Source organism: Homo sapiens, chromosome 13, assembly GCF_000001405.40.
Source record: "Homo sapiens chromosome 13, GRCh38.p14 Primary Assembly".
Taxonomy (NCBI): domain Eukaryota; kingdom Metazoa; phylum Chordata; class Mammalia; order Primates; family Hominidae; genus Homo; species Homo sapiens.
This window is the reverse complement of record NC_000013.11, coordinates 76574939-76631679: the sequence shown is the minus strand read 5'-3', so window position 1 is coordinate 76631679 and position 56741 is coordinate 76574939. Positions and strand designations below refer to the sequence as shown.

At 38.6% G+C, this 56741-nt stretch overlaps 1 long non-coding RNA gene across 1 annotated transcript, besides 1 other annotated feature; it reads left to right on the top strand.

The window, feature by feature from the left end:
* Positions 12504-13209: an enhancer, noted in NCBI's record as "NANOG-H3K27ac-H3K4me1 hESC enhancer chr13:77192606-77193311 (GRCh37/hg19 assembly coordinates)". NCBI's record gives its function as "activates a minimal SCP1, AML or CMV promoter by ChIP-STARR-seq in primed H9 embryonic stem cells {active_cell/tissue: H9 hESC(primed)}" and the evidence as "EXISTENCE:reporter gene assay evidence [ECO:0000049][PMID:30033119]".
* Positions 30577-37303, top strand: LOC124903183 (uncharacterized). The gene is made up of 2 exons (XR_007063826.1): positions 30577-31290; positions 32381-37303. It is a non-coding gene; the product is annotated as an uncharacterized LOC124903183 (long non-coding RNA).
* Positions 37304-56741: the final 19438 nt, after the last annotated feature.

The following is a 56741-nucleotide window of genomic DNA, read 5'->3' as shown; positions in this document are numbered from 1 at the left end:
TTCTTGATGCTTATGTGGGTAAAGAAATTTCCGTGATTGGCATGGACTACTTAGTGTCCATCCTGGAATGGAGTCAATCCCCTTTCATGATGAACAATGAGAAGTGGTAGAATCAATACTGGATGGTCAATCAAATGTGTATCTTCCCATACAAAATTAATTTCCCACAAAGCCCAATTGAAAGGCTACCCCATTATGCTCTATCTTTTCAAATGACAACTCTCTGGACTTTCTTCACAAGGGGCCCAGTAGGCATTATAAATAATGATGAAGATGGTATGGAAACATCTTCAATCTTAGGGCTATCTTGGAACTCTGAGATCCTCTATTGTATCTGCAGGAGAATGAAAACTCTCTCATTTTTACACACACATTTACCTCTGGGATAGATCTCAGGCTATACGTGTTTAGCTTCAGCTAATTACAGATATGGAGAGGGGTTCTGCTGTACTCCCTACCCCTTTATCAGCCTTTTGCTTCCCGTGTTCATACAGCTCTGGAGTTTAGGAGTTATTTGGGACAAAGGGATTTTTATATAGAAGTGAGTTTGATAGAGACAAAGCAAAGCCACGGGGCTTCAATGGATGTCACTTATGCTGGCTGTCAATAGCCAGTGAACAATGCTAGCTGCTGTCAAAAGTAGATCCTCACTGAACAACAGCGGGGAGGACAGCTGGTATAGCTGGGTTTTCTTTTTTTTTCTTTTTTTCTTTTGGTTCAGACATCTCTCACATGAGTAGAGACTGAGTGGTTTATAAGCTCTAACTCTGTATCCATTGTGCTCCTGGGTGTTAGCAATGGCCTGGACTGCTGGGTGAATGACTTCAATCTACACAGTCTCTTCACAGTGGGACCTCTTGCCCCAAGCTCCACCAGTCATCATTTGTTTATTTCTGAATCATCAGCACAGCCCAGTGAATCCCTTTTAGACTCTTGCTTATCAGTTTTTCCTCCAAATCAATTGATTATTTCTTGAGGTGTTTCTTTCTTACCTTAAGAAAAGACTCCTAACTTTTCGTTATACATGCATATTGACGAAGCAATATTTTGTCTTTAGCTCTTTGCATTCCTACATAGTTTAGATGTACCCATAGAAAGAACCAAGTCATTACACAGAAGCCTCCTGCATAAAAACACCATTTCAACTATTTGGCATTTCATTAGCCTAAAGAACCTTAGATTGCACAGTAAACAGAACCATCAACAGCTCAAGCGTGTTTATTTGGTCTTTGCCAAGCCAGGAGTGCATCTGGAGCATTAAGCATCTTGGCTATAAGCTGCCTTCTCAGCTTCCTCCTTTGCCATTTGGCCCCTGCATGCAACTCTCAACCCTCAACCCTATGGCTGCTTTTCCCTAGCCCTGGCAAGGTCAAATAGTGATTTGCCCTTCACTGTGCAGCTACCTCCACTCAGAAAGGAAGGTAAAAAGACTATGTTTTTGACTTCTTTTGTGTTACTGGTGAACAGTGCGGTTGGTCCCTCAGTGTCCAGAGGCCTCCATTTGTACATGGAAACTCACAGAACCATGGAGTTGGAATCGAGCTTACCCAGTTCAATCAATGTAGAGATGAGATTTAGCCCAGCGTGGTGGCCAGCATTTTGAGAGGCTGAGGCAGGCGGATTGCTTGAGCTCAGAAATTTGAGACTAGCCTTTGAGACTAGACTTTGAGACAATAAATACAAAAATTAGCCAGGCATGGTAGTGCATGCCTGTAGTCCCAGCTACTTGAGAGGCTGACGTGGGAGGATGGCTTGAACCTGGAAGGTGGAGGTTGCAGTGAGCCAAGATTATGCCCGTGCACTCCAACCTGAGTGACAGAGCCAGATCCTGTCTCAAAAATAAAAAACAAAAAACAACCCCTGCCACGCCAGAGATTTAGACTTACTCAACCCAGTCCCAAAGCCGACTAGTGGTGGGAAGTGAAGCTTGAGGAATCTGAAGAAAAATAGACTATATAATAAGATGCAAGAGTAATCCCTAAATCGTGTTAGATTAGAAACAGAAATGGTGGATAGCTTGGCTCCAGTTTCCTCAATTCTTACCTTTATCTGTCCTTAAACATGTAATTTTGGTCAGATCACTAGCCAACAATTCATATTTAAAAGGGTCATTGCATATAATTAGCTCTTAGCCACAATTTAAACAGACAGGAAAAAGCAAAAAAGCAAAACAACAACAACAACAACAACAACAAAAAACCTAACAGGTTGCTGGTTTTATGAGGATCACAGGGAAACTTACAAATCATGAAACCCCTAAACTTTAGCTACTGTTGTTATAAATTACGTATTATAATTCTTGCTTTTATAGTCTTTAAAATATTCAGACAAAAGACTCTAAAGGGACAAAGTAATTATCAGTTATAACAGAAAAAAATTTAAATCAATGTTCTATATGTGTTGTCTTTCATATTACATTATCCTTAGTTTTTATCCTCCCTGTTGCAGACACAGGAAATGAGTAAAAAGACACAGTGACAGTGGGATAAAAGGAGCCAAAAACCTAGTCTTTTTTCAGCATGTTATGCGTTTTCATGTATTGCCTCATTCAAGTTTTTTTTTTTTTTTTTTTTTTTTTGAGACAGAGTCTTGCTCTGTCACCCAGGCTGGAGTGCAGTGGCGCCATCTTGGCTCACTGCAAGCTCCGCCTCCTGGGTTCACGCCATCCTTCTGCCTTAGCCTCCCTAGTAGCTGGGACTCCAGGCGTCCGCCACCACTCCCGACTAATTTTTTTTACTTTTAGTAGAGACGGAGTTTCACCGTGTTAGCCAGGATGGTCTGATCTCCTGACCTCGTGATCCTCCCGTTTCAGCCTCCCAAAGTGCTGGGATTACAGGTGAGAGCCCCCACGCCCAGCCACCTCATTCAATATTTATAATAAGCTCCTCTGAAGAAAAAAGTAAGGAAACTGAGGCTCAGAGAGAATAAGTTTCCCAAGATCACACAGAACTTGGACTTACGTGTAGACCTTTCTAACTCCAAAACCTGCCCTCAAGATAGGCTGGTTTCTTTTCTTTTCTTCTTCTTCTTCTTCTTTTTTTTTTTTTTTTGCAGAACATGCAGGTTTGTTACATAGGTATACACATGCCTTGTTGGTTTGCTGCACCTACCAACTCATCATCTAGGTTTTAAGCCCCATATGCATTAACTATTTGTCCTGATGCTCTCCCTTGCTTGCTTCCACCACCCCTGGCCCCAGCTGACAGGCTCTGGTGTGTGTTGTTCCTCATCCTGTCTCCATGTGTTCTCATTGTTCAGCTCCCTCTTATGAGTAAGAACATGTTGTGTTTGGTTTTCTGTTCCTGCATTAGTTTTCTGAGGATGATGGCTTTGTTACATCATCCATGTCCCTGCAAATGACATGATTTCATTCCTTTTTCTGGCTGCATAGTATTTCATGGTATATCTGTACCACATTTTTTAAATCTGATTTATCATTGATGGGCATTTGGGTTGGTTCCAAGTCTTTGCTATTGTGAATAGTGCTGCAATAAACATACATGTGTATGTGTCTTTATAGTAGAATGGTTTACAATCCTTTGGGTATATACCCAGTAATTGGATTGCTGGGTCAAATGGTATTTCTGGTTCTAGATCCTTGAGGAATTGCCACACTGTCTGTCACAATGGTTGAACTAATTTAAATTCCCACCAACAGTGCAAAAGCGTTCCTAGTTGATTTCTTTTCTTACTTTGTGCATGTATTTTAAAAGTCAGTGTGACAAGAGGTGTGTATGTGTAGTGAGGCAAGAAGGGCTATGCACACCAGATACCCTGGCTCTCTTTGCACATTTCTTAATTTATTGTTTCATAGTTTGCTTACTGACAACTATTGAGGCACTGTGAGATAGAGATGAACCTGACACTGTCCCCATCCTCGAGAACCTTAGGTCTTGCAAAAGGAGACAAACAAATGACTACCATAAAATCTTATAGGTCCTCAGATACATGTGTACAGAGCAGTGTGTTTCTAAAATTCTGCATAGGAGGGAGAAGTTTATGTTGTCAGTTGGCTCCAAACATCTATTTCCACCTCTTTCTATGTCCTGTCTTGTGCTGCAAAAAGCTAGAAAGCAAAAATTTAGTTTCTCCAGACTCCCTTGCAGCTAATGTTCCCAGTGGAAAATGGATTCTGCCAAATAGATGCATTTGCATGAGACTTGGAAAGCAGAAGAAAGGCAGAGGCCATCTTCTTGCCACTCCTGCTGGCAAGCAAGGGTCAGAACTGTGAATGTGGAGAGCGAGTTAAAACAGCTGAAATCAACCTATCTATCACCAGCATGGTGGGAGTCCTAAGACAGTTGTGGTGGCTGCATCAATTGGATTGGTGGCATAGTCTTTCTAAGCCCTATAGCAGAATATTCTTGAATCCAATAATTCTCAAGACACCCCCTGGCTTCCTTTCCTCCAGCTCTTCCAACAACTTTTAAGCATTCAATTTTTGTAATCAATCACTTCTGTATTCATACATGTAGAATAGTACCTTTCCCTGTCCATATGCCAGACAGACATAAAGATGTTTAGGGAAAGGAATTTGTTGGAAGTGAGAGGTACTACGAAACATCTTGAGAAACCATTTGTATGGCAAGCAACTTGTGGTTTCTGCAAATGCACGCTAATTTTGATTGGTGTAAAGTGGAAAAGCTAATCAAATTTGAGAAAGTATAAAAGCTGCCCCAACCAACCCTTTGCACCTTCTCCCTAGTCTCTATAGTCTCAAAAAAAAAAATGAGAAAGGTACTGAAAAGGGGTGGCTGGTCCATGAGATGTGGGTTTGAAGGTAGGGAGGTTGGTCAGGGAAGTCTCCAAAAAGGAAGTTGAGTCTTGGGAAATGGTGGCCCTTTGACTGGCATGTATGGGGAAGGGTAGAGTATTCTAGGTGGAGAAGCACAAGAATCTGAGTCCTGAAGGTCAAAGAAGGCATTGAAAATTGGTGAAACTAAAAGTTACTCAGTGTGGCTAGAGTACAGAGGGGGGTGGCAGAGGGAATCCTAGAGAGGTCCTCACTGGCCCAGACCTGCAAGGTCAGGTATACCTCATCATGGAGTTTGCATTTCATCTTGCAGGTAATAGAGAAGCTTTGATAGGTTTTCAGCCAGGAAGTGACTTGATTGGTTTGAATTTGGGGAAGAACACACTGAGTGCAGCATTGAGGATGGAGAATGAAATTGGAAGCCGCGGGATGCTTGGGAAGTTAAGTGAGAGATGATTTGAGATGGTGAGCACTTGATTCCAGAGCTGCAGATTGTTCCCATGAGAAGCTTAATTGTGACACAAAAAGGAGTAGTTGAGCAGTAACTACAGAGAGCTACAAGATCACGAGTGCTTTGCATATATCTATGTGTCTGTGTGTCTATCATCCATCTATCAATCATCTATAGAACTTTAGCAAGCTTGTTGGTTAAATGGAAGCAACAGGAAGAAAGTTACTGGAGATATGAGAGTCAAATTTATTTATCTTTTTAAAGTTTAAGTGAATTATATACTATAATAAAATCAAGTCCATATTTTTCTAATTATAAAAATCAAAATCACAAAATAGTAGAAGCTCATGAGGGTAATAATGTTTAAATCTTTTGGTTGAGAAGAATGGTAAAGAAAATAATGTCCCCTTTTAAAGATGTTCACATCTTACTTCCCAAAGCCTTTTGGTATGTTATCTTACATTGTCAAAGGAACTTTGCAGATGTGAGCAAGTTAAGGATGTTGGGATGGGAAGATTATTTTTGATTATCTGGGTGGATAAAGTATAATCACAAGGGTCTTTATGAGAAGGAAGCAGGAGGACCTCCATCAGAGTGAGAGATGTAACAACGGAAAGTAGGAGAGTGGGAGAGGGAGAAGGAGAAGAAGAGAAGGAGGGAGAAAGGAGGCCTCACTGCTGGATTTGAAGATGAAGGAAAGCTCCATGAGCTCAGGAATGCAGGTGGCTTCTAGAAGCTTGGAAAGGCAAGGAAATGGATTATTTCCTGGAGTCTTCAAAAAGAACTCAGCCCTACAGGCACCTTGATTATAAGTCTTCTGACCTCTGCAACTGTTAGCTAATAAATTTGTGTTGTTTTAAACTACTAGGTTGGTATTAATTTGTTACAGCAGCATGCAAGATGCAAAAAATATATGAAAACCGGAAAACATTAAAAAAAAGGATAGACTTGACTACATAAAAAATTTGTTTTTGATATGATTTCCAAATCACAAACCTGCTGAAGGGCAAGTGAAAACTATGGAAGGTCATATGAAAGGCAACAAAAGGTTAATGATAATGATATATAAAGCATACTAAAATCAATATAAAAACCCAATTCAATGGAAAATGAGCAAAAAATAGTGTCAGAAGAAATACAAATAAACAGACAAATGTGTTTTGCCAAGAAATGAAAATTAAAACATTAAAATAACCTTTTTAAAATCTGGCCAGCTAATGATGATTTGTTAAACACCTACTGCTGGGCAGAGTGTGGAACACGATTGTCGTGAACCCTAGGTGAAGTATAATTTGGTTAAAGCTTTTTGGAAGGCAGTTTGACAATTATTATTTGTATGGTAAGTATACATACTCTTTGATTTAGCAATTTCATTTCTAGGATTTCATTCTTTAGGAATGCTGACTCCAGTGCACAAAGGTATACATCTAAGAGTGCTTGTAGAAGCATTGTTTGTATAGAAAAAATGAAAATACTTACAATGGATATTAATAGGAGATTGATTGAATGGCATTTGCTATATCCAAATCATGGACTATGCTGCCTTTTAAAACATTGAGGTGGGTAAGAACAACATTTATTGTATAATATATCAATAAGCAACCAAACCAGATTATAGAATTATATGCACATTTTGATTCTATTATAAAAATATGTATATATGTGCTATATGGATTTATGTTTGTGAATGATATGCACATACAATTTGTATCAGTGTATGCATATGAAAAATTTGGTGGAATTTAAAAGCAAACATAACAGAGGAAAGGCTGAGATTACAGGAGACTTTTATGTTCTGCTTTATTCATTTTTCTAGCACTTGAAATTTTTTTACAGCATATGCTTTTAAATTCAGGAATAAAAAGTCCTATAAAATTGTGAAAATATATTATGGTAGATGCTTAACGACTCGTAAGTGACTCTTAGTGGGGCATAGTGGAGAACTATTTTTCTCTGGGTAACAAATGACCAATCTAATTACCTGTGGAAGAAAGAATATAGCAATTATTTTTGCAGAGTAGACAACAAATAACTACTTGTTGAGTGAATAAAGGACTACATAGAGACATATTGATATGCCTGGATAGCTAAGCATAGAAAGGCTCTATAAATTTTTCATAGGATCTAGTAATCTTATTTATTTGATGCTACCTTAGGAAAGAAGTGCTCAAATATCTCTGGCCATTTCTTTCTCTCTTCTCGCAATTCCTCAAGCTGTCCTCAGTGTCTTGACACCATGGAATCTTTATATCATACATGCTATAAACATAACTTATTAGGGAACTCAAGAACAGTGTTTTATGTTGATTAGGAATGAATTATTTCATGAAGAAGTTCCAGAGGAAGTAGTCTCTGAAGTGCAATATTCTGAATTATGACATCTAAGTGGCAGCAACTAAATTGAGTAAGATCTTGAAAGGTGTTTGAAGACTTACCATTTTGAATGTGATTGTTTAATTATACAGCACTATTTAAAAATACCAATCTTGACAGGTTTTAAAAAATTTTGGCCATTAGCTACATCATAAATGTCAGTGAGCTTTTGAACATTCATATAATCAACTTCAAATGGGCAGATAGAACCAGGTGATTACTGAAGTTTGCTTATATCTGCAGATTGCTTAATAAGGTTAGGACTTACAGTTGAGGCTTTAGAACTATTATTTATTCATATGCTTTTTTTCTTTGTCACAATTATTGGGACAAGGCATAGACACCTGGTCCATTCAATTTCTCTGACTAGGAACATTGGAATTGGATTCAGGAATGGTCATTTCTTCATATAAGTGGAACTGTCACACATGAAGATGAGGTGGTGGTGGATAGAGAGTAGAGAAAGCCTGTCAGTGGGGGAAAGAGAAAGAGAAGAATGAGGAGGGAAAGGAGATGGAGGATCAGAATGATGAAGAGGAGGAGAAAGACACAAGGAAGAGAAGAAGGAGGAAGAGTTGTAGAGGAAGAAAATGTGGAGGGAGGAAAAGGAGGAGAGGAGGTGGAGAAAGTAGATATATGCAGAAAGGAGCAGAGACAGAATACAGTAAGAGAAAAACTGCCTAAGTTTCTGAGGGATTCAGAGTTCCACTTCCTTCTTGGGTCAAGATTATATTTGTATAACCAGTTCTCCCTTTTCCTTAAGCTACCTTGGTGTGATTTCTACTGCCTACAAGCAAAGAGTACTAATTAGCACAAGAGAAGAAGTAGAAGTGCCTTTATTTATCCAGTATTATTTCAAATAAGCCAGTAAATCAAATATTGGGCTCTGGAGCTGAATAACTGTGAGTCTGCCACCTTAGGCTCAGCACATTTTGGTTATTTTATTCTAACACTGGGGTTTCCCCTGGAAGCAGGGGGCAGTTGGCTGCATTGGGGGAATCACATCATCACACAGGTAGTCTGTCTTTTCCTTCTTTCCCTTCTGACCACAAATGTACACACACAGTATATTGGAAGTAGAAGGAACTTTGAAAATCATCTGGTGCAGCCCCTTAGTTTAACAGAGAAGAAAACAGAGGGTCTAAGAGATAAAGAGGTTTATTCAAGGTTATGTGATAAATTAGTAGCAAAACCATGACCAGAACCTTCCAACATCAGACTCCTCCCTGTGTTCTGCCTGCCTAAGTGAACATCTGTGTTGGGCCACAGCCAAGGAAAAAACAGTGCTGTAGGGAGATGGTGATAAACATCATGAAAAACAGCAATTTTCATCAACTCTCATCTTCTTGGGAGATGGCTTAGAGTTCTTGCTTTTTCTTGCAGAGCTTTCAGCCTTGTTCTCACAGCAGGAATAGCGTTCAACTTCTCAGCCTTTATTTCCAGGGTCAGTATACTAAATAAGATGAAAGCCCTGAGCTTAATTGGAACTTCTTTTGTAAAACAGGATGGAAGGGTGATTGAAATGTCAAAACATTTTCCAGTGATCTGGGCAACTTACCTTTCCCTAAAGCAATTGCCAAAATTTTCAGCATGACATTTGCATTGTGGAAAGGCTTGCAGGGAATTAGAAATCATACCAGGCCAAGTTTCATCCTCTGCAATGATGGAAATATAGAATTCCCACTGAGGTTTTGCACACATTTTTGTTCTTTAAATTGTTTTATTGGCTATTGACATGGCTTCCAAGCTATTTCATGAACTGTACTTTTCCTATGTAGAATTTGCTGTCAATAACTCCAGAATTTAAATTTCAACAATTTAATGGGACAAATGTATTAATTTTAAAGAAGTCAAATGAATATTTACTGTGAAACTTAATAAGCAACAAGTCCATATTTATGGAGATGTCTTAATGAATATTGATTTATATACACTATTCATTTTGTTATTTTCAGTTAATAGTAGCTAGTGTGTACTTCTAATTACTCATGATTTTTTGCATATTCAAAAAGGATGACACATTTAGCTAGAGTCTTTTGTTTTGGTATTTGAGAATTCAAGGCTGTGCTATTTTGAGGTTTGAAGTTTAGCTTGTGCTATTGTTTGAATGTGTCTCCTAAAGTTCACATATTGAAAACTTAATTCCCAATGCAACAGTGTTGAGATGTGGTTCTTTTAAGAGATGATTCACTCATGAGGGCTCTGCCCTGATGAATGGATTGATGCCATTATTGCCACAGTGGATTAGATGGGAGTGTTTTCCTAGTAAAAGGAAAAGTTCAGCCCCCTTCCTCTCTTACTCTCTCATACTCTGTTGCTCTTCTGCCTTCTGCCATGGAATGACATGGCAAGAAGGCCCTCCTCAGATGTTTGCACCTGGATTTGGGACTTCCTGAGCTCCAGAACTGTAAGAAATAAATTTATTTTCCTTATAAATCACCCAGTCTGTGGTATTCTGTTACAGCAGCACAAAATGGACTAAGACATCTTAATAATTTTTTATGATTAAAGTATATTTATGGTATTTACAAGGTGTTAGGAAACACAATTAAAATGTTTACCTACCATTAGTTGAACATTCTTGTTACTTGACATACATTCTCCCATTTTCTTGCCAGAGCAACCCCATAAGGTAGGCATTGTCACTCATGATTACCTTCTTCTTACAATTGAGACAACAGAGTCCCAGAAAGATTGAGAAATTTAAGACCACACAACTACTCTTTGGGTGGGTTGGAAAGTAATCCCAAAGTGTTGCTGACTAAGGCCGGTGCTTTTTTCTCTGCCAAGATTCAGCCAGCAACCACTCAGCTGCAGTTTATTCATTAATTAACGTACTTACCAAACATTTGTCAAGTCTCACAATATATTTACCGACAGGCTGTGGCAGTGCAGAGATGAATAAGATCCAGACCCTTCTCTGGAGGTGGAAGGTAAAGATGGTTATACGTGGAAACAGATGATTACTAAACAATGTGGCCACCACTGTCACAAAACTATGTATACAAAGCCAACCATTATAAGAAACACTTTAGTAATAATAGATTTTACTTATTTCTCCACTGAAGCCATTTTATTGGCATTCTTCAAGTTCCTTTATGTAAGTCAAAATAGGAGAGCTATTTAATAGCTTCAGTACTTCAGATTATAATAATTCAGGCTAGACATCTGCCAAGTTGTCCCACTCTAGTTAGATTTTACCTTATTTGTTTACACTAGTGAATTCTGGGCTAGGGACATTGTAAATGATAAAGCAAGCCAAGCTGACATTCCAACCAAGAGATGACTTGCATCCAGAGTATAAATCAAGAGATCTTTCTTCTCTTCCAAAAAGCCAGGGAAGCAGTACTTTTGCTACATCAGTATTCTACCATGTGGGTTAGTCTTGCAGACATTTTTCTCTGAAACCCCTTAAGAAAGGTATGATTTTGAAAGCAAACATTTTCTTCAGATTATAATTTTTTCAGGAAACATTTGTTTAGTTACTTTGAGGTAGTCAATGAGGCACTCCATTTCTAGCTTTCAAGTGCTGCTAAAAGCATTGGTATATGCAAGGGATGAACATTTCTTTGAAGAAAACCTGTTTTATTCTAAATCATTTCAACATCTATACATGGGAAATAAGAGCTACTCTGCACTTTCACAGGGCTTTAAATAGGTTCAAATGAGATAATGTAGGCAAAATATTTTGCAAACTCTATCAGATAAGTATTGTAGCTCTTATAATAGTAAACTTATGTGCTCCAAAACATACAGTTTATAAATTACAAAGTATGTGGTTCTGTGGTTTCGGTAGACAAAAGAATTTCATTTTTGAAATACGTTCTAGTTAATTACACATCTTAGTGGTATGAATGACTTCCTCTAGCATATTTGTTTTACAAGTTCAGGTGTTGAACTTTTTCATAGCAGGGCATACTTGCCCTGCTGTTTTAAAGCACATCCATTGCAATGAACTAATGTTTTACGTAATAATTCTGATTCACTATAACTAGAAGACATCTTGATAAACGCATATTTGGCCTTTCTAGAACCCCAGTGTATTTCAGACCCTGACAACGAAAACAAGTTAAGCTTTTAGCACAGCCCAATTAAATGTCTAAAAGCTTTTTAAAACCAAGTCTTCAATTTTCTGCAAAGCTAGACCCCTGGCTGTGAGAATGACATTGATGAGCAGTGTTATTGTCCCTGAACTGTCACACTGTACTTGAATCCCATTACAATTTGGTACAGAAAGCAGTCAGAATCAAATGATTAAATCTGAGCTTTGGTTGCTGTCAAAGTTTCAAGTGGCCACATAAAAGGAGACAAGCCTATGTTGTCAGCACCTAGAACTGACATAAATGTGCTGAAGGAATGGGTAATTAATTATCTTGTGTAGATTAGAGCACTGAGCACAGAGTGGTTCATGATGGGTCTTTATCTCTGGATAGAGCTGGCTGGTGTTAGCAAAAGTTTCTACTGGAGCTGTGCATTGCCTCTGGGAATATGTCAATACTTCCTCTGAATTCCAGTTACTCTTTCCAAAGGCTATAAAACAAGAGTCAATTTTGTGCGGGCCTCCTCGGAAAAGAGAGAAAAACACCCACTGGGCAATTGGTATTATAAAATTATCATACGAACGGTATTTGAGAATGATATGAGAAAAATAGGAAAAATAGGAGGCAGGCGAAACCTATTCTTCCATTTCCAGATAAATGGCAGAGTCTGACAATAAAATTTTATTGTTGATGAAGTTAGAGTGCTTTGATATAACAGTTTCAAGAGAGGTATAGAATGTCACAGATGAATTCTTCAAACCACAGACACCATCTGTGAAAATATACTGAGGGCAGGCATTGATAGAAGGCAGAGAGGACACTGGTCTTGAACTCAAAGTTAGGTTTGAGGATGAGCACTACTACCACTCATCCAGCAAAAGTGATTTTGCTTCCAAATTTTTTTGAGATTTTCATTTTGCTATCACATTATTTTTAAATTTCACAAATCTCCTTTTTTCTCTCAACATTCTTAAGTTTATAACCTTCTGTTCTTATTTTATGGATTAAGTTTTACTACATTACCTCTCTGAGGGTTTCAGTTATTGCTCATTCAAAGCTCCTACCTGCTTACCACATTGTTCCTGTTTCCCTTGAAGTTTTGTGTTTTTGTTTTTACTTTCTATATCTCTTAGATTCTCTTTCACATTAGATACTTTTCTCAAATGTCTTGCAATTGTTGGCTTCTATTCGTTTTAAGAATGAGGCAATAGGAGGGAGGAGCCAAGATGGCCGAATAGGAACAGCTCCCGTCTACAGCTCCCAGCGTGAGCGACGCAGAAGACGGGTGATTTCTGCATTTCCATCTGAGGTACCGGGTTCATCTCACTAGGGAGTGCCAGACAGTGGGCGCAGGCCAGTGTGTGTGCGCACCGTGCGCGAGCTGAAGCAGGGCGAGGCATTGCCTCACCTGGGAAGCGCAAGGGGTTAGGGAGTTCCCTTTCCGAGTAAAAGAAAGGGGTGACGGACACACCTGGAAAATCGGGTCACTCCCACCCGAATATTGCGCTTTTCAGACCGGCTTAAGAAACGGCGCACCACGAGACGATATCCCACACCTGGCTCAGAGGGTCCTACGCCCACGGAATCTCGCTGATTGCTAGCACAGCAGTCTGAGATCAAACTGCAAGGCGGCAACGAGGCTGGGGGAGGGGCGCCCGCCATTGCCCAGGCTTGCTTAGGTAAACAAAGCAGCCGGGAAGCTCGAACTGGGTGGAGCCCACCACAGCTCAAGGAGGCCTGCCTGCCTCTGTAGGCTCCACCTCTGGGGGCAGGGCACAGACAAACAAAAAGACAGCAGTAACCTCTGCAGACTTAAGTGTCCCTGTCTGACAGCTTTGAAGAGAGCAGTGGTTCTCCCAGCACGCAGCTGGAGATCTGAGAACGGGCAGACTGCCTCCTCAAGTGGGTCCCTGACCCCTGACCCCCGAGCAGCCTAACTGGGAGGCACCCCCCAGCAGGGGCACACTGACACCTCACACGGCAGGGTATTCCAACAGACCTGCAGCTGAGGGTCCTGTCTGTTAGAAGGAAAACTAACAACCAGAAAGGACATCTACACCGAAAACCCATCTGTACATCACCATCATCAAAGACCAAAAGTAGATAAAACCACAAAGATGGGGAAAAAACAGAACAGAAAAACTGGAAACTCTAAAACGCAGAGCGCCTCTCCTCCTCCAAAGGAACGCAGTTCCTCACCAGCAACAGAACAAAGCTGGATGGAGAATGATTTTGACGAGCTGAGAGAAGAAGGCTTCAGACGATCAAATTACTCTGAGCTACGGGAGGACATTCAAACCAAAGGCAAAGAAGTTGAAAACTTTGAAAAAAATTTAGAAGAATGTATAACTAGAATAACCAATACAGAGAAGTGCTTAAAGGAGCTGATGGAGCTGAAAACCAAGGCTCGAGAACTACGTGAAGAATGCAGAAGCCTCAGGAGCCGATGCGATCAACTGGAAGAAAGGGTATCAGCAATGGAAGATGAAATGAATGAAATGAAGCGAGAAGGGAAGTTTAGAGAAAAAAGAATAAAAAGAAATGAGCAAAGCCTCCAAGAAATATGGGACTATGTGAAAAGACCAAATCTACGTCTGATTGGTGTACCTGAAAGTGACGTGGAGAATGGAACCAAGTTGGAAAACACTCTGCAGGATATTATCCAGGAGAACTTCCCCAATCTAGCAAGGCAGGCCAACGTTCAGATTCAGGAAATACAGAGAACGCCACAAAGATACTCCTCGAGAAGAGCAACTCCAAGACACATAATTGTCAGATTCACCAAAGTTGAATTGAAGGAAAAAATGTTAAGGGCAGCCAGAGAGAAAGGTCGGGTTACCCTCAAAGGAAAGCCCATCAGACTAACAGCGGATCTCTCGGCAGAAACCCTACAAGCCAGAAGAGAGTGGGGGCCAATATTGAACATTCTTAAAGAAAAGAATTTTCAACCCAGAATTTCATATCCAGCCAAACTAAGCTTCATAAGTGAAGGAGAAATAAAATACTTTATAGACAAGCAAATGCTGAGAGATTTTGTCACCACCAGGCCTGCCCTAAAAGAGCTCCTGAAGGAAGCGCTAAACATGGAACAACCGGTACCAGCCGCTGCAAAATCATGCCAAAATGTAAAGACCATCGAGACTAGGAAGAAACTGCATCAACTAATGAGCAAAATAACCAGCTAACATCATAATGACAGGATCAAATTCACACATAACAATATTAACTTTAAATATAAATGGACTAAATTCTGCAATTAAAAGACACAGACTGGCAAGTTGGATAAAGAGTCAAGACCCATCAGTGTGCTGTATTCAGGAAACCCATCTCACGTGCAGAGACACACATAGGCTCAAAATAAAAGGATGGAGGAAGATCTACCAAGCCAATGGAAAACAAAAAAAGGCAGGGGTTGCAATCCTAGTCTCTGATAAAACAGACTTTAAACCAACAAAGATCAAAAGAGACAAAGAAGGCCATTACATAATGGTAAAGGGATCAATTCAACAAGAGGAGCTAACTATCCTAAATATTTATGCACCCAATACAGGAGCACCCAGATTCATAAAGCAAGTCCTGAGTGACCTACAAAGAGACTTAGACTCCCACACATTAATAATGGGAGACTTTAACACCCCACTGTCAACATTAGACAGATCAACGAGACAGAAAGTCAACAAGGATACCCAGGAATTGAACTCAGCTCTGCCCCAAGCAGACCTAATAGACATCTACAGAATTCTCCACCCCAAATCAACAGAATATACATTTTTTTCAGCACCACACCACACCTATTCCAAAATTGACCACATAGTTGGAAGTAAAGCTCTCCTCAGCAAATGTAAAAGAACAGAAATTATAACAAACTATCTCTCAGACCACAGTGCAATCAAACTAGAACTCAGGATTAAGAATCTCACTCAAAACCGCTCAACTACATGGAAACTGAACAACCTGCTCCTGAATGACTACTGGATACATAACGAAATGAAGGCAGAAATAAAGATGTTCTTTGAAACCAACGAGAACAAAGACACCACATACCAGAATCTCTGGGACGCATTCAAAGCAGTGTGTAGAGGGAAATTTATAGCACTAAATGCCTACAAGAGAAAGCAGGAAAGATCCAAAATTGACACCCTAACATCACAATTAAAAGAACTAGAAAAGCAAGAGCAAACACATTCAAAAGCTAGCAGAAGGCAAGAAATAACTAAAATCAGAGCAGAACTGAAGGAAATAGAGACACAAAAAACCCTTCAAAAAATCAATGAATCCAGGAGCTGGTTTTTTGAAAGGATCAACAAAATTGATAGACCGCTAGCAAGACTAATAAAGAAAAAAAGAGAGAAGAATCAAATAGACACAATAAAAAATGATAAAGGGGATATCACCACCGATCCCACAGAAATACAAACTACCATCAGAGAATACTACAAACACCTCTATGCAAATAAACTAGAAAATCTAGAAGAAATGGATACATTCCTTGACACATACACTCTCCCAAGACTAAACCAGGAAGAAGTTCAATCTCTGAATAGACCAATTAACAGGCTCTGAAATTGTGGCAATAATCAATAGTTTACCAACCAAAAAGAGTCCAGGACCAGATGGATTCACAGCCGAATTCTACCAGAGGTACAAGGAGGAACTGGTACCATTCCTTCTGAAACTATTCCAATCAATAGAAAAAGAGGGAATCCTCCCTAACTCATTTTATGAGGCCAGCATCATTCTGATACCAAAGCCGGGCAGAGACACAACCAAAAAAGAGAATTTTAGACCAATATCCTTGATGAACATTGATGCAAAAATCCTCAATAAAATACTGGCAAACCGAATCCAGCAGCACATCAAAAAGCTTATCCACCATGATCAAGTGGGCTTCATCCCTGGGATGCAAGGCTGGTTCAATATACGCAAATCAATAAATGTAATCCAGCATATAAACAGAGCCAAAGACAAAAACCACATGATTATCTCAATAGATGCAGAAAAAGCCTTTGACAAAATTCAACAACCCTTCATGCTAAAAACTCTCAATAAATTAGGTATTGATGGGACGTATTTCAAAATAATAAGAGCTATCTATGACAAACCCACAGCCAATATCATACTGAATGGGCAAAAACTGGAAGCATTCCCTTTGAAAACTGGCACAAGACAGGGATGCCCTCTCTCACCACTCCTATTCAACATAGTGTTGGAAGTTCTGGCCAGGGCAATCAGGCAGGAGAAGGAAATAAAGGGTATTCAATTAGGAAAAGAGGAAGTCAAATTGTCCCTGTTTGCAGACGACATGATTGTTTATCTAGAAAACCCCATCGTCTCAGCCCAAAATCTCCTTAAGCTGATAAGCAACTTCAGCAAAGTCTCAGGATACAAAATCAATGTACAAAAATCACAAGCATTCTTATACACCAACAACAGACAAACAGAGAGCCAAATCATGAGTGAACTCCCATTCACAATTGCTTCAAAGAGAATAAAATACCTAGGAATCCAACTTACAAGGGATGTGAAGGACCTCTTCAAGGAGAACTACAAACCACTGCTCAAGGAAATAAAAGAGGACACAAACAAATGGAAGAACATTCCATGCTCATGGGTAGGAAGAATCAATATCGTGAAAATGGCCATACTGCCCAAGGTAATTTACAGATTCAATGCCATCCCCATCAAGCTACCAATGACTTTCTTCACAGAATTGGAAAAAACTACTTTAAAGTTCATATGGAACCAAAAAAGAGTCCGCATCGCCAAGTCAATCCTAAGCCAAAAGAACAAAGCTGGAGGCATCACACTACCTGACTTCAAACTATACTACAAGGCTACAGTAACCAAAACAGCATGGTACTGGTACCAAAACAGAGATATAGATCAATGGAACAGAACAGAGCCCTCAGAAATAATGCCACATATCTACAACTATCTGATCTTTGACAAACCTGAGAAAAACAAGCAATGGGGAAAGGATTCCCTATTTAATAAATGGTGCTGGGAAAACTGGCTAGCCATATGTAGAAAGCTGAAACTGGATCCCTTCCTTACACGTTATACAAAAATCAATTCAAGATGGATTAAAGATTTAAACGTTAGACCTAAAACCATAAAAACCCTAGAAGAAAACCTAGGCATTACCATTCAGGACATAGGCATGGGCAAGGACTTCATGTCCAAAACACCAAAAGCAATGGCAACAAAAGCCAAAATTGACAAATGGGATCTAATTAAACTAAAGAGCTTCTGCACAGCAAAAGAAACTACCATCAGAGTGAACAGGCAACCTACAACATGGGAGAAAATTTTCGCAACCTACTCATCTGACAAAGGGCTAATATCCAGAATCTACAATGAATTCAAACAAATTTACAAGAAAAAAACAAACAACCCCATCAAAAAGTGGGCGAAGGACATGAACAGACACTTCTCAAAAGAAGACATTTATGCAGCCAAAAAACACATGAGGAAATGCTCATCATCACTGGCCATCAGAGAAATGCAAATCAAACCCACTATGAGATATCATCTCACACCAGTTAGAATGGCAGTCATTAAAAAGTCAGGAAACAACAGGTGCTGGAGAGGATGTGGAGAAATAGGAACACTTTTACACTGTTGGTGGGACTGTAAACTAGTTCAACCATTGTGGAAGTCAGTGTGGCAATTCCTCAGGGATCTAGAACTAGAAATACCATTTGACCCAGCCATCCCATTACTGGGTATATACCCAAAGGACTATAAATCATGCTGCTATAAAGACACATGCACACGTATGTTTATTGCGGCACTATTCACAATAGCAAAGACTTGGAACCAACCCAAATGTCCAACAATGATAGACTGGATTAAGAAAATGTGGCACATATACACCATGGAATACTATGCAGCCATAAAAAATGATGAGTTCATGTCCTTTGTAGGAACATGGATGAAATTGGAAACCATCATTCTCAGTAAACTATCGCAAGAACAAAAAACCAAACACCGCATATTCTCACTCATAGGTGGGAATTGAACAATGAGATCACTTGGACACAGGAAGGGGAATATCACACTCTGGGGACTGTGGTGGGGTCGGGGGAGGGGGGAGGGATAGCATTGGGAGATATACCTAATGCTAGATGACACGTTAGTGGGTGCAGCACACCAGCATGGCACATGTATACATATGTAACTAACCTGCACAATGTGCACATGTACCCTAAAACTTAGAGTATAATAAAAAAAAAAAAAGAAAAAAAAAAAAAAGAATGAGGCAATAAAATGTTAGTCAATTACTGTGTATAAATGAAAAAGCCATATCAATGAATAGCCTATCAAAAATGTCCCCTCTGCCCACCCTCAGTTGCTAGCATGTGTAAGTCCTTGGTTTAGTCAGTTTACTCTTTGAAAGGTGTAAACTTTTATACCAGCATTCTGGAGAAGTGAGCAGGAATTTCACCATTTACTTATTGCCTATATTTTCAATATAGCACACCAACCTCAGCTCTGCCTAAGGGTTGAGTCCAGAATCTTTTGATTAAGTCTTTTCAGAGAGTAAACCTCTGACTTATTACGGATTTGGAGAGATTTCTGAGGTTCTCAATGCAATTTTTTTTGTCTGTTTTGTTTTGGTTTGTTTTGTTTTAGATGGAGTCTCGCCCTGTCACCCAGGCTGGAGTGCAGTGCCGCAAACTGGGCTCACTGCAAGCTCTGCCTCCTGTGTTCAGGTGATTCTCATGCCTCAGTCTCTGGAGTAGCTGGAACTACAGGCACCTGCCACCACGCCCAGCTAAGTTTTTGTGTTTTTAGTAGAGATGCGTTTTTACCATGTTGGCCAGGCTGGTCTTGAACTCCTGACCTCAAGTGATCCACCCGCCTCAGCCTCCAAAGTGCTGGGATTACAGGTGTGAGCCACTGCACCTACCTGGCCTCTCAATGCATTTTGTTCCAATTTTCAATCAATCCCTTATTTTTATACCCCATTTGTTATCCTGCTCTGTTACAGGAGGTGTCCCCAATTCCTGAGCTTTTCTGTGGATCAGATTGGTTTCCCCCAACGGCTGGCAGTAAGGTCACCTTTCTCAGGTCTACTTGTTAGTCACTTCTTATCTACTAGCTTTGTAGTTTGCCAAGTTTTGCGTTGTCTTCTTCTCTGTTCTCTTTTTCTTTGTGGGTTTGTACCCTTTAAAAAATCTGCTGTCATCTAGTGGGGTTTGGGGAAGGAAATAACAAACATACATGTTCCATCTGCCATGTGTAACTGGTTTCCGTGTTTTATCCTTTAGTGTTGCTTTTTAAAAAATCTGGTTGTAAAAGTAATGTATATTATTGTAGGCAATTTTTAATTAAATTATAAATTATAATAAAAATACAGAAGCCTATTTTCTTAGGGCAATTAACATATTATTATTTCCTGAAGTCATTTTTTGGCTAGAATTAAGTTTTACATAGTTGAGACGATTTTGTTTCTCATTTCTTTTATTTTTTAATCAACACTATATGGATTTTCCATGTTATTAAAACAATTTGTAAACACTATTTTTATAAACTCCATTATCTTGATTTCAGCATACTGCCATTTATTTAGCTATGTGTCTATTGGACATTTGGAATGTTTACCTTTTCTTATCTTCTTAAATGAAAAAAAGGGAATGAAAATCTGTATATAAAGCATTTTTATTTTACATTTTGAAATATTTCCTGACAGAGCAGGAGCACCGTCGTCTCGGACAAACATCACCGCTTTAAGTTCCAGCTCCCTTTCTAGACTCATGCATTTCAAGGAAATCTCTTCTAACTACAAGCCAACAGAAAGAGCAGAAAGTAAAACACAGATAAGACAGCTTGGGCACAGAGGGAAATAGGAGGAAAGTCTCTTGGATAACTGCCAAACTTCCCTCTCATACAATGGGCCTCACTAAAACAGTGGGCCTTAATAAGCACATTCCTTTCCTTTCAGGTGCACTAAGATAGGGAAGCTAAAAGCAGATTCAAGGGATATGCCTGCAGCTGCAGAAAGAAGTATGGAAACAGACACAAAACTCTCCCCTCTAGATAAGCACAACAGAGAGACACAGAAGGAGAGTCCCAGCCTCTGATAAACTCTCCCACCCCGAACCCCTAAAAACTCTTAGTCTGTAAGCGAGTGTGGCTCTGACCTAGCTTGGCCAGAAGCCCCTCTCAGCTTTATTTAAAATAAACCTGTCCTTGTTGACTGTAAAGCCACCCTTCGTGTTTCTCTCCTCTTTCTTTAATTCTTACATTTCCAAAGACTAAATTCCAGGAAGTGAAATTATTGAGCCAAAAAATAACATTATTAAGGCCATTAATAGATATTAAAACAAGTATTATATATTTCAGCATTTTTTGGAAATGAACTCATCAGCAGAGTAGATACTTAGCTATTCCTAATTATGTAGCATTCTCTTGTCTCCTACCATATCATGGAGAAGCCAAATGGCAGCTAATGGCCATTGTCTGGCTTTACCTCTTCCCCTGTTCTCATGGCCAAGGCTGCCTCTGTCATTTGCAGGGCCTTAGGTCAAAGAACAAATGCAGACTCCAGTCTATAGATCTCCTACCTCTGCTTGTTATACCTGGCTCTGGCCTGGAGTACATATGTGCAAGTGGTCCCAACGGCTTATCCAAGTGAATCCATACCTTACCTACCCACATCTTGGATGTTTCTCAGGGCTTGGGGTGTCCACAACATAGTCTACCTTTGGGAGAAAAGACTTGAGCCAGGGAATTTTAAGATTTCAGTCCTCAGAATACTATTTGGGATGGAAGGTGGAGGTCATGCGCTCTAGGTAGGCCCTTCTTGTCCCATGGAGGCTGCCTTAGGGGGAGGGGTACAGCAGTAGACAGACCATTGTGGTTGCCTCCAAAGCGCAGGACCCATGTTGGGGGACCTTGTAGCCTACGTCTAAAGGCAGCATTACTTATAGCCTTTGCTAAGCTGTGCTTTGAAAACGGAATAATGGGACTAATCAGCCATGAGAATGAAGCAGCAGTCTGCCTTTCCTCCAAACATGGTCCATTTTAGCCTGGGATGGTAGGCAGTGGACGTGGGGAGGAAAAGGAACAGAGTAGTGTCTTGTTCTTTTTCTCCAAGCAAAAATAGATTGATAACCTAACACCACTACATCCAGTTCTCCTCTATGTGAGTGAAAAATAGACTCCACTAAATATAGCACTGTAGTAGGTTGGTGATATGGTTTGGCTGTGTTCCCACCCAGATCTCATCTTGTAATTGTAACTCCCACAATTCCCATGTGTCATAGGAGAAACCTGGTGGGAGGTAATTGAATCATGGGGGTGGGTCTTTCCTGTGCTGTTTTCATGATAGTGATTAAGTCTCACGAGATCTGACAGTGCAGTTTCCCTGCACAAGCTCTCTCTTTTTGCCTGCCTCCATTCATGTAAGATGTGACTTGCCCCTTCTTGCCTTCTGCCATGGTTGTGAGGCCTCCCCAGCCACATGGAACTGTAAGTCCATTAAACATCTTTTTCTTTCCAGTCTCGGGTATGTCTTTATCAGCAGCCTGAAAATTAACTAATACAGTTGGCCACCCAAAGATATTAAATCCCAGTACCTGGGACTTGTAAATGGTACTTTATTTAGAGAAAGAATCTTTGCTGGTGCAATTAAGTTAAGGATTCTTAGATGGGGAGATTATCTTTCATTATCTGAGTGGTCCCCAAATGCCATCACAAATATTCTTAAAAGAGACAAAAAGAGATAATACAGACACATAGAGGAGAAGGCGATATGAAGACAGAGTAGAGAGAGAGATGCAGCCATAAGCTACGAAATGCTAGTAGCTGCTGGAAGCTGCAACAGCCACAGAACAGATTCTCCCTAGAGCCTCCAGACAGAGTGTAGCCCTGCTGACACTTTGATTATGGACTTCTGCCTCCATAACTGTGAGGGAATAACTTTTTGTTGTTTTAAGCCACCCAGTTTATAGGAGCCATGGGAAACTAATGCAAGAATTATTAAATGAAAACTGTGGTTATCACCTTCCTTCAACCCCTAATACATGGATTTCAAAAAGCAGTGGAATTCTTAGGTCATGTTTTGTCTGGTCAAGGATTTTTGCAGAACAACAGGTAAAAAATTTTAATATCTTGCGTATGTGTCACTCAGGACAAGGATACCATAATTCCTGGGATTGTTGCATATTACCAGATATCAGTTCCTAATTTCTATTCCCCTAAGCAACATAATGAAAAGACTCTAGAGTTTTGAAATTAGACCTTGGCTTAACTGTTAGCTCTATGACTTACTAGTTTTGTGATCTTGGGCATATTATCTAACCTCTTAACTTGCAACATGGAAACAAACTTATCCTGGTCCCACTGTCACAGACACTTTATTAGGAACCATGTATTCTTCATGAAGATCTCCGTTGATGAAGTCTAAGCTTCATATATGTGTTCCTTTAATGCAGGCCAGGGCCTCATAAACTCTAGGTACTCAGTAAGGATTGTAGGATGAAAAATATGTTTTTCAAATTTTGGATTATTTGATTCATATTAAAATTTTATAGCTTAACATAGTTCTTAAACCAAAGGAATAACTCTTTAATGGTAGAAACTTATACATTATGGATAGCTAGTAAGGATAATTTTTTTTAGAAGAATAGCGTTTTATGTGTATCTTTCAGGAACAATCTATCCATAAATTAGCCCTTTTATGATTATTTCTGTTTCATTAGGTACACACACACACACACACACACACACACACAGACACACACACACACACATGGGAGAGGACCAAAGGAGTGCAGTTATTAAAATAATAAAGGATTTATCCTTTTATATTATTGCAGTCTGGAAGGGTTTACATTTAGAGCAAGTTTTATTTCCCTTTCTGTGAGAGAGAAATAAATTGAAATCCATGAGGGATAAACAATCCCCCTTATAGATCTTAAAGAGTGGAGTTGTGAACACTAAAATTTCCATGAACAGCAGCAGACAATCCCCAACTTATTAAATGGGATGGAGGCCAACATTCACAGCTACTTTTCTGCACTTTGCAGAAGTAGCCTGTCAAAGGAATCAGTCTTAATCTCTATTTCGGGGCATATGCTCCTTTTGACTTAGTTTGGAATTAAAATACTTATCACTAAACATTTTCAAATGCCCACTTTTAAACTTAATATGACTCTTAACATTTTATCACTGCTTTTGGAGGATCTGTAGGAGGTGGGGTTGAATTGCAAAATGATCATAGTGATAATAGTTCTTGCTGCTATAGAAGTATTACGGAGTGATAAGAAATGAATTCCCTGATGTGTGGACCAGAGGTGTTGCTGCTGGGAGGTCAAACAGCTGATTTCCTTTGTTTCTTTGTTCTGTGGCAAAGGGAGGATGATAAACAGGTAGATTCAGAAATTGAAAGCATCAAGAAACTGGAACTTGGTGTTCAAGTGGCTAGACGGTTATACAAGCTGGAATACCTCTTTTAAAAAAGGAAATTTTGGCTGAGACAATAGGAGTGGAACAGAGTCAGTGGTGTTGTGACAGATGTCTAGCAGCCACTCTCTGGAAAAAGAGACTCTTTTTTTTTTGGAAGTATTTGCTGATAATGTTTGTTCAGTAAATACTCCCAGGATGGCTGATTTTAAGCTTCCAGTGTGATGTCAACTGGCTCACAGAATTTCTGAAACTTTAGCATTTGACTCTGGCAAGCTGGTACAAGCTGGATTCAGCCCACCATTGGAAGGGTACATGCTGAAATGGGCTGTTGTTTTTCTCCTGCTGGAATCCTCCAGTACAAGCGAAAGTGGTTTAGTGGAATAGGTCAAGTCTACTAGCATAGCGTCTTGGAGCATATTTGGACATTGGGAGGTCAGGAAACTGTGCGGCAGTATTTCTAATGTGTGTTTGACCTCACACATGAATTGTTGTAGGTAGTAGCATTTTAAGCATGTGTTGGTGTGGGTGCAAGGTTATTGTGAGTTTCGTGGACCATTTAAATGGCTCTGAGGACTAACCAGGATGGCATCATGAGGCATATGTCTTTTGTGGACAGTGACCAAGTATATTGTGTTCTGTCCTTGTAGAACCAGGTAACAGCTTTTTTGCCTCTAGAGACACCAGGAAACATATATATATTTTTCATCATACTTTAAGTTCTAGGGTATGTGTACACAACGTGCAGGTTTGTTACATATGCATACATGTGCCATGTTGGTGTACTGCACCCATTAACTTTTCATTTACATTAGGTATATCTCCCAATGCTATCCCTCCCCCCTTCCCCCACCCCACAACAGGCCCTGGTGTATGATGTTCCCCTTCCTGTGTCCAAGTGTTCTCATTGTTCAATTCCCACCTATGAGTGAGAACATGCGGTGTCTGGTTTTTTGTCCTTGCGATAGTTTGCTGAGAATGATGGTTTCCAGCTTCATCCATGTCCCTACCAAGGATGTGAACTCATCCTTTTTAATGGCTGCATAGTATTCCATGGTGTATATGTGCCACATTTTCTTAATCCAGTCTATCATTGATGGACATTTGGGTTGGTTCCAAGTCTTTGCTATTGTGAATAGTGCTGCAGTGAGCATACATGTGCATGTGTCTTTATAGCAGCAGGATTTATAATCCTTTGGGTATATACCCAGTAATGGGATGGCTGGGTCAAATGGTATTTCTAGTTCTAGATCCCTGAGGAATCGCTACACTGACTTCCACAATGGTTGAACTAGTTTACAGTCCCACCAACAGTGTAAAAGTGTTCCTATTTCTCCACATCCTCTCCAGTACCTGTTGTTTCCTGACTTTTTAATGATCGCCATTCTAACTGGTGTGAGATGGTATCTCATTGTGGTTTTGATTTGCATTCCTCTGATGGCCAGTGATGATGAGCATTTTTTCATGTGTCTGTTGGCTGCATAAATGTCTTCTTTTGAGGAACGTCTGTTCATATCCTTCACCCACTTTTTGATGAGGTTTTTTTTCTTGTAAATTTGAGTTCTTTGTAGATTCTGGATATTAGCCCTTTGTCAGATGAGTAGATTGCAAAAATTTTCTCCCATGTTGTAGGTTGCCTGTTCACTCTGATGGTAGTTTCTTTTGCTGTGCAGAAGCTCTTTAGTTTAATTAGATCCCATTTGTCAATTTTGGCTTTTATTGCCATTGCTTTTGGTGTTTTAAACATGAAGTCGTTGGCCGTGCATATGTCCTGCATGGTATTGCCTAGGTTTTCTTCTAGGGTTTTTATGGTTTTAGGTCTAACATGTAAGTCTTTAATCCATCTTGAATTAATTTTTGTATAAGGTGTAAGGAAGGGATCCAGTTTCAGCTTTCTACATATGGCTAGCCAGTTTTCCCAGCACCATTTATTAAATAGGGAATCCTTTCCCCATTTCTTGTTTTTGTCAGGTTTGTCAAAGATCAGATGGTTGTAGATGATTGGTATTATTTCTGAGGGCTCTATTTCTGTTTTGGTATCAGTCTATATTTCTGTTTTGGTATCAGTACCATGCTGTTTTGGTTACTGTAGCCCTATAGTATAGTTTGAAGTCAGGTAGTGTGATGCCTCCAACTTTGTTATTTTGGCTTAGGATTGACTTGGCAATGCAGGCTCTTTTTTGGTTCCATATGAACTTGAAAGTAGTTTTTTCCAATTCTGTGAAGAAAGTCATTGGTAGCTTGATGGGGATGGCATTGAATCTATAAATTACCTTGGGCAGTATGGCCATTTTCACGATATTGATTCTTCCTATCCATGAGCATGGAATGTTCTTCCATTTATTTGTGTCCTCTTTTATTTCATTGAGCAGTGGTTTGTAGTTCTCCTTGAAGAGGTCCTTTACCTCCCTTGTAAGTTGGATTCCTAGGTATTTTATTCTCTTTGAAGCAATTGTGAATGGGAGTTCACTCATGATTTGGCTCTCTGTTTGTCTGTTATTGGTGTATAAGAATGCTTGTGATTTTTGCACATTGATTTTGTATCCTGAGACTTCGCTGAAGTTGCTTATTAGCTTAAGGAGATTTTGGGCTGAGACGGTGGGGTTTTCTAGATATACAGTCATGTCATATGCAAACAGGGAGACAATTTGACTTCCTCTTTTCCTAATTGAATACCATTTATTTCTTTCTCCTGCCTGATTGCCCTGGCCAGAACTTCCAAAACTATGCTGAATAGGAGTGGGAAACACTCATATTTGTCCCATTGTTGTTAAGCATTTGTTCAGGGGTAACATAAGAGTGCATCTAGCTGCTGTGGGGCTGTAGACCTATACCTATACTGGTTTCTGCGTCTAGATCTACTGACAGAATGCATTCCTCCTTATTATGCTACTTTTGCTTCTGAGAAAGGACATTTGTATGGAAACTGGTGAACAAATGGAGAAATGTGACTGCCGGCATACACTGAAATTCTAAGTTTCTCAATTACTCTGGGTGGCAGAGGAAGGTCTTAACACATCTTCAAGGGGCACCGTATTTCTTGGGGTAATTCCTCCATTCCTTGGAGGTACTAAAAATTAACCACATGTGTTAGCTACTATAATTGACTATAGCTGAGACTCACTGGAGAAATAGGGAAAGAAAGAGGTCATTAGAGCTGTTATTTTCCTGTATTGAATGATCTACACTGCTATTTTTGAGTTCTCAAGTTTGATAGTGAACAGCTGAACTGGGTTAGGTTGGCAATGCTAAGGAAAGGGGGGAACAAGCTCTTTAGTTTCCACAAGACCATCACAAACATCAAACATACAGCCAAGCCTACTTGGCTTATTAAACATGTCTTTTATTGGGCCAAATAAAATGTTGAATTAGATGATCTCCCAAAATATCTAGGAATTCTAGGATGTCTTTATTCCAGACAACTGCCCTTAGAACTGAGAGCAGCTCTTGAAAGACTTTTCTCAGGCTTGACCTGGATGAAAAGCTGCCACAGAGAATTAAGATCTCAGACCAGAAGGGTGTGGTAAGGTTAAAAAAATGCTACCTAGTCATGTTAGTATTCATCCAGGAAAACAATACAGCAGTCCCTTCATTAATTTCTGAAAGATTTTTAGTACATACTGCTGGCCAGATAGCACTGAAAGACATTAAACTTTGCTAAGAGTATCTGGGAGGACATCTCCCTCCCATCATCTTCTGAGAATGAAGGAACGTGGAGGTCCAGCTCTGGAATATCTATGACTTGTGGAGCTGAATGACATTCATCTCTTTGAAGTCTTTGCAATCTTGGGTTTTAGGCTTTAAAGGGAAGAATACCTGGCTTGACTGAATTGTAGGCACCAGGAGATGTTGTGGTTGCCTTGTGATTTGAGGGCAAGCTCCATGTCTAACACCTCCTCAAAGGTAGGGTGTTGTATTTAGTATACATGTGATCACCTCTGGAGTGATTGATGGAAAAATTATTATCTAGTGAAATATAGCATAGACCTTGAGGAAGTCTGAGAGGTAAGTGACAGATGATCCCAGGCTATTGGCTTTGTTTTTTATGGGACTATGTAAGGAGATTCCAGAGGGTGGTTGATTCTCCCCAGAGGAAGGAATTCTTTCATCAGAGTTTACTCACGGGAGATGGCCTTGACAGGCAGCTGAGACCCGCACCAGGGCCTGGTTCTCTAAGTTGCCTAATCCCTCAGAGTCCATCAGTGCCTTCTAGTAGAGGCATGATACCTCTCTTGTTAATCCCATGGCTGAGAGGTGAAATGCAGTGGGGCTGCAGTGCAGGGGTCAGCTCATCTGCCCCTCCTTCCAGGTAGAGTTTCTGTTGGGAGGATAGGTACCTGCAGAGTGACCTGTCACCAAATGCATGTATAGCCATCTGGCCCGGTTGATCCTACTTACTGGGGCCAATTTGATATGGACTCAATTGGATGTAGTTTAGATTAAGAATATGTTAATGTGTTCAACTGGGCCTCTATCTTTGGATCAAAACTTTAGTTGAAAAAAACTGGGAAGAAAGTGGGAGAATGAAACAATGGGAAGCTTAGAATCTCATGGGCATTCCACAATTAACACTTCCTTGAAGACTTCTTTGAATGGGATTGTAAGAGTTAGTGTGTTTCTTACCATCCAGCTTCCGGGTGATGGGACACCAGCAGCTTGATCAACCAGCAGTCTCCATTAATTCATCCCACTTTTATGGAAAGTAATCTGTTTTTCTGCACAGGGATAAGGCTAAGTGCAAACCGATAGGCTTCAGGGAACTCTGTGTCCCCTGACAGATGTGGGGCTAAAATTTGATGTATTTGGATGACCCACGAACATAGTTTAGTGTCTATACAAGGAGAAACACATTAAGAGGAAAGAGTTCAGTGGAATCATAGCATGGTTGTGTGGGATGGGGAGAAGTAACCACAGTGGCTCTGGAAAGAATATTTGCAAATGCAGAGCTAGTACTCTCTCATGGTTACCAGCAGCTAGACTAATCAGTGTCAGGGGTGGGCATTTGACTTACGTGAACAGAGAGCACAATGTGCTGTGTCTTCTTATGGAAGCCGTGCTACTCTGTGGGAGCAGTGACAGGAAGGCTTTGGTTTGTAGTTCTGATGGGGGGACGCTGGAAGGCCCAATTCAGAAGTTGTGCCCTGGATGGTGTTGAATTACAAATGTGAAATATCAAGCCCAAACCAGCTGTCATCTTAAGGTCATTGATTTAAGGATGGAGAGAAGGAGCCAAGTAGGGAGACAATATGGAAGTAGAGAAATCAAGAAGGTGAGGCTTTGCGTAGTGGAGTAAAGGAACAGAAAGGTCTTTGGAATTGTCCTAGAAAGAGCCAGATAGTAGAGGATTTTGGCTTTGAGGCTGTACAGTCTCTGTCCCAAGTTGTGGCACAAAAGCAGCCACAGACAATATGCAAATAAATGGCCTTGGCCGTGTTACAATAAAATATTACAAAAATTGGAGGGGGATTGGATTGATCCCACAGGCCACAATTTGCTGAACCCTGTTTTGACATAGTATGCCAAAGTGCAAACAGCTGGGGGGGGCTTCTAAATAGGTCCTTCATTGGTTTGCATGGCCACTTTGGTTTATATAAAGGGCACTGAGAGGGATCTGTTGGGTGGCACGTCATGCCTGTTTCTTTTTTTTTTTTTTTGAGACTGAGTCTTGCTCTGTTTCCCAGGCTGGAGTGCAGTGGTGTGATCTCGGCTCACTGCAACCTCCACCTACTGGGTTCAGGTGATTCTCCTGCCTCAGCCTCCTGAGTAGCTGGGATTACAGGTGCACGCCAGCAGGCCTGGCTAATTTTTGTATTTTTGGTAGAGATGGGGTTTCACCATATTGGTCAGGCTGGTCGCAAACTCCTGACCTCGTGATCAGCCCGCTTTGGCCTCCCAAAGTGCTGGGATTACAGGCATGAACCACAGTGCCCAGCCCATGCTTGTTTCTTTATTGACTTTATTTTAGGTTTTAGTATCTTTCATGATGCTAATGAGAGCAGAAGATTTTAAGAAATGACAACTGATGGTCAATGTTAAGTATAAAATTCTTTCTGTATTTAAATTCTCTTAGAAGAAGTATGACAACTTGTGTAAGAGGGTAAAACATGTTTAAAATAACTTCATTTGTTTTAATTTTAGAAGAAATAACTGATTTTTTTCCTTTAGACATTTCCCTCTTTTCCAAAAAGTGGGAAATAAACCATGCACTTCTGATGAAAAGGAACACATTAGTCTTTACTTTAGTTTTTTGGGATTTTTACTAGCAGTAGCCATTAGGTACATTCTTGACAAGTGATATAGACACAGGCTACCAACTCCTACAATTTCTAAGGGAAAATGTCTTCCTGCAAGCTCAGCCAAAGGGCAAAATTGTCATATTTTGGATGTATGACACCTTTCAAATATTTGGATCAGGGTTAGACAATTGACTAAAGTGACTGTATGAGTTTTCCAGAACTGCTATAAGAAAGGTCTATAAACTACATTGCTTAAGACAAACAACAGAAATATATTTCTTCTCTGTTCTGGAGACTAGAGGTACACAGGTAAGGTGCTGGCAGGAAGTCTTTGAGAATCCTTCCTTACATCTTCCCCAAGCATTCTTTGGCTTGTGGATGTGTGACTCCAGTCTCTGCCTCTGTCTTCCCACAGCCATCTTCCCTCTGTGCCGGTGTCTAAATTTCTGGCTTCTTGTAAGGATACCCGTCATAATGGATTAAGGGTCCACCCTAATGACCTCATCTTAACTCAATTACATCAGCAAAGATCCTATTTTCAAATAAGGTTGCATTCACAGGTATTGGGGGTTAGGACTTCATATGTTTTTGTGGCACAGAATTCATTTGATAATACTGACCAAATATGTATGAATCAAGACTAGACATAAAAGAATGAATTGAGCTAACCACATTCCTTGTCTTGGGAATCTGAATCGAAAACAAAAAAGGAATTCTCTTTTTGAAGGGATGTTATAGATCGGGACCGTGGCTATCCAAAGCTATGTGCAAATTGAAATTATAAGGAAGCAGAAAAGCTATGAAGAGGTGGAGAGAGGAAAAGAGAGATATACACAGAAATGGAGCTGAAGAAAGGCAAATGAAAAGAGAAAGAAGAGTTTGCACAGTACCTCAGTTCTTCAACTGAGCATCCTTATATTCAACTTCCTTTTCCCCCAGAGGAGATAACTGCAGTGGCTTTTTATTACTTGAAAACAAAAGAACAAAACCCTAACAAGTGGTTCCTGGTCCAGAAGACTCAGGAAGGTAGGTTTAAGTAGAGAGGTGAGAAAAGGGAAAAGAAGCAATCAGGGAACAGAAACTGCCAACTCCTTTATTTCCTATTTTGTTTCTGTTTTGCTGCTAGTCTTGGCTCTCTGCCATGCATTCTCATAGGCAACATTTCTTGGTAAAATCACATTGACCTTCAAATCCAGCTAGTGCAAAGACTAAGGAAAAGTGCTTATTAATACTACATTTCTTTATTAAGTCATGCATCTTTCATTCTCCTGGGCTTAGTTAGACCAATAAATAAATAGAGTAAGTACACACACACATACACACAGACACACACAGACACACACACAAACACAGACACACACAGATACATGCACATTCTGTCTTTTTGCTTCTCAAATTTACTCTTCAGGCTTGACTAAAATTTCCCTTTCAATTTGTATAATATGAATTTTGTCAGGTCAATAAAAGACAAGGTGGTATAAAAACCAAATTTTACACATCTCCTAATATACATGCCAACAACTTTTATATGGGAAACATTGTCTCAGATGTGCCCTAGACTTGCTATTTAGAGTAGAGAACGCAGCTTCAGGCTCAGGACATACTCTTCCCTGCAACTGGAGACTGATGTCACTCCTAAAGTATCTGCAGACATTAATTATTAAGTTCTATATTAATATCAGTGGTAATAATATTTTCAACACTCTTGTACAATATTCCGTAGAGATAGCAAAATAAATTGCATGTAGCCTCAGCATGTGGCTAAATATTTAATATCTAATGGCCAAGAATGTGGCTCTAATATTTGTTATATTAAAGTTTTCTATATCAAACTCCAGAAAACCTAAACGAAATAGGAATAATTTTAGTTCTCTTTAATGCATTTGCTTTTTGGCACCTTTAAACCTACTCATAAGTGGGAAACATCTTTTTATCTTAAGAGTTTTCAAGACGGAACTTTTCACCCTTGTTCTCTGAAGATAATATTTTTATTCTGGTTTGTGACATTCATCTTAAAGTAGCAGGGCCAAGCTGAATTGTAAAATGTGATTGCTACTTTTAACTTTGCCAAGCAATTTCTAACCAAATGTTTTTATCTCTCAATATTTAACAACAGCTACTTCAGGTGGAAGAGTGTTCCATTTCATTGAGAAGCCTTTTACCAATTGCCAGAGTTTCTTTTATGTGAACCTTGACATATCTCACTAGCTTGGTTGTAAAAATTTTTACAATCATGTTATCTGTCAGCATCTGAGAATGATGCATGAACATTGTCAAGCAGAAGATACATCTTGGAGAACAAACTATATTATGCAGTTGCCTGGCACATTTAAAGCAGAAGTGCTTTATTTTAACTCAAGAAAGAGAGTTTATGTGTTTGATAAATCTGAATTATGTGATAAAAATTCTAATACTGTGAGTAGTTGTCTCTCATATTCTTGAAAAATTTACTTTAATTAGACATTATCACATAAGAAAAAACCAAATACAGAATCATATGACTGAAGTCAATAGAAAATTAGTATGCCAGTATTTGTCTTCCTCTTTATAATTTTTTATTCCCTATAAATCTGGGTTTTCATGTATTGTTATGTTATCATTTATTAATTTCAACTTTATCCTTGTGTTTAAAAGTAAAGAAACCAATTGCACAATAAAGCTCATACTTTTCTTTCAGTTTTAAAAGAAAGAGATGGGAAATAAAAACTAGGTTGTGGTAATTACCATTGAAGAAACCCTTTCAGTTGTTTTATTTTTTGTGCAGATTTGATGTTATTGTATTATGAAGGAAGGAATAATTACTGTATAATTAAATTTGCTCTCTCAGGTGCCACTGTCAATTTATTTTGTCTTATATTTTTAAAAGTTGGCAGACGATATATCCAGTGCTTGCTTTTGGAAAACCAAGCTTGGATCATAAATCTAGTACTAAACCTTTCATTGCAGAACTCAAGCGCTCTAAGCTTTTTTGTTATTTTCCTTTTATTTTGGGGAAAAAACTGATCTCTAATAAACAGATGAGCCCAGATTCTGAAAGCAGACTATCTTATTTCAAATCTTGGCTCTACCGCTTATTAGCTTTATGACCATGGGTAAAGGTATGTAATCTGTCTTTATTTTGGTTTCCTCATGTGTAAAATGAAATAGTAATGTTATGTTTCCCATAGGGTTAAAAGAATGCCTGGTATAAGTTGGTGTTATGTAAGTGTTTGCTCTTTCTATATTTCATGATGAATAGACAACCTGTTTCTCATGGCAAATGTTTGATCATGTACACTTACCTGGTAAGCTCATCTGTCATCTGTTCCCCACAGAGACACTCTGTTGCACAACACAGAATATAATGTGAATGACACCACCTGGGACAGAGCACTGTGCTCTGCATGAATGATGTCTTCTCGTGTTGTGTTATTTTTAGGCCCTGATCCATCTGCTTCTGTTTTATACCTATCATAGAAGACCATGAAGCATTTTGCAGAACTTCCTAATTATAGTCAGAAGAGGAATTTACTGTGCATTCTAGAAAAGGAGAGAAAAAAATCTTCCATTGTAGAAGAAAATTAATGAAATAAATGTATCTATAGTGATGTGACCAAATTGGCCTGAGCAATTTAGCCCATTGCATATTCTGTAATTCATCTAAAATAGAGATATTATTCTGGGGAGACCTCAGGACTATAGTTTGTGCTGCTCAGGTGAGGTAAAGCGTGCATAGGAATTGGTATTATGAAATGTTTTGGTTCCATTATCACCACAGTGTTTCCACTGGGTGTTCACCAGTGGATGTTGCTTTCAGAAGTGTGTCTTTTATAGGGTAAAAAGGCATAAGATATTTTCTTATTCTATAATTTAGGACTTTGACTATGTGCTCCAGAGTAATGAAGTCAGTCATGGTATTAGCATTTCAGAGCTCACCCATGGACACCAATACTCAAGAGACACTGATACTCAGTTGGACTAAATTCAAAGAAACTCTTTGAACTTTAAGTATGGGAATTTGTGTTTATTTTTGTGTTTCAAAACGATAACCACCTGCTGCTTTGCCAGATTCTTGTTTCTTCCAGTCAAAATAATATAGCTCTTAAAAGTTCATTTTCTCAACTAAGAAGCACAATATTAGAAGAAAATGTTCTTTTCTATTTCTTTAATTTCTATTTGTTCCTCAAGTTGATCACCAAATCCTGAGGGTAAAGAAATTTACTTCAATCATCATATATATAGCATGAGGCACATTTAGGAATCTTGTAGTCCATAATCCAATCACATCCTCCTTTTCTGGCCAAAAAAAAAAAAAGACTGTTGTCAATTGTACAGAGAAGACATCTGAAATTTCCTTTTTATAACTTCACATTAGTAACAATCATTTGCAGAAACAGTGTTCAAAAGATGAAGTGCTTCTCCATATTTCCTCAAATAATTATGAAATTACTATGTGCAAATGTTTATAAAGGCTTTAATTAGCACCTTAAGATTTCACATAGAGACCTGTAAATACATGATAGATTGAAATTTGAAAAGTATTTTTTTGAAATGCTTCCCATGCAGAATATTTTTAATTAAGGTCTAACACCTCATTCTGACTACTTTAATTCTAGGAACTTCTGTAACCCTATATCCTAGTTTTGACTATTTCTTTCTGCCTACAATCTTCTTATTGACCATTTTTCCAACTACCTTACTCTTCATTTGCTTGTCATTTCTGTCACTGACCATGGCTTATCCCTGTGATTCTGATTTCTTTTTTCTTGCCATTCATTTCAACAACACTTTAAAATACCTAATGTTCTCGACTTGCTGCCATATTTTCCCATTAAATCATGAATTAATTTTGTTCCACAACCTAAATATTCAATATTTTTTGCTCTCGGATTGCCAGAGAAAGTCAAGCTGATTAGGTGCTCCAAAAATGTATGGCTTGTAATGTTTTATGGGTTCTCAGCATACCCTGCAAGTTAGTTGCTATGGTTGTTGGTCATGTTCCTCATAGCTGCCATTCCAAAAATTGTTTCTCTATCTTCAGACCTGGAAACCCATTCACAGATCCAGATCTTTCTTTCATCCTCACTAAGATGAGTAAAACCATTGGCAAAAACAAACAAAAAGCCCAATTGATTTCCCAACTCATATTCCCTCAGGTATTTCCCATCTTACATTTTCTCTGTATTTTTCCTGTCATCTTATTCTTTGTTCTCATACATTCTTAATTATTTTTTATTATACTTTAAGTTCTGGGATACATGTGCAGAACATGCAGGTTTGTTACATAGGTATATACATGCCGTAGTGGTTTGCTGCACCCACCAACCCGTCATCTACATTAGGTATTTCTCCAATGCTATCCCTCCCCTAGACCCCACCCCCGATAGGCCTCAGTGTGTGATGTTCCCCTCCCTGTGTCCCTGTGTTCTCATTGTTCAACTCCCACTTATGAATGAGAACATGCAGTGTTTGGTTTTCTGTTCTTCTGTTAGTTTGCTGAGAATGATGGTTTCCAGCTTCATCCATGTCCCTGCAAAGGACATGAACTCATTCATTTTTATGGCTGCATAGTATCCCATTGTGTATATGTGCCACATTTTCTTTATCCAGTCAATCATTGGTGGGCATTTGGATTGGTTCCAAGTCTTTGCTATTGTGAACAGTGCCACAATGAACACATGTGTGCATATGTCTTTATAGTAGAATGATTTATCCTTTGGGTATATACCCAGTAATGGGATTGCTGAGTCAAATGGTGTTTCTGGTTTTAGATCCTTGAGGAATCTCCACACTGTCTTCCACAATGGTTGAACTAATTTACACTCCCACCAACAGTGTAAAAGCGTTCCTATTTCTCCACATTCTCTCCAGCATCCGTTGTTTCCTGACTTTTTAATGATCACCATCCTAACTGGCGTGAGATGTCATCTCATTGTGGTTTTGATTTGCATTTCTCTAATGACCAGTGATGATCTTTTTTTCATATGTTTGTCAGCCACATAAATTTCTTCTTTTGAGAAGTGTCTGTTCATATCCTTCACCCACTTTTTGATGGGATTTTTTTTTTTCTTGTAAATTTAAATTCCTTGTAGATTCTGGATATTAACCCTTTGTCAGGTAGATAGATTGCAAAATTTTTCTCCCATTCTGTAGGTTGCCTGTTCACTCTGATGATAGTTTCTTTTGCTGTGCAGAAGCTCTGTAGTTTAATTAGATCCCATTTGTCAGTTTTGGCTTTTGTTGCCATTGCTTTTGGTGTTTTAGGCTTGAAGTCTTTTCCTATCCCTGTGTCCTGAATGGTATTGCCCAGGTTTTCTTCTAGGGTTTTTATGGTTTTATGTCTTACGTTTAAGTGTTTAATCCATCTCGAGTTAATTTTTGTATAAGCTGTAAGGAAGGGGTCCAATTTCAGTTTTCTGCATATGGCTAGCCATTTTCCCAACACCATTGATTAAATAGGGAATCCATTCCCCATTGCTTGTTTTTGTCAGGTTTGTCAAAGATCAGATGGTTGTAGATGTGTGGTGTTATTTCTGAGGCCTCTGTTCTGTTCCATTGTTCTGTACATCTGTTTTGGTACCAGTACCATGCTGTTTTGGTTACTGTAGCCTTGTAGTATAGTTTGAAGTCAGGTAGTGTGATGCCTCCAACTTTGTTCTTTTTGCGTAGGATTGTCTTGGCTATGTGGGCTCTTTTTTGGTTCCATATGAAATCTAAAGTAGTTTTTGAACTGTATGGTAGTTGGAAGTGCTCCTTGCAATGTTTGCTTTGCAAATATTTACTCATTGATTTAACCTACTACCATTATCAACTGCTGTCACTAACTGCTTCACCAAAACTTGGTTAAATAAATAATTATCTTAAGGGAACAACAGATACCACAGTCTACTTGAGGGTGGAGATTGTGAGGAAAGAGAAGATAAAAAAATTACCTACTGGGCACTATGCTTATTACTTGGGTGATGAAATAATCTGTATACCAAACCCCTGTGCTACACAATTTGGCTCTGTAACAAACCTGAATATGTATCCTGAACCTAAAATAAAAGTTAAAAAGAAATAACTGTCTTACTTGTTTTTATTAATCTATTTTAAGTGTATATACAGTTCACATTTATTACAATGTTTAATATTAGAAGCATATTGAGTCTCTATAAAGTTTGGTGATGTTTTTGTGATCAGAAATATGCTGTAAGAACGTAACTCTTGTTGATATCAATTAGCCTATGGTAAAATAGGTTTTGTTATACACACTTTTACTTAAAGTTGTAGTTTTCAAGAGCCTCCTGAGGATGTTAAGTGAGGACTTACTGTATGTTTAAGTGCTTATTATCTATCTCTACAAACAAGAATATAAACCCTTTAAGGCCAGGGACTTTCTCTGACCGGTGCCTCACATTATCCCCTTTATATCTTGGCTGGTGCAGAGTTGGTGCTCATAATTATTCATTGGCTGACTATGTAATCACCTAATTTAATAGCTCCTCCTCAAACCTTATTCTCCTTTAATTTTCAGACACTCTGACAATGATTTTATTTAATGTTAATGATATTGATTCAGTCTATTCTTTGGTATCATCTTTGTTATCTTTCATTTCCACCACCATATCCTCTCAGCCACCAATTTCTTGCTCTGCAAACTTTCAGACATATTTTCTACTCCATTTTCATGTCACCATTTTTTTTTTCTCAATAGAGAATTATTTATTATGTGCAAAACAGCACAATGAAAACATCCCCAACAACACATAAACCTATATATAAAATATAGAATATCTCCAATATTTTTACTTTGTATGGCAGCACGCCAATATATGCAAGAGAACATATTGATGGGGCAGGGGGAAAAACTGATCCGGGCAATGACACAGTCAGGCATTACATTGGGAGACCAGGTAAACAGCAATTTTAATCTGAAAAGCAGTATGAGAAGAGTTCCTATGAAGCTGGGATTTACATACTTCATTCTCCGTTCCTGGTCATTTCATCCACAGCTTGACTGTTGTCAATCATGGTTCCTTGCCTTTGGAGTGGTACTATAAAGGTACAGAGAATGCCCATCTCAGTACCAAAATTTCACCATGAAAAATCATAACAGAAATGACAAAGCTTAAAGAAAAGTATGCCGGATTTCAGAAGTATTTACCATAATAATTTTTAAGAAAGCTTACCATAAATACTTCCAAAAACAACAGGCTTTACAAAATATTATACAACATCCTGTGTACAGCAGTAAGTATCTACTCAGGCCATTTGTCAAGCTGTTTAGTAATTAGTTTCTCATGTACCCTCTTGTCTCAAGAAGGTCAATAATCATCTGATTTCCTCTCCAGCTAATGATCTGTTAGCCTACTTTTAACAATGGAAGAAGGAACTGGTATATGTTTTAAGTCAACCAGTTCTCCTTAAGTCTCATAGTTTCTGTTTCAACATCATGTTATTGTGTACTTACAGAAGCAATCTCTCAGTTAGGAAAAATAAAATCAGTTTCAGGGCTCAGAAAGTAAAAAGGGAAATTCTTTCCCAATCTCCCCCTCCCTCCCACCTGGCTTTTTTTGTTTAAAAAATTAAATTAAATTTAAATGTACAAGACCAAGCACAGGCACTTTCCAAAAAACAAAACTGAAGCCAAAGCACAAAACTACTCAATAGTTATAGAAGACAGCTCTGATTTTGGGGGGTCATCTCTGGTTGCCTCAGCACAAGCACTATGCTCATCCACTCAGGAATTAAACCATTTCAGTGTGACCGCTGTGGGAAAAAGTTCACCAGGGCTTACTCGCTAAAGATGCATCGCCTAAAGCATGAAGTGATTTCCTAGTACCGGACTACTTAAACCAGGAACAAGAAGAGACCCTTGTTCAATATGATCTTGGAGAACACGGTTTTGAAAGCAACTCCTCTGTTCAAATGCCTGTCATTTCACAGGTCTCCTCAACCCAGAATTGTGAAAGCACTTTTCCCTTGGGGTCTCTTGGTGGGCTGGCAGAAAAAGAGGAAGAAGTGCCAGAGCAGCCAAAGAGCAGTGCTTGTGCTGAGGCAACCAGAGATGACCCCCCAAAATCAGAGCTGTCTTCATGTCACCATTTTTAACTGGAAAATTCCAGCACCACTAGAGAGTCTCCTAGCCTCCTGCCATGCCTCTTGTCTGATCCATCCTGCATTGACTTAACAGTATTATCTTCATTGGAAGCAAAGTTCTGGTCACACAACTCCCAGTGGCATCTGTTGCTTATCCTCTAGAATTGTAGGCATTCTATGGTTTGGCTCCAATTGCTTTTTATTGCCTTATGCCTTATTGATTTTCTACATAACCTTTGTGCTGCAGTTAAACATTTTCAAAACACACTCTTCAGTTTTCATAGATATAAACAAAAATATAAGGAAATAAGTAAATATAAATATAAATACATGCCTTATCCAGTTCTTCTGGAATTTCTTCTCCCCTTAGCTGTCTAACCTATTGGTCAAGACTTTATTTAAATACTGCCTCTTCCATTGAGCTCTGTTGGAACATCCCAAATGGAAGTGACCTCTTTCTCCTTTAAATTCTCACATCACTTGCATTCCCTTCATGTCATGCTCCATGTTACATATTTTTATTAAGCACATTTGTATTTTTCTCTTGCTTACTAAATTACATATTTTTTTGAACACAGGAATATGGTTATTATATCTTTTTATGTCCTTAGTGCTTAGCAAATCATCCTTTCTTCTTCAGATTTGAGACATAATTTACATGCAATGAAATCCATTTTAAGTGTAGTTTGATGAATTTTGGTAATTGTATACAGTTATCACATCACAATCAAGAGAGAATATTTCTATTACTGTAAAAAGTTTCCATATGCATTTTTGAAATTTATCCATTTCCCCGGGATTAGATGATTACAGATCTTTCTGGAAAGATGATTTTGCCTTTTCCAGCATTTACACAAATAGAAACATACAGTTTATAGTTTTTTTGTATTTGACTGATTTCATTCTGCATAATGTTTTTGAAATTCATCCGTGGTGTTTTATGTTTTGATTAATTTCATGTGGTAATAGTGTCTTTTGTTGCTGGGTATAAATATACCACAATTTATTCACAAGCTAATGGATATTTTGATTGTTTCCACTTTTTATCTATTGCAAATATAGCTGCCCTGAACATTCATGTACAAGTTTTGGTATGAACGCGTGCTTTTATTTCTCTTGGGTGAATATCTGGAAATGCAATAGCTAAGTCATTATGGTAGATGTGTATAAACCTTTAAGAAACCTAAGACTGGGCTTGGGTGCAGTGGCTCACGCCTCTAGTCCCAGCATTTTGGGAAGCTGAGGCGGGCAGATCACTTGAGGCCAGGAGTTCGAGACCAACCTGGCCAACATGGCGAAACCCTGTCTCTACTAAAAATACAAAAATTAGCTGGGCATGGTGGCATGTGCCTGTAGTCCCAGCTACTCGGGACACTGAGGCACAAGAATTGCTTGAACCTGGGAGGTGGAGGTTGCAGTGAGCTGAGATCATACCACTGCACTCCAGCCTGGGTGACAGAGCGAGACTCCATCTCAAAAAAAAAAACAAAACAAAAAACAACAAACAAAACAAAACAAAAGAAATTTTAGAAACCTCAAGACCATTATAAGAAGTTACGGAGAAAGCTTAATATAGTATGGTGTCTCTAGGGGCCAAACAGATGTGTGTGCATTTTTAACATGTAGAATCAGAAGAAGGTACCAAGGAGAAGCAGGAGGCTAAGGGTAGATAGTACAATAAAAATTCATCATCCCTTGTTCATTCTGGACCCAAGCCAAGCTCTGGAACCCACTGACTATAAGGCAGCCTCACTCCTGGGAGGAACATCACAGCAACTCGCTAGCAATTGTAAAGTGTAATGATTTTCCCAGTCCTTCCCACCAAAATCTATGCCACTGACTCAGGGGGCTACACACTGAGAAGATGGAAATACCCAGACATTTCAAGGACTACTGGACACAGGCAGGAGTTGAATTTGACACTTGGGGAACCAATGCATCCTCATGGCTCCCCTGCTAAAATGGTAGCTTATGGGGGAGGGCAGGCAATAAATGGAGTTCTGACTAAAACCCAGTTTCCAGTGGTTTCATTGAGTCCATGAATCGACTCCCCAGTCATTTCCTAAAAGTGCAATCAGAATGGACACGTTTAATAGTTGGAATAATCCATTCACTGGGTCTTTGGCCTGTTGTGTAAGAGATAATATAGTGAGACAGACCAAACAGAAGCCTCTGAAACTGACCCACCCATACTGGTGAATACATGCGTAGAAAAAGATGTAGTAGTGAGAGTATGGCAGAGATTAGCGGGGCTGTGGTCTCCATCATTTTCTTATCTCCTTTAATTTGCCAGTCTGCCCCCACCCCCAGATATTAATGAATCCTGAAGAATAACTGTAGATGACTGCAAGCTCAACCATGTAGTAACCCCAGTTGCAGATATTGTACCAAATATACAGCCTCAGCTACATGATACTGCAGCATTAAATTGTTGAATGATTTTTTTTTATATTTTGATAAGAAATAAAAGAATCAAAACTAGTTCATGTTTACATGGAATGGACAAAAATATTTACTAATAGGTTTGCTCTACCTAAGGCTATGTTAACTAATTTTTCCACTCTCATAATAAGGTATGAAGAGATCTGGATAGTTTGGGTAGCCCACAGAACTTCACATTAATTTACTAGATCAATGACATGAGACTAATCGGGCAGTATGAGAGCAAGGTGTGGCTAATGTGATAGAAACCTACATATGAAGCCAATCTATCCTTCTTTCTTGGTCTCAACACAGGTCTTCCTCTCCTCTTTTTAGGGCTAATTCATTTACTTCCTCAGGAATCTTGTGATGTTGATTATGCTTTCTTTGTTTATATAGTAAACATCTTCCTCTCAAGTATATCTTTCTAAACAATTTTTGAAGCTCTCTATTAAATCCAGAGCCAGAAATTCTCTCTCTCTACCCCAAGTCCCAACTAGACTGCACTTTTCTTCGTAGCTTTTTGAAAGGGTTTTCTATACTTGTTGCCATTCCTTTATCCTGCCCGGTCCCATAATCAGTTTTTTAAAATTTAGTTTCAATCCCCATTATGTAATGGAAAAAAAAAATCCATTTTTAAGGTCAATAGTTACCTCCATGTTGCCAAATTGTTTATTTTTTAGTCAATCTTACTTGGTTTTTCAGCAGCATTTGATAATATATTCCAGCTCTGCAATCCTCTTGAGCTCCAGATTCATATAACCAACAGCCTACTCGACACTTTTACTTAGATGATTCAAAGTCAACTTGAACTCAAATTATTTAGACCCAAAGTAATACTCTAGCTGACACATCTAGTCTTTGCTTTCAGTTGTCCCTGTCTCAGTAGTTCCAGAAACTCAGGAGTTAACCTTCGGATTTCCGCCTTTCTTATTCCCAATATCTCATCTAGCCCCTAGGGAGGTTCTTTTATCCTCCTGGTGCTGTTCAAATTTGTCCCTTTTTCTTCTCTACTGTCCCTCCCCTGGTTCAAGCCACCGTATCTCTCACCTAGATGATTGTAGTAGCTTCCTAGGGGACATTCTCTTATTTCCAGTTGTACTCCTCCAGTTTTGACTCTGTAGTCAGTGATATTTTTTTTCTCCAAACAGAACCCTGATCAAGTCACCCCTTCCATAGAATACCTAATAAAATAACTGAAATATTTAATGTGGGCAAATGTGCCCTACATGATCGGTCCTCACTTTTCTTCATGTTCCACATGAATCTTCTACAATTCCCTCAACTTGCATTTACCACAAAGGTGACTCTTGCCATTCAATCACCAGCTACACAGGAAAGCCTTCTCTGGACACCTCAGTCACATCTCCTTATTAAATGCTCTCAATACATGTACAGCATTCTATTTTTTTAGGACACATTTGACTACAGGTTACTCTGTGGCAAACACAGTATAAGCATTTTAAATAACACAATACTCTTAATATAAATCTTATACAAGGAATAATTTTAAAATGTCCATTTTACCTATCAGCAAACTGGGTACAATGAGGTGAAGTAACTTGCTCAGAGTCACACCACCAGTCCATGGCAGTCGGGATCAACCCCAGGCATCTAACTCAGAGTCCATACTTTCAACTACCTCACTTACACTGCCTCTGTCTCTCAGTGAGGTTTATCATTGCTAAAATGTACATTTGTGAGATTGTTTGTGAATGTCTATTGCCTCATTGCAAGAAAAATAGTCTGTTTTGCTCATTACTATGGTGCATATTACGACCAGTAATGAAAGCATGAAAACAATGGAATGAATTAAATACCAGACCATGTATTGACACGATTGCATTTTAAATGTTGACTTCCCCTCACATGTGTGCCCTACCTTGGAATTTCATATTGCTAGGTTAAATTGGCATTGGGCAGAGGAGTTTGAAATAGGCAATGAATATTTTCATAGCCTTATAACTTAATAAATTAAGAGTCTGGAGTAGAGAGATCAGCATTTCAGAAATGTTATAAAAAGTATTCACTTTTGATTCATATTGAAAGTTTCATGAACCAGAAGTCATCTTTCCTTCCTCCAATTAATTATGAATTCAGACTGCTTGTCAAGCTAAAGCCAAGGGATAACAAGAGAAGATAGCATTTTTGTGATTATAGACTAACACTTGCTCATTACATGAAATTTTAAAATGTAGGAGATTATTAAGAAGAAATTAAGAATCAAACCCTGGTTAATTTACCAAGGAAAGAAAAACCAAACATAATATTTTGAATATTTTGGTGCATAAATCCTTTAACACCTGTATACATAAATAAATAATATTTACATATACTTATTTACCAAATAGAAATGCATATATATATATGTGTGTATGAGTATGCATACTTTCAAAATCAGCATGTTATTTTAAATGAGTAATTGTTTGTAACTTAACCTTACATTAGAAGAATATTTCCCTATTATTGTCTTTCAAAACAGGGTACTTAATGATGAAATAATAATCTTATAGATAAGCTATAATTTATGTTACCGTTTTTCTTAATTTTAGTATTTTCTTTTGAATAATAATTAAATGTTCTTTTATGTATAAATCACTATCCACCTCTCTAAAATTTTCCTCATTATAGACTTCCCCAAAGTGGAAATAGTGGATCAGAAAAAATAAACTTTGAAGTCTGTTGATTCATATTGCCTGATTGATTTCCAGAAAGGTTATAGGTAATTAAACACTCTTAACAGAAGTATTTAAGGATGCCTAGCTTATTATATCTTTGCCAGCATTAAATATTGATTGTGGAAACAAAATCTTTGATGGTCAAAAACTTTGATAACTCTCTGTTAATGAGTGTTTGGGAAATGGTCATTCTGTTATTATTTATTTATTTATTTATTTATTTATTTATTTATTTTTACAGTCTGACTCTGTCACCCAGGTTGGAGTGCAGTGGCATGATCTCGGCTCACTGCAACCTCTGTCTCCTGGGTTCAAGAGATTCCTGTGCCTCAGTCTCTGAGTAGCTGGGATTACACGTGTGTACCACCACGCTCGGCTAATTTTTTGTATTTTTAGTAGAGACAGGGTTTTGCCATGTTGCCTAGGCTGGTCTCAAACTCCTGAGCTCAGGCAATCTGCCTACCTCAGCCTCCCAAAGTGCTAGGAATATAAGCATGAGCCAACGTGCTGGTCAAATGGACATTCTTATACTTTGTCAATGTGTGTAAATATTGCTACAAGCTTCATGTAGGGAAATTTGAAAATTTGTGCTAAAACTTAAAATTGACTCCTTTTTGATAGCAATTTAACTTGCAGGAATGATACCTCCAGATATATTGATGCTTGATATCAAAGTTGTGTATAGAAAAATATTCATGGCCACCTTATTTATAATAATAAAATGTTGTAAGCAACACAACCATTCCTCTAAAAGAGGTTGATCATATAAACATGGCATGGCCATACCACAGACTACTGGATCAATTAGAGCTCTGTGTGTTGAAAATAAAAAAGAGGAGGGTACTACTCTCAACTCTATTTTGCTGATAAGGGAGCTGAAGTACAAAGAGGTTAACTAACCTGCTTAGTCACACTGTAATTAAATATATAATTAAAAAGTGAAGGAGTTTCTCAGATTATGACATATATTATTGGTTTCCAATGGGTTTATTATAAATGCTTTTTTATCTTTCATACTCTCTTTTCTGGCCAAAACAAAATCGTTAGCAAACAGAATAAACTTATATGAAAACATTTATTTTATATAGGTCTGTACTAAAAATAGATAATTTTAAAAAGCATGATCAAACTGATGTACCCTCTTCTGTGGTCACATATATTATTTCCCGTAATTCAATAAAGTATGGCATTTGCATAAAAAAAAAAACTAAAAATGGCTTACACGATAAGAAAATAGATTGATAACTTGAAAGTTCAGAGGTTAGAGCGGACTTTAGGGTGGCCTTAATTCTTTGTCTGTCACTGTCCCCAAAGACCTAGTTTCTCTGCTCTTCCTTTGGTAGTGTCTGTTACAACACAAGTCTGGTTCCACTTGTGATTGCAAGATGCTCTGTGCCTCTTAATCTCATGGAGGGAGGGAGCAATTCCCTGACTTGTCAAAGGACCTGGCTTCATTTTGACTGGACCAACATGGGTTATTTGCATACCTTGAAACAAGCACTGTTGATCAATATTCACCTAAAGACAACCCTCTCACTCAAATTTTAGTGCAGTGACATAAAGGAGGTGGGAAAGTAGAGCGATAATGGGAAGTAATCACAATTTCAGCTACAACTGCTGTTCAGCAACTAAAATATGAATTCATTTAATTCATTTTATAGGCACTGATACAACATCAACTCTAAGATATAAAGGTGAAATAAGAAGGTGTTCCAACATCCAGTATTATGACGTCGATTGACTTAAGTTACATAACCCTTATTGTGTTGAAGAAGATTCTTCTATTCTTAATCTTCTTTAAAATATTAGCAATAGGCTGGGCATGGTGTCTCATGCCTGTAATTCTAGCACTTTGAAAGGCCAAGGCGGGAGGATCACTTGAGCTCAGCAGTTCCAGACCAGCCTGAACAACATAGTGAGACTTTATCTCTACAAATAATAATAATAATATATTTAATATTGTCAAATGTCTTTCTGGCATTTATCAAAATCATCATATTCTTAACACATAATCTCTTAATGCAATATTCTATATATTAATAATATTCATCAAATGAATACTGAAATCAATATTGCATTTCTGGTGAAAACAAATCTTGTTTGCATAGGTAAGTAATTTGATATACTGAAGTTCTTATGCAATTTTAAAGAAAAGTACACAAACTTATGCAAATAGGATATTAGTGTATTTTCATAATGTTCAGATATTTTATCAATAAAGTTTTGTTATCTGCTTTTACTTCAAAGATAGGACCAACTGTTAACAGAGAATAGAAATTTAAACACTCTTTAAATGACAAAAATTGGAAGGAAAATAATGAAGCAAAACATTCTGTAGCATCTCAGGCTTATGAAAAAGCAGAAGGGGTCACTGTGTAACACTGCTTCTGGAAGGCTCAGTGTCATGCTAGAAACAGCCTAGGACCTGAGGTTGGAGAAACCTACAGAGACCAAGCCTTGATCCCACTACTAACAATCTTTTTGAGCTTACAAGTATTTTATCTAAGATTTTTGTACTTATTTCATTAATAAAACTGGTTTTTACGTTTCTTTTGTGTGTGCTCAAAGGATTGTATGTTAAACTTTTATTAGCACATTTTTCTGTTTATTGAATATTTAAATTAATTCATAGTTTTACTCAGTAGTCTTATTTGTAGATAAATCCTTGATGATATTTTCAAGTCCTTCGTTGGTTACTAGTTTATTCTTTTTTTTAAAAAAAACCCTTCCTCTTAATTTTGGTAATTTTTATTACATAATTGTAATTTGGTAGTGTATACTAGACTAGCTATTTTCAAAGTATAGTCCAATACATTTTTAGGAAACTACAAGGTCAAAATTATTTTCATTGTAAAATTAAGATGATATTTGCCTTTTCATTCTCATTTTCTTCTGAGTACATGGTATTTTCCAGAAAATAAATAATGCATAATGATGTTACTACTCAGCCAGTGAAAAGTGTGTTCGTGTATTCTTGTGTTTTAAATATTTCCTAGTTTTAATTTTTAATATGGTAAATATTGATAGAGATATCTCACATACACAAAAGCACTTTGGGCTTTTGAAATAAATTTTAAGTGTTAAAAGGAGTCCTGAGAGAAAAAGTTTGAGAATGACAGTTCTATCTAGACATTGTCTATTTTTTTTAAGTGCAAAGTTTTTACACAGTGACTTTAAAAATATTTCTTTACTGTTAGTGTTCTCTCTGTAGGTATCTATATCTCCCTTATTTATGTTTCACACATTTAAAAATTAGATATGCCAGAAGTCTGTCCATTTGATTGGTTTCACTTTTTGCCTTACCATATTACCATAGCCATAACTCTAATCCTATTCTGAATTATTTAATTTTTAGATTTTGTGTATCTTTTCTAAAAATCTCAAGTTTAATAGTTCATTAAATTTTATTCTTTATTGTTTAACATGAAAACATTTAAAGCTATACTTGAGGGCAAAAGATTTTGGCCTAAACATGTAAAAGAAGCCAATCTAATGTTCATGTGCTACAGCAATAGAAATAGAAATGTCTTAGACATATAAAGCCTCAGAAATAATATCCACTTATTTTTCTTTGAAACAGTATTTGAAGACCTATTAAAGTCAATCCAAAATTTTATCAAAATAAAAATGTCAGTAGTAAGAAAGTATTATTATTATTTTTGAGACAGAGTCTCACTCTGTTTCCCAGTCTGGAGTGGAGTGGCACGATCTTGGCTCACTGCAACTTCCACCTCCGGGGTTCAGGTGATTCTCGTGTCTCAGCCTCCCAAGTAGCTGGGATTACGGGCACACACGACCACACCCGGGTAATTTTAGTATTTTTAGTACAGACAGGGTTTTACCATGTTGGCCAGACTGGTCTCAAACTCCTAACCTCAGGTTATCTGCCCATATAGGCCTGCTGAGACTACAGGTCTGAGCCACTGTGCCTGGCCCAGAAGGTAGTATTATAAAAAATGAAGTGATGTTATTCATAGCAACCACCTAAACAGAGATTTAGTCAATAAAATTGACATATATATTTATATTTACTAAATCCTTGGCTTTCTGATGACATTTCCTTTAAAATATATATTTAAACAATTTACTGGATAAAACAGGCTTAAGCCACAACTTTTTCCCCTTCGAATTTCTTTAGATCATGCACATTAGTATCCTACTGCTGCTGTAACAAGTTACCGCACACTTAGTGGCTCAAAACAACACAGATTTATTTTCCTACAGTTCAGGATATCAGCAGTCTGAAATCAATGTCACTGGGCTAAAATAAATGTGTTACCATATTTGGTTCCTCCGAGAGTCCCTAGTGGAGAATTCATTTCCTTTTCCAGTTTATAGGGAACTTCTACATTCCTTGGCTCATGCCTCCTTCCCCCAACTTCAAAGCCAGTGCAATAGCATCTTCTCTTCTCTCTGATTCTTTCATCGTTTCTCTGACCCTGATATTGTTCCCTCTTTTAAGGACCTTTATGATTACATTGGGTCGAGCTGGATAATCTAGGGTAATCTGCTCTCCTCAAAATCCTCCGTTCATCACACCTCTGAGGTGCCCTTTACCTTGTAAGCTTGGGTAATCACAGATTCTGGGGCTTACAATGTGGCCATCTTTGGTTGTTGGGGAGCAGGTACATTATTCAGTCTACTACATTGTTCCCATTTATTCTGATACTTAGTATTCCAGAGGAAAAAAAAAAAGATGACATCACCTTTATTTTCTTTTTATTAAATATTTAGTTTTCTTTTATTATTATTATTATTATTATACTTTAAGTTTTAGGGTACATGTACACAATGTGTACATTAGTTACATATGTATACATGTGCCATGCTGGTGTGCTGCACCCGTTAACTCGTCATTTAGCATTAGGTATATCTCCTAAAGCTATCCCTCCCCTCTCCTCCCACCCCACAACAGTCCCCAGAGTGTGATGTTCCCCTTCCTGTGTCCATGTGTTCTCATTGTTCATTTCCCACCTATGAGTGAGAATATGCGGTGTTTGGTTTTTTGTTCTTGCGATAGTTTACTGAGAATGATGATTTCCAATTTCATCCATGTCCCTACAAAGGACATGAACTCATCCTTTTTTATGGCTGCATAGTATTCCATGGTGTATATGTGCCACATTTTCTTAATACAGTCTATCATTGTTAGACATTTGGGTTGGTTCCAAGTCTTTGCTACTGTGAACAGTGCCACAATAAACATACATGTGCATGTGTCTTTATAGCAGCATGATTTATAGTCCTTTGGATATATACCCAGTAATGGGATGGCTGGGTCAAATGGTATTTCTAGTTCTAGATCCCTGAGGAATCGCTACACTGACTTCCACAATGGTTGAACTAGTTTACAGTCCCACCAACAGTGTAAAAGTGTTCCTATTTCTCCACATCCTCTCCAGCACCTGTTGTTTCCTGACTTTTTAATGATCGCCATTCTAACTGGTGTGAGATGGTATCTCATTGTGGTTTTGATTTGTATTTCTCTGATGGCCAGTGATGGTGAGCATTTTTTCATGTGTTTTTTGGCTGCATAAATGTCTTCTTTTGAGAAGTGTCTGTTCATGTCCTTTGCCCACTTTTTGATGGGGTTGTTTGTTTTTTTCTTGTAAATTTGTTTGAGTTCATCGTAGATTCTGGATATTAGCCCTTTGTCAGATGAGTAGGTTGCGAAAATTTTCTCCCATGTTGTAGGTTGCCTGTTCACTCTGATGGTAGTTTCTTTTGCTGTGCAGAAGCTCTTTAGTTTAATTAGATCCCATTTGTCAATTTTGGCTTTTGTTGCCATTGCTTTTGGTGTTTTAGACATGAAGTCCTTGCCCATGCCTATATGGGACCAAAAAAGAGCCCGCATCGCCAAGTCAATCCTAAGCCAAAAGAACAAAGCTGAAGGCATCATGCTACCTGACTTCAAACTATACTACAAGGCTACAGTAACCAAAATAGCATGGTACTGGTACCAAAACAGAGATATAGATCAATGGAACAGAACAGAGCCCTCAGAAGTAACGCCGCATATCTACAACTATCTGATCTTTGACAAACCTGAGAAAAACAAGCAATGGGGAAATGATTCCCTATTTAATAAATGGTGCTGGGAACACTGGCTAGCCGTATGTAGAAAACTGAAACTGGATCCCTTCCTTACACCTTACACAAAAATTAATTCAAGATGGATTAAAGATTTAAATGTTAGACCTAAAACCATAAAAACCCTAGAAGAAAACCTAGGCATTACCATATTTAGTTGTTTTAAAATCAGTATAAAAATGTCCTATTTTTATTTTTCAAAATTTTTGAAATAATATGGTAGTGGATTTCAATGGTAAATGTGTTGGACCCCGTTCTTCTTCCCTTTGCCAGAAAACTTTGCAATCCCTGCTTCAGTGGGGCATGTACTTCTGAGCCCCTTATCTTTAGTCTTGGCCAGCTGACTTGTGCCTCAAACTCATTTCATGACTCCCACTTGCCCTGATCTACCCACATGTACCACGCTTAAGTCACATGCACATATAGCATTTCTTTAGCCTTGAAGATTAATCCTCCCTCTTGGGATACAATCTTTTCATCCTCCAGGTCACTTTCTTAGGGTTACCTTTTCTGACACGTAGACAAAATTTTACTGTCTAGCAGCCTTTTACTGCTGTTCAGTCTCTTTAAGCCAGTGGCTGAGACACAAGACTCCTGTGTTTGACTGTTCTTGGGAACATAACTCATTCAGCAAATATTTCTTGTGCATTCACTAAATAGTATCTTCCAACTACTCTTCATCCCAGCAAAATGTCCCATCTCCCCAAAACAGCCCCTGTTGACTGAAGTGGTAGGATCGGCTCAGGCAGCCTGGCAGCTGTATCTGGAAATCTGTTTTCTACCTATATGTATGTACTCACACATATCTGGAGCATATACCTATAGTTCTTTTTTTGAGTCTGGTACTACAGCTCTTAGCAATGACTCCACAATTTAATGAGTTCTTCTATACCCTGCTTTCATTTTAACATAATCCTTCATCTCCCCCATTGTATATGTATATGGTTAGGATTAATTTACTATTTACTTTAGATTCTGTAGACTCACAACTGCTAAGGTTATGTCTAGGTAGACGGCCTTGACAGGAGTCGGGGCTTGCTAGCAACATGGACAATCAGAGGATCCTGGGGCATCTGACAGATAAATAAACAAGATAGTTTCTCAACAATTTGTACAGAATTTTGCCTTCAGAAAATACACTTGGTGCCGAAAGGCCCTCTGGGACCACTTTGCAGTACGCCAGGACTGACTGATGAGCCCGAGAGCCAGTGCTCATTGGAGAAAGCTTACTGTGTCATTCCTCATCTCATTTCCCACCTGCCAGGCAGAATGTGATGGCCTGGATGACAGCTGACACCCTGAGATGGCTGTGAGATTTCATTTCTTTGCACAATGAGGGCACAGAACTGCTCAGTTTGGCTGGGAGACGCATTGTTTCTAATGATTATGTAGAAAAGGAGAGAGCCTTCAAACTGTTAAAGAATTCTACTTTGTAGTTATGGTCTCCTTGTGACTTTGAGCTCAGCCGTGTGTCCATTTCTTTGACTGACACTAAGGACACAGTGTACTCATCTGTAGACCACCCCTTCTTCCCCATCCTGGACAAGAGGGGAGTGTAAATGGCTTCTTTCTTAGTTAAATTCCTGCCGATAAAGATGCCTCCTGGCACCATCGGCAGCCTCCCTATCTCTCTCCTTTGTGCTCCTGTTCCTTGAGGCATATCTCTTCCCCCTTATCAAGAAGGGTTACAAGATTCAACATGTTTATACAACTTTTGGATGACTTATCTTCCTAGAAATCTTCCTCTCTCTTTGTGACAGTCTACAATAAACCTAGCATAAACTCTGGTTGCATTGATCACATGCAATGATCACATGCCAATCACAAAGCTTGTGATTTTTGGCACATTAAGCTGACAACTTTGTTGGCCTCAAGATGTGCTGTAGCAATAATGTTCTTTCTTAAAACTAGCACGACACTAGACTGAAACTCCACAAGATAGACACTGTATATTTTGCTCACAGCTATATCCTTAGCAAACCATGAATTCTTTTGACCATGGTAAATTTTGAATAATGAATGAGTAAATGGTCTCCTTGGCATCCTCTGCAAAGACTTCTGATTTCCTGCTGCTGCTCTTTGCCTGCCTCCCTCAATGTTTTATGTCAAGTGAAGTGAAAGTAGAAAGAATAGGTTATATATGGTTGGTAAGCAGGTCTTCTCAGTTGTTTTCTGGCATCTCTCTTAAATACCCTTTGCCCTGAAAGTGCTCTGGCACCAGTGAATTTGGCATTGTGACATCTTCTTCTTGCCCTTCTGTTGCTTGCTCTTTGGGTCTGTATTTTACAAACATCTAGCTTTGTAGTATTAGAATTTCAATTTGAATTAAATTAAACAAAAATATCTCTTCTTTTGTCTGGGGGAAGCTTCTTCTGCTGTGTCCTTTCTGGAGGAACTTTCTCCCCAGTGTGTGGAAAATACCTGCCAGTAACTTTCATGCCTCTCATCTCAGAATCTCTGTCCCAAAGTGGTATATGGAAAATCATGGGAGAGACTTAGGTTGGCTTGGCTTGGATCACACACCTACCCATGGACCCCCCAAGGTGACCAGAAGACTGAAGTATTGATATGATAAATTCTTTCTAGTGAGAAAATTAAATGATACCCTAAATGAGTCAATATATTTTTTGGGAAAGTGGGGGCTATTATGCAGTGTCTGATAGTATAGTAGGAGAAGATAGTGATTATTTCCTAACATACCTATGAAGACCAAGTTTGCCTTAAGTTACATTGTCCTTTACATCATTGAACCCAGGCCAGGCATGGTGGCTCATGCCTGTAATCCCAGCACTTTGGGAGGCCGAGGTGTGTGGATCGCCTGAGGTCAGGAGTTCAAGACCAGCCTGGCCAACATGGTGAAACCCAGTCTCTAATAATATAAAAATTAGCCAAGTGTGGTGGCATGCCCCTGTAATCCCAGCTACTCAGGAGGCTGAGGTAGGAGAATCACTTGAACCTGGGAGGCGGAGGTTGCAGTGAGCCAAGATCTCACCATTGCACTCCAGCTGGGGCAACAAGAGCGAAACTCTGGCAAAAAATAAAAAACAAAAAACAAAACCAAAAAAAACCTCACGGAACCCAGCTATAATAGCTATTCTTTAAATCACTATCTACTAATGCTAACATCTGGCACATCTTGGAGTCAATTTCTATGGATTATCTTTTCTCTTGGCAATGGGTCACATTTTCTCATTGAGTTAGTCCGTTTTGCATTGCTATAAAAGAATACCTAAGACTGAGTAATTTATAAGTAAAAAGTTTATTTGGCTCAGGGTCTGCAGGCTATAAACGCATTGCATCCACATCTGCTTGGCTTCTGGTGAGGCCTCAGGAAACTTACGATCATGATGGAAGGTGACGGGAGAGCAGACATGTAACATGGAGTGAGAGAGAGCAAGAGAGAGAAGGAGGAGGTGCAAGGCTCTTTTAAACAACCAGATTTCACATGAACTTATCAAATGAGAACTCACTCGTTACCACAAGGACAGCACTAAGACACTCATAAGGGATCTGCCCCCATGCCCCCAATACCTACCACTAGGCCCACCTCCAACATTGGAGGTAACATTTCAGCATGAGATTTTGAAGGAACAAAACATTCAAACCATATCACACATTTTATAATATGTCTACTAATTTCAGATTGTATACTGGACATAGTGAACATTGTGTTACAGAGTCTCTGAATTCCATTGTATTTTTCCAAAGAGCATTGATTTTATTGTTTTAGCAGGCAATTAAATGAATGAGCTAAACCTGAAAACTTTGTATCTTAGGCAGCAACTCTAATTTGTTTTAGTTCTTTTCTCCTTTGCTTGACTGTCTTATGCATGCATGCTTCAGGGTTCAACCAGAGATTTGGGCAGATATTATTTTAAAAATTTAGAATTTCCCTTTTTAAGTTCTCTCCTTCCTAGGATTCCTCCACTCACATTCTATTGGCTGTAATTATCCCAAACTTTGTCCTAGAGTTCTTTAGGCCAGAAAGACCGTGGATTTTCTATAAGAGTTTTAGATGTCTTTCATCTCAATGGGGACCTATGTTAGTCTGCATTTAAATCAAACTCCCAATCAGACTAATTGATCATTAAACATTTTTAATGTGCTCTCTTTGGGTTTGTAAAAAGAGGCACCTTTTTCCAAAGAGAAGTGGAAAGTGGGGAGACCGGAGCTTAGAACTGCAGTCAACAGTTCTGTGACCTCCAGCAAATCACCTAGTCCATCTGACATATAGTTTCCTCATTTGGAAAATAAGGTATCTGCCTCAAAGATCTTTAACACTAATGTATCTCCCAGTTCTAACATTCTATGATTTTCATGATGGGATGGCTTTGAGAAAATGAAGACCAGCTGCCATTCCTCTTTTTTAAAAAACAGCTTGCATTGTGGTATAACTGGAATATAAAAAATTGCACAAACTTAAAGTATTAATATACAATGTGATGGATTTTGATGTATGTATCGAAACCATCACCACAACCCAGATGGTTAGCATATCCATCACCTCCAAATTAACTTGTGTTCCTTTGTGATCCCTTCCTTTGCCTCCTCCCTTCATCTCCTTCTCCCCAAACAGCAACTACTAATCTGCTTTTGGTTACTACAAATTAGTATGTAGTGTCATCTTATTGTGGTTTTTATTTGCATTCCCCTAATGTCTAATGATGTTGAGTATCTTTCCGTGGATTTATTTGCCATTTATATTCCTTCTTTGATAAAGTGTCTTTCAAATATTTTGCCCATTTATTGGATGGTTTGTTTTCTTATTATTTGTTTTTAGAAGTTTAAAAACTATTCTGTCCTTTATCACATATATTCATTGCAACTATTTTCCTTCAATTTTTATCTTTTTTCTATCAGAGGAGCCCACCCCCAGTATTTCAACACAGGTTCTATTTTCCATAAGTGTCGGCTGGCTGAGAAATAAAGAGAGAGTACAAAGAGAGGAATTTTACAGCTGGGCCGCTGGGGGTAACATCACTTATCGGTAGGACCGTGATGCTCACCTGAGCCTTAAAACCAGGAAGTTTTTATTAATGATTTCAAAAGGGGAGGGGGTGTATGAACAGGAAGTAGGTCACATGCTTCAAGGGGCAAAAAGCAGAACAAAGATCATATGCTTCTGAGGAAACAGGACAAGAGGAAAATCAGAACTCCTGATAAGGGTCTATGTTCAGTGGTGCACGTACTGTCTTGATAAACATCTTAACAGAAAACAGGGTTTGAGAGCAGAGAACTGGTCTGACCAAAAATTTGCCAGGATGGAGTTTCCCAATCCTAGTAAGCCAGAGGGTACTGCAGGAGACCGGGGCATATTTCAGTCCTTATCTCAACTGCATTGGACAGACATTCCCAGAGCGGCCATTTATAGACCTCCCCCCAGGATTGAATTCCTTTCCCAGAGTATTAATATCAATATTCCTTGCTAGGAAAAGAATTTAGCGATATCTTCCCTACTTGCACATCTGTTTATAGGCTCTCTGCAAGAAGAAAAATATGGCTCTTTTTGTCCAACCCCGCAGGCAGTCAGACCTTATGGTTGTCTTCCCTTGTTCCCTAAAAATCGCTGTTATTCTGTTCTTTTTCAAGGTGCACTGATTTCATATTGTTCAAACATAAATGTTTTACAATCAATTTGTACAGTTAACAAAATTATCACAGTTGTCCTGAGGTGACGTACATCCTCCCCTTATGAAGATAACAGGATTAAGAGATTAAAGCAAGACAGGCATAAGAAATTATGAAAGAATTAATTTGGGAACTGATAAATGTCCATATTAAAATGAAATCTTCACAATTTATGTTCCTCTGCTGTGGTTCCAGCCAGTCCCTCTGTTTGGGGTCCTTGACTTCCTGCAACATTTTTCATTTTCTCAACAGCATCCTTTGGAGAGCAGATGTTATGTGGAGCCTGAATTTCTGACCCACAAAATTGTAAGACCCTATGAAATGATATGGAGTTTAAATCATTAAGTTTCAGTGTAGTTTATTATATAGCAATACATTTTCAGAATGTAAACTATGCAATCTTGAATCAGGTGAGGAATGAAGAAGAAAGGGAACAGAAAGGGAGTCAGGCAACTGATACAGTGATTAAAACTGCTGCTTGCCTCACCCAAGTCATCTACCCCTTTGGGAATTTCGGCCACTCAAATATTTCAGATCTGAAGAAAGAGATGAAAATGTAGCTGCTTCTCTGCATAAGTCTACCCTCTCTTCTAAGTTACC